Source organism: Lactuca saligna, chromosome 7 (assembly GCF_052625555.1).
Source record: "Lactuca saligna cultivar CGN05327 chromosome 7, ASM5262555v1, whole genome shotgun sequence".
NCBI lineage: Eukaryota > Viridiplantae > Streptophyta > Magnoliopsida > Asterales > Asteraceae > Lactuca > Lactuca saligna.
This window is the reverse complement of record NC_136423.1, coordinates 110,966,773-111,038,861: the sequence shown is the minus strand read 5'-3', so window position 1 is coordinate 111,038,861 and position 72,089 is coordinate 110,966,773.

Sequence of the window (72,089 nt, the reverse complement as noted above, 5' to 3'; positions counted from 1 at the left end):
GCTTCCTGTTGTTCAATATCTCATATGGGGTGAGAGCGAACCTTTTGTTGAGATATGACCTGTTCTGTGTGAAACAAGCAGCAGAAATAGCATCAGCCCAAAAATAAAGAGGTAAAGAAGCGAAACTTAGCATAGTTCGGGCAGCTTCACACAAGGATCGGTTTCGTCTTTCGACTATTCCGTTCTGTTATGGTGTGTAGGGAGCTGAGAAATTATGACTGATTCCCTTTTCTGCAAGAAACTCTTCAAACTCCCTGTTCTTGAATTCGAGACCATTGTTGCTTCTGATGTTGCGAACAACTTTCTTGAGCTGTACTTCAATTTGCTTAATAAACACTTTCAGCTTTTGAGTCGCTTCAGATTTGAGCTTTAGAAAGAACACCCATGTAAATCGTGAAAAGTCATCAATGATAACAAGAATATACTTGCTACCACCGATGCTTTCGATAGATGAAAGACCACACAAATCAATATGAATTAATTCTAGTGGTTCAACAACTTTTGTGTTGATTATAGATGGATGACTTTGACGACTATGCTTTCCCATTTCGCATGCAGCACACAGATGATCCCTGTCGAACTTGAGTAGTGGAAGGCCCCTTACATGACCTCCTGTAACAAGACGTTTGATATCCTTAAAGTTAAGATGAGATAATCTTCGGTGCCACAACCAGCTTTCATCGGATTGCGCTTTTGACAACAAGCATATAGCTGGGTTTCCTTTGATGGGTTTCATGTTTAAGGGAAACATTTCACTCTTTCGCTCTGACTTTAGAATCACTTTATTTGACTTTTTCTCTATGATTTCGGAACCTTCATCATCGAATGAGACTTTGAGACCTGTACCTCCAACAAGCTGAGATACACTAATGAGGTTGTGTTGGAGTCCTTCCACATAAGCCACCTTCCTTATAGAGAAATCCCCATTGGTTATCATCCCGTATCCCTTTATAGTGCCAAATGAATTGTTTCCAAACTTGACGTTGCCACCATTTGCAAGAGATCTGTATTCCCTAAGCTCCTCTTTCCTCCCTGTCATGTGACGCGAGCAGCCACTATCGATGTACCATTCTTCGTCGAACTTCTCGTCACTAATAACCTGCAAGAATTAGATAGATTTAGGAACCCAAACTTTCTTGGGTCCACGTGAGCTTTGCATGGGAACAGGAACAATAAGAGAGACATCAACAAGATAAGTTCTTTTTACAAGAGTTGTTTTATCTTTCCTTTTAATTGTGTAAACCTTGATTTTGTTAAGATTAGGTGAGTTAGATTTGGACTCTGGTGTGGATTTATTGACCTTCCGCTTCCACTTTTGCTCAGCAGATGAACGAGATTTTCGAGAATAAGAAGAAGCAGATTTAGAACGAGATAGAGATAAAACAGAGGATGAGGAGGAATTAGAAGAATGAGAAGAGTTAGAGGAAGAGGAAGTCTTGGAAGGAGACTCTAGGTGACCCTTTTGTTTTTGATCATTGGAGGGACTGACCTTAGAGTTTTGTTCTCTTTTGTCTTCAGAACCGAACCTTTGCGTTCGGTTGGAGCTGCCTTTGGAACCGAACCTTTGGTTCTGGTTGAAATCCTTGTCAGAACCGAGCCTCTGGTTTCGGTTAATTTCTTCTTGTGAATCGAACCTTGGCTTTTGGTTTTGGTGACTTTCACTTTTTCCTCCTGGATTGTTTTCACATTTCAGATTCTTGTTTTGATGAGTGAAATATGCATTCTGGGAATGCCAGAATTGTTTCCTTTCCGAAAGGTTCTTCCGGTATCTGTTATTTCTTTCCCTCTTCATGTTCCTCATCTGAGAAGGTTGATGATGAACATTTGCTATCGTATTCGTTGTCTCCCTGGCAAGTACCTTTTTAACTTTAGGAGTTTTACTTTGAGCTGAGGAAGCAGAGAGAACCTTTTCTTTTGCCGAATGATCCTTCTTCTGAGGAATATCTTTTGTACCACTGGTGCTTGGCTCATTGAAGTTGTTTGGCTTATTCAACGGTTCAGGTATGTATCTTCCTTTGCTCTTCCAGGAAGTTCTTTCAGATAAACCAATGGTTTCGTCTGCATTATCAATAGGAGCTTCCCAGAAGTACTCATCACAGCCATCAGCATTGTCTTCGTTTACAATGGCTGCAAGTTCAGCTGCTTGATGTTCAGTTACTCCTATTACCTTGTATACTTGATTTGGAGTAGTCCTGACCTTTTGATACACAACAGCTTTCTCAACTAATTTCAGGGACTTTTGATGGGACAACCGAGCGAACTCTACAGAATTTTCAGAAATTAGATTCTTGTGATTTTCTGGCTCGGTTTTAATAAATTCTGAGCAGTCAACCGTGTCCTCTACAGAAATTTCACTCATATTGTCGTCCTCGTTAAGCTCAGATGCATTTTCAACATCAATTTTGTTTTCTGAGCTTACGTTGGCGTTTAAAGAGTCAAATTTTTTGCATGGTTTCGGTCCTCAGTTTAAGTCTGTCATTTTCATCCAAAAGATTTTTAAGCATGAGCTTGTGGTCTTTGGATTTAATGAAGGTCTCAATTTTGTCCAGTCCATACATGTAGGTGGGATTTATGTCATCAGACGATATCACACTTTCACAATTATAGGCTTCGGCATTGATTTCATCTTCCTTAAATTCTAGGAAGGGCAAGATCATGCGGTGAATCTTTTGGCCTATTTCACAATCCAAGTGAAGCTGAGTAATATTAGAATATAGACGTTTAGCAATTAAACAAAAAACATTTCGTTGTTTTAACAATTTCAAATTGTCTCTTTGCAAATAAATGTTTTCATCTTTAACTTTGACTAATTCCGATTCCTTTAACTCTATCCACATTCTCCGCTCCTCACTCTTCGACGTTGCCCTGCTCAATTGATCAGTTAGGTTAGAATTTGTGACCCGAGTTTGAGTTAAGCTACTATCTAGATGAGATATTCTTGTATTAACATTTTTTTAATTCTTTCTCATAAGAAGATGATGGTACTTTACATGAAATAAAAACAGATTGTACCTTCTTTATCAGTTCATCAAGTTCATTGAACTGCTGGCTGAGTGGTTTGGCTGTGAAGCACATGTCCTCCTTTGCATTCTGTCCATCATTGCCTCCATCGGTGTTGTATCCCCTCAATTGAGATACGTCAGAAACCATAAGGCATTTACCACCACTGCCTTCTTCCTTAGACACGAATGCCTTTCCATGAGTAGGCTGCCTCACTTCCTCGTCTTCTGAGTCGGTAGACCAAACTTCCGTGCTACCGAACTCATCACCTGGAACAGAACCCTGCACAATAAGAGCATTACTAGGCGGGTTAGCAGCAGACTTCTTCTTTCTCAACTCATCCAATCTTTTCTGCAACACAGCTTCCTCATTGTTCCCATCATCTTTTTCAGCCACTTTCTTGAGGACACAGTCCTTAGCATAATGATTTTTCCCACCACAGTAGAAACAGATCACCCCTGAGTCTCCGTCAACCTTCGGTTCCTTCTTGTGCTCCTCAGCTTTCGGTTCATTAACCACCTTTTCAGAGCTATAACTCCCCTGCCAGTTTCGGTTTTTGTTGCTGGGAAATTTCTTCTTTATGAACCTTTTGGGATTGGATACCATCAAGGCATAATCTTCTGATGTAAGATCATATTCTTCCAGACTGAGGTCTTCATCCTCCATAACGGCTTTACTTTTTGACAAGAGAGCCAACGAACCGAGACCGGAAACGACACTCTTTTCTTGCACCACGTTTTTCTCTTGAGACTTGAGAATTCCCACCAGTTTCGCCAAAGAATATGATTTAAATTGCTCATGGGCTTTAACCGTGGAAACTACTCCTCTCCATTCAGACCTTAGACCATTCAGGAATGTAACCTTCTGTTCGATGAGCTTCCTTTCGATATCATGTTTGATCATCTTGCTCAGAAGATGATTGAACCGATCAAACGTCTGGGTCACAGATTCTTCAGCCCCTTGTCTGAATTCTCCAAACTCAGATAGAAGCAGAGTTTGAATAGAATGTTCAAGATCTTCATCAGTAGAGTACAGTTCTCGAAGTCTGTCCCAAACATCCTTCGCCGTCGTGCATGAGCTAACCAATCTGAATGTATCGGACTGAAGGGCGAACCGGATCAATCTTAGTGCTTTGATATTGCATTGGAACTTATCCTTTTCATCTTGTGCAATGTCTTTCACGTCCTTGAGCAGATCATTGTATTCTTTTTGAGTTTTAATGATTCTGGACGTTGCAGAATGAGAAAATGGTCCGTTTGTGATGGCTTCCCAAATCAAATACCCATTCTCCTCCGATCCAATAACATAGTCTTCAAAATGATGTGCCCATACTTCATAATCGTGGGTATATAAGATCGGAATCTTTGTCGTCGAACCAATGCTGTTGGAAATATTTATGACGTTTGATTGTGTTGCGTCCATTATGATCGAAAAACCTGTTCAAAGATCAGACTTGTAATAAAGCAGATTAGGGAAAAATAATAATTATCAAGATACGTCAATAAAGAGATGACGGCTCAATAAATATTAATGATTGCGGAAAAACCCTAATGAAAATCTTTTTCACAGAAAAGATGTGTATCAATTACACAGCCTCCTGCTCTGATACCAATTGATGAGATTAAAGTTTCTTTTAATCTGTGAAGATCGATTAGATCTTGAACAAGTGAGTAAATAATGACGATACAAACACAGTAAAATAACAGAACAAGATTGAATCAAACGTGTCGAATGATTAAAACAAAATCCTCAGAAGAGCTCGATTAAGAACATCAACTGTAGAGGATTGGAAGGTTACAAGAATGATCAAAGAAACCTTTAGACGTCTGGAAAAATCGTATTCTCAGATCTCTAAAACCTTAACCTAATATGCATGCAAGCATAAGCTTATATACAAAGCATAAAAGACTCACGGTTGGACAGGCCCAAACCGGAATATAAATAATAGCATAAACAGATGAGCCCAAAAGACGCAATCTTCAAAGCCCAACACTCTCAGTGTAATGTGACTTCATATCAACATCTGTGATATAAATAAAATGAGTGCGTTAGGTTGGGAAACCTAGTGAGTACATAGGGTTTTTAACCCACAATAATATAATTATTATGTTTAAACAATCAAAGAATCAACCCAATTACCCATCCCCATTATCTTCTTTACTCTTAAGGATTTATCCTAAGATTCGTCTATTCTGAAGTCGTTTATTCCGAGGTCCCTTACTTCCAGGGTTATAGGACAAACACTAAATCCATAGCTACCAATGTTCATTCATAAAGCACTAATTCCATAGCTGCTATAGTCTATTCATCGGGTACTAAATCTAACTACCAGTGTTTATCTAATAGGTACTAAGTCCATAGCTACCAATTCCTTAACAGACACTAAATCCATAGCTACCGGTGTTTGTCCAATAGGCACTAAGTCTATAGCTGCTGATGTTTATTAGTTAGGCACTAAGTCTATAGCTACCAATGTTTACTCACATCATCTTTTATCTCCCATCATTCATCTACCCGTATCATACCCAACATATTTGTGTATATAAAATACGTATACAGTTTAAATCATCTAAAGCATGTATAAAAACGTTCATCCAACATAGACCGCAAATATACATATAATATGCACACATAGCATGTAGTTATATAAAATACTTCATATCTATGTGTAAGATGAAAGTAACTATGCACTCACTTGAAAAGGTGGTGATTCCGAACTCAGACAGCGCTTCACGTCTTGAAAAAATAAATTCCTTCGACGAAACCTAGTATTATTACCACTAGAGTTTAGTCTATTATTCACCGAGACTAATTAATAGTCTAGCTATTATTACTATTATATAACCATTAAATAATACTTATATAACCCATAATAATAGCCTAATTACTTATTATATGTTCTTAATAACATTAATATAATCTAATAAATACTATATTAAAAATAGCGTAGGCGTAGCTCACTTACATCGGGTTTCATAGAAAACCAGGCTTTGCTTGGAGCAGCATTCCCATGCGGAAAAGTTCTTCTTATCGGAGCCGTCAAGCACTCAGTGGCTTCCGCCATGTGCTAGGGAGGTTCCCTAGGCTTTTCGGGGGGTTTCGGGGCTAGAGAGAGGTTCTAGAGAGAGAGTAAAGAGAAGAAAGAAAGAGAAAGGTGTGACGAAAATGAGGGTGGAAGAGGTTCTATTTATAGGGTGAAAATGGCTAAACTTGGTGCCACATGTCACCATCTAGTGGCAAGACTTTGGGAGAAAGGAATGGCCAAGATTGTGCCACATCACCCATTTTCGCACAGCACACTTCCGACTTCTAAAATTTGTAACTTTCACATACGACCTCCATTTTTGACGTTCTTTACATCCACACGTAGCTAAAAATAATATCTACAACTTTCATTTTGACTCCGTCAGCTAATTCTCTACCGATCTTAAATTTAATAGTACGAGGTGTTTAGAGTGTTAAATGACCATGAAGAATTCGTAACTCCTTCATACGGACTCTGTTTTCGTCTATCTTTTTACTGTTAAGTTCCTATTAATGAGATCTTCAACTCTCATTTAAGTCACGTAAGCCAAAAACCACTCGAACTAAAATTCGAATTTCGGGTCGTGCACTACTAAGCCGAATCATAGAAAAATCATAACTTCTTCATACAAAGTCAGATTTGGACGTTCTTTTTATAGATTTTCTCGGTTTAACATATTATACAACTTCGTTTAGATCACTAAGGCTAAAAAGTCCTCCGTCGTAAAATCACTATTTACGCTTCCCGGTGTCGTGCCGGTTCCGTCGGGAAACTTCGATGGGTCATAACTTCTTCGTTATAACTCCGATTTCGATGCTTTTTATATGTACGAAAACCTTTTGACATATTCTACAACTTGGTTAAGATTATTTATTCTAAATAATCTTTTGTCGAAAAGCCATTTGCGACCCCTATTACCTTTACATTGACTAGCCCGGATCTACGGGTGTTACAATTACTGTGACATTTCCATTTTCACGTCCAGAAAAGACCGATTTTGTTTATGCTTTATAAAAATCAGAGTTCTTCATTTAATAAAAATGTTGCGGAATTTGTTTCCAGAAAAACACGATAAATATGTTATTAAAACGTTTTCGAAGAAACGTATTTTATTCATTTTAAAACGTTTGGGATGTCATCGGCAATATAGGAACATAAGCATAAATAGAACTTACATTTATTTACACTAGTGATCTACATCTCTTTAATCTCTCAGTGTAATGTGACTTCATATCAACACCTGTGATATAAATAAACTGAGAGGGTCAGGTTGGGAAACCTGGTGAGTACATACGGTTTTCAACCCACAATAATATAATTATTATGTTTTAACAATCATACAATCAACCCAATTACTCATCCCCATTATCTTCTTTACTCTTAAGGATTTATCCTAGGAGTCATCTATTCTTCATTCGTTTATTCTGAAGTCCCTTACTTCCAGGGTTATAGGACTGGCACTAAATCCATAGCTGCCAATGTTCGTTCATAAAGCACTAATTCCATAGCTGCTATAGTCTATTCATCGGGAACTAAATCCATAGCTACCAATTCCTTTAAGGTACTAAATCCATAACTAGCGGTGTTTGTCTAATAGGCACTAAGTCCATAGCTTCCGATGTTTATTAGTTAGGCACTAAGTCTATAGCTGCCAATGTTTACTCACATCATCTTTTATCTCTCATCATTCATCTACCCGTATCATACCCAACATATTTGTGTATATCAAACACGTATATAGTTTAAATCAGCTAAAGCATGTATAAAAACGTTCATCCAACATAGACATCAAGTATATAGTTAATATGCACACATAGCACGTACTTTATATAAAATACTTCATATCTATGTGTAAGATGAAATTAACTATGCACTCACTTGATAAGGTGGTGATTCTGAACTCAGACAACGCTTCACTTCTTGAAAAAAAAAAAAAATTTCTTTCGACGAAACCTAGTATTATTACCACTAGATTTTAGTCTATTATTCACCGAGACTAATAAATAGTCTAGCTATTATTACTATTATATAAACGTTAAATAATACTTATATAACCCATAATAATATCCCAATTACTTATGATATGTTCTTAATAACGTTAATATAATTAAATAAAAACTATATTAAAAATAGCGTAGGCGTAGCTCACTTATAGCGGGTTTTATAGAAAACCAGGTTTTGCTTGGAGCAGCATTCCCATGCGGAAAAGGTCTTCTTCTCAGAGCCGTCGAGCAGTCAGGGCCTTTCGCCTTGTGCTAGGGAGGTTCCCAAGGCTTTTCGGGGGGTTTAGGGGCTAAAGACAGGTTCTAGAGAGAGAGAGAGTAAAGAGAAGAAAGAATGAGAAGGGTCTGAAGAAAATGAGGGTTTGAGAGGTTCTATTCACAGGGTGAAAATGGCTGAACTTGGTCCCACATGTCACCATCTAGTGGAAAGACTTGGGAAGAAAGCAATGACCAAGATTGTGCACATCACCCATTTTCGCACCACACACTTCCGACTTCTAAAATCCATAACTTTCACATACCACCTCTGTTTTTGATGTTATTTATATCCACACGTAGGTAAAGATAATATCTACAACTTTCATTTTTATTTCGTCGGCTAATTCTCGACCGATCTTAAATTTAACAGTACGAGGCGTTTAGACTATTAAATGACCGCGAAGAATTCGTAACACCTTCATACGGACTCTGTTTTCGTCTGTATTTTTACTGTTAAGTTCCTATTAATGAGATCTTCAACTCTCATTTAAGTCACGTAAGCCAAAAACCACTCGAACTAAAATTCGAGTTTCGGGTCGTGCACTGCTAAGCCGAATCTTAGAAAAATCATAACTTCTTCATACAAAGTCAGATTTGGGCGTTCTTTTGATGGATTTTCTCGGTTTAACATATTATTATGACTTTCGTTTAGATCACTAAGGCTAAAAAGTCCTCCATCGTAAAATCACTATTTATGCTTCCCGGTGTCGTGCCGGTTCCATCGCGAAACTTCGACGTGTCATAACTTCTTCGTTAAAACTCCGATTTCGACGCTCTTTATATGTACGGAAACCTTGTAACATATTCTACAACTTGGTTAAGATTATTTATTCTAAATAATCTTTTATTGAAAACTCATTTTTGACCCCTATTACCTCTAAATTGAGTAGCCCGAATATACAGGCGTTACACCTGGCAACATCGACAGTTACGGTGGCTGCAGTAGCAGTCGCTTCAGTAATAGTAGTATATTGCTCATCAAATGTCTTGATTAGGGTGGTCTTAATTGACCCAAACATCTCAGTAATCGCCTCTCGAATGGCTATGGCCACCTCCTCATGAATCATCCCGTGAATCTCATCATCGCTAGTCCACTACTCTCGGGATTGTGGCATGTACCTACCATGATGTCTCTGAAACACAACACAAAAATTATCAGAGACTAGGTCGAGTATACTCACACTCGATCACTCATCCCTACTTGTTCCTTAGCATCCTAAAGATTCTTACTTGGGCTACTTATAGATTCGATTCTTTCAGTAGTACGGGCCCAATACTACCTTCCACACCTGCCTGTAGTCACCCCAAGTCCTCCTCCCAGGATCCCGATTCACAAGTACTCTATTTCTCACAAATAACACACTACCTTCTCGGTAGAATCCTTATAAACTCATCTATATTTCTCTCCTAGATTACCTTTCGACTCGGAACTCTCTCTAGTTGAATCCTACTAAATACTCTTACTCAACACATACTCAAAGCACATAACATATAGCAGCAACTCCTAGGGTAAGGCATCACAAATCAGGCAACTCTAGTCTTAACATATGAAATATCTAGCCTATACTCTAGCATTCATAAATAATATCTCATAACTATCTCATAACACAAAAGTGAGGGTATTTTGGGAAATCACCGTTTGGGCTCTGACTGATTGTACACACTAATCCCATTCATTTTCTCTTAAACTCCTTCTCATTTTAGAAAAATTATTTCTTTTGAAGTTTTTTCTCAAATCCTCAGTTTAAGTCCAAACACACCTGGAGGTGCATCCGACTCCCTCAAACCAAGGCTCTGATACCAACTTGTAACACCGTAAATTTTCAAAAAAAAAAAATTATTTAAAATCACAATTATATTATTTCAAAATCACAAAAATCCCATAAATATCAAGTTATCAAACACATGTTCCAAAACTGAATATATCACCAATCCAATATCCTCTAAAAACACATCTCCAACTCGGGTGTGTGTACAATCAAGCCAATGCCTTCTTGTGATCCTAAGAGGTACCTAAAATACATAACACATAACACGGTAAGCATGAAGCTTAGTCAGTTCACCAAAATACGACACACGTGACATTATCCACTCGAGGCTAACTCAATACGACCCTCTGGTCCCATAACTCGGGTGGACCCTCTAACACTAACTCAGTAAGCTCATAATAATAATACTCAACATAAATCATAAGCACATAATGCAGAATATCACAATACATAAGAAAGAACATAAGACATATCGGTCACACAAAAATACCACTCATGGTAAGTATAGTGAGAAGACTCACCTTGTAAGAAATCGGATAACCTCAAACTTGAATCACCAGTCTAGCCTCCGCCTAACACATACAATAATTATCCCAAATTAATAACGACCCTCAAAGAAGCTAACTAACCCTTCTTCAAACTCACAAAAGGGTAAAAGACCATTTTACCCCTCCATGGCCTTAATAGTCCACAAGTTGATCGAACCCTAAAGGTCAACCACAAATCAATCGTAGCGCATACTGGGATTCTCAGCCCTAATAGTCTACAGGATCTGTACGCTGGGCGTACTCCTATACCACGCATGCATAAGGGATTCTCAACCCTACGTTGCGCGTACTGGTATTACGCTCAGTGTACGCCTCAGTTTTGCTCTTTTTACTCTTTTGTCTTAATTAGTTTAGACCTTGGCTCATATCACAAATTTGGACTCCCTAAAGGCTCTTACTGCATAAAGTTAGTGACTTTAAGCCTTTGCATGGCTGATAAAGTTACAAACACGCAAAACTCTCATTCTCTTATCTCAAAATGCTCATATCTCATGCATGGGTTGATTCAAACGTCCAAGTCTTGATTTTTATGACACTATACCACTAAAGACACTCAAAGGTGCTGGTCATAGTCTTTGGAGCTCAATTTCTCATAAAGCATCCAACTTCAGGACCAAGACCCGAAAATGGTCTAACATGACGCACTGATCAAAAGAGTCATAAAGCTTTAAACTTTATACATCCAGATGAAGCTCCCAACACAGATATGCTCAAATCTACAGCCTGGACTCCCACTCCTTCTTCAAAGCTCCTTCTTCACTCTAGGAACACACACGATCACTTAAATGCTCTCAAGTGGACACACACAAGCTTAATGAATGAGGATTAAGGTTTGAGAGGGTTGTTTGTTTGAGGATGGTAGCAAGAAATGAGGTCATCATATCCTTTATATACGGACACACCCCAAAAATAGGGTTTTCACTCTGGGCCTAGTACGCCCAACATACCCTTTGGTACACCCAACATACTAGGTGGCTTCCGCATCAATAATACGTACGTGAGTATGTTGAGCGTACACACCGGTAAACTTGACTATTTCCAAAAGAACAAGGGTTTATAAGCATACCTGGTTTTCGGATGTTACAGAAAAATTTAAACTAATGAGGGATAAAGCATGCAACTTTTAATGACATGAGGGACTGTTCAAGTTAATTTTTGAAAATAAGGACTAAACATGCTTTATGACATGTGCACGATGGACGATTGGTGTAATTTACACAAAAAAAACATTCAATTGATAACTACAATATAATAATATAAAAAATGTTTTCCTTTTAAATTTACCATATCAAAAATTATTAGGAATATAATCAAAAAGAAAACCATTTGCATTACTAATTTAACAATATCTCATTTATATTGAATATATCATTCGTATTATTTTATAGGAACCTATATGATTATTTTCAAACTTTATAGCCACGTGATCATTATAGATTAAGAAATGTAGATTAAATCATTTGCCTATATAATAGATGGTACATTAAATTAATAATTATGAAATCTTTTGAAAATATCTAAGCTTGCACATATCTTCAAGTTTACAAAAGGTTGATTGAGGTACATACTTTACCATACTTTACCATGACAACATGTATTTTTTTATTTTTTTATTGTTATCTTTGATTTTAACTCACCAATTACCTTTTTTTATTTATGTTCTTTTTATCATATATTGTGAAATTGAAAGATATTAATTTTATTTGTCAAGAGTGTCAAATTTCTTTTGTAAATAAAACTATTTTCTACATTATAATTTATATAACGTTTCACTACATATATTTGTTAAAATACAATGTTATAAAAATATAAAAGTTGAGTTTTCATTTTTTTAAAATACAAAAAAAATTATTTTATAATCTCAATCGCATAAGAAATGCACTTAATATAAATTTCACTAGACAAACATAATATTATATTTCTTATTAAATTCAGTGTTTTAAAGAACAATCTAACATTTTAATATACAGAAAGGACAATCAAATCCAAGGTTCTAAAAAACTCACCATGGCGCGTCATGGTTCCAAGGTTTGCATATGCCGTCAAACGTTACCAAAATTCCGCCTTAACTCATATATGTGTATAAAAATGAATAATAGTTGAAGATACATATAAAAATATTAATTATATAGAAAATTGCTGCCTTAAGTCGCGCCTTACAAAGTCGTGATTCGTCAAGGCTCGAAAAAGCTTGAGGCTTGGCATTGTCGCCATGCACGCCTTACGTTATTTAGAACATTGATCAAATCTCTTAAACATGCAATAAACTTTCGTTTACAAACCAATATGTGTTAAAGAATATATACCATAGCATATAACGATGTTAAGAAAATTTTATCATCTTAGGCAAAGACAATTTCATATCTACTGATAAGAACATCTTTATGTAAAACAAAGTAATATTCCTATAAAAATTTAAAAACAAATCATGATAGATATGTAGATATAAAACTATAATTACAACTACAAATAATGACATAAATAGTTAATTATTTGTCAGATTAATACACATACATACAAAGATATTGCTACGAACCACCCTAACAACAAAAATACGAAGAGGTGAATGTTACATCAAACATCTGTAACCAGTCTATATATTGTCTCTCCCACCCTCCTCTTCATGTCTCTTTTTCTCATATCAGAAAAATGTGAAGATCGACATAGCTACCAACAAAATACCACACAATCTGATGACCAAGCAAAACCTTATGTTAAAGAACGAAGCTTCACAAAAGTCACATAGCCCTGGGACCAAAGTATGCATATCAGTTTCCTTAGATAAAACAAAAAGTGGGTATAATAGTTTCACTATGTGTTGCACTACAAAAACATGAGCCCCCAACAAAAATATGTCCCTAATGGAAAGCAAAAGTGCCTGGACTGTCATATCATATCTTCAAGAGGTGGTTCTTCATCAAACATCCTATCAATATACATATCTTCAAGAGTAGGTGGTTCTTCAACCCTTGTGTCATCCACAATTTTCTTCCTTCTAGGTTTAAACTTCTTTTTGGTGTTGATATTTAAAGTGCCTAAATATGAAAAACTTGGATGAATTAATATTTTTCTATGGGATTAACAAATAGGATTGGTATTAAAAGTCCTTTTTTTTTTTTTTTTTTTTGCTTTTTTGGACATTCTGATATGTTATGACCTCTAGCTTTACAATTGCTACAACTTATAAGAACACCCTTCTTAGTAATCTTTGGCCTATGTTCCGATTCAGATGGGTGTATTTTTCTTTTAATTATCGGTTGTCCCGACATTTGTCTGCTTTTGGGAGGTAAAGGTGGAATGTAGGAAGTAGTATGTCACATTAAACTACCATTCGTTAGCTTCATTCTATACCTACAATAACTACATATAAGCTTATTAATTTCATTTAAATAACCAACATATAAGTAGAGGTCTATTAAATGCATTATGTTTATATATCTAAAAACATATTTGGTTAAAGAATTGAGCTACATACTCATTTACACCATCTTTTAACGATCAAAATTCTCTCGGTTCTTCTCTCCTTACTGATGTGAAGCGAACAACCACTGTCGATGTACCATTGAGAGTCGTACTGATCGTCACACGTTACCTACAAAATTCAAATAGATTTAGGAACCCAAACCATCTTGGGTCCTTTTAAGGCATTTTAAGAATAGGAAAAATATTATACGTCTCAACCCAAGATGATCTTTTTAGCAAAATACTATTCTCCCCTTTAAAGATTTTGAAAACCTTCATTTTATTCTCACCAAGATTAAATTCAATTGCATTTGCTTTTTGTTGAATAAATTCCTTGTGTTTCTTAGCTATCTTTTTGCAAATGCCTTTTCCAACTTTTTCAAGTTAGCTTCATATTCATCGAGAGAAATCTATGGTTCAGAAACAACTTTAATTTTTACCTTAACATCTTTTGATGTGTTGACAGTTTTGGAAAAAAAAACTTATGGAGAAAATTTGGATTTTAGCTTTTCAATAGGTTTTGAAACATGAGGTTTTTAAACCCGTGGTTTTGAAAAATATATGTTTTGGTTTCTGCATTGGAGAACTTTTCGGATTTTAATCAAAAGATCTTTCTGAATTAACAGAATTTTGATTGGAATTCTTGTTTTTCAAAAAACGGTTTCTTTCTTGTAAGTTTTTCCTATATCTAGCGTTCATCTGCTTTTTGTTAGCAACGATTTCCTCAGCAGAAGAATGAATGTTAAACCTAGGTTTCTCTTTTCGGATTGGTGTATAGGTTTGTTCAGAGGAAGTTTCAGTTGGAACATCTTTAGTGCCACTAGGACCGGCCCGATCGTAACGAAGATCAACGCGATTCAGTCATTCCGAAATGTATTTTCCTTTCGTTTTCATGAGGTCATTTCAGATATACCTCTTGTCTCATATGCGTTGTCAATGGGTCCAGACCAGAAATATTCATGACAACCATCAACATTATCATTATTAACAAGGGACGTTAGTTCTAAAGTGTCATTTTTGTCCAGTCCATTTTTCATAAAAACTTGATTTGGAACTGTTTGTACTTTCAGAAAAACTGTGGATTTTGCATGTAAAACTTTAGAAAATTTATTTTCAACAATACAAATAAATTCAATTGGGTTTTTAGAAATCAAATTTTTCTTAGGCTCTTCAGTATTTTGAACAAACGCAGAACAATCTTTTTCATCCTCCACAGAAATTTCTCTCATATCACTTTTGTCAAATTTAGAAATGTTTTCGGTATTAAATGTGTTTTCTGAATCCATTTTATTCCATAACAAGTTAAATTTTTGCAAAGTATCAGATTTGGTTTGCTCTTTATCCTTATCATTCAACATTTCTTTCACCATGTTCTTGTGTTATTTGGACTTAATGTATTCATCAATTTTCTCATGTCTAGTTTTATATGAGTTCGAAACCTCATCAAAAGAGACAATGGATTCGCACTTATAACACTCTGCGTCAATTTCATCCTCTTTCAATTTGAGAAAGGGCAAAATCATTTTGTGCAATCGCTTCCTTATTTCACAATCAAGATGTAACTGAGTAATGTTGAAATATAAATGTTTTGCAATCAAACAAAACATGTTTCTTCGTTTCAAAAAAGCACAAATATCTGTTTTTAAATAAATGATGTCATCTCTCGATCTATTGAGCACAACCTCCAACTTCTCTATGATTAACATCCTCTCTTCACATTTAAATGTTGCCCTGTTGAGTTGATCATTTCGACTAGCATTACTTAGATGTGTTCTTCTTAGACTATCAGTAAAATTCAAAATAGTATATTTTAAATCGTCTAATTCTGAATCATAGCGTATCTCAAGAATATTAAGAAATTTAAGTATAGAGTGTACCTTATCGATGACCCTCTCGCATTCTGACACCTGCTTAGAAACAACCTTCGTTATGAATAAAACGTTCGGAGTTTTGACTGCCGTTAGTTGCATAACCTCTCTGTTTGGAAACACCGCTCTGAACCATAAATCATCTACGTTCCACACTCTTCATTTCTATCCTAACCAGAAATCACCCTCCATGGGTTGGCTTTCGAAACTCATCATCTTCAGATTCAGTTGACCAAACTTTGACTCGTCCAAATTCATCACTTCCCTCCTACACAATCAATTTTGGCTTCACATTTGATATATTCCTTTTCCAAAGCTCCTTAATCTTCTGAAGATAGTAAGCTTCATCCTTCTCAGATTCCTTCTTCTCATTCATCCTCCTCATCATACATTCCTTGGAAAAGTGATTCTTGTCATGACAATAGTTACATTCATAGCCAGAATCACCTAAAATCTTTTTATTCATTTTATCTTCATCGGCTTAAGAGTTCATGAAACCTTCATCATTATCCTTGTCGAAATTGGAGTTGCCAACCCGCCTGTGCTTGTTCCAAAGACAAGAGAAAATTTTCTTGTACAATTTTTAAGGTTGGAGACTAACAGTTCCTTGTCTTCAGTGGATATCTCACTATCAGAGAGATCAGATTCTAAATCTTCATCAGCCACCTTCTTTCCCTTTGATACCAATGCCACAGAACCCGTCCCAGAGACAATATTTACCCCCTTCATAACCTCATCCTCATGGGATCTTAGAATTCCCACAAGTGTCGCCAAAGAATAACTCTTGAACTATTCATGTTCCTTCACAATGGACACAATCACTTTCCATTATGACCTACGGCCATTCATAAATGCTACTTTCTATTCAATGACCCTTCACTCAAGATTATGGGCATTCTACTGAACAAGTGATTGAAGCTATTGAACATTTGATCAAGCTTTTCATCAGATTTCTGAATGAATGAACCAAACTCAGATAGAAGTTATCTACAAAGAATCTTCTTGATCTGCATCTCCAAAATACAACTCCTTCAGTCCATCCCATATTTCTTTATCAGTTATACATGCACTTACAAGACGAAAGGTATCTGGTGGAAGAGCAAACCGTATAATTCTCATCACCTTTATGTTGCTTAACATCTTATCCTTCTCATCCTGATGACCATTAATTTGTTCAACAAGAAGTGGATTGTAGTAAGCCTGAGTCTTGATAACCTTCCTAGTTGCAGTATGTGAAAAAGTCTCCTAATTCATCGCTTTCCATATTGGTGAACCATGTTCTTCAATACCTGGAACATAGTCTTCAAAGTGCAACATCGAGACTTCATAATCCTGAGGAAAAAGAATTGCCATCCTGGTTGTGGATCCAATACTACTGGAGAGATTGAATCATAATGTATGTGGATCTTCATCCTGCATGATGTAAAAATTTCACAAAACATGGATATATAACAGATGTGTAAAATGGAGCTTCGAGTTTTAGGGTAAAAATCAAAGATCTAGATATGATGTCTACAATCCATAGAAACAATAGAGACGATAATAACAGATCCAAGAAAAACCCAAAAACCCTAATCAAACTCGATAGAAGAGTAGTGATTGAGTTACAATATCTCCTGCTATGATACGATGTGAGTAAATAATAGGAAAAATGAAGATCAAATAGTGTTGAATGCTTATATTGAATAGATTTAGAAGAGTTCAATGTGAACTTTTATGTAAAAGCTAGGAAGGGCGATCCAATTGTTATACCCTAATATTACATGCATGCAATCTTTATAGTCTAACCCTAGAAATCAATAATCACGGATAGACATGCCCAAATCGGAATAAATGAGACCACAAAAAATTTGACACAATACTTTTATAACCCAAGAGGAGCCTTTTGGTGCTCTGGTACTCGCCTCTAGCACTTTGGAAGTACTAGGGAAGGGAGGAAGATTTTGGGAGTACTAAGAGAGAAAGAAGAGTAAAGGTGTGAGGAAAATGGAGAAACCTCACATCTATTTATAGGGGCTAGATGTGAGTGTGCAGGGTGTACCATCGGTGTACGATGGGCGTACTCAGTATGCGGGGAGTTTGAAGTGCTACGCTACACATATGAGGGCCAACTGTCGCGATCCGTAGCGAAGCCGTGGTGAACAAGCGACGGTCCAGATTCAGCCACGTGTCCCTGCTTGCATCATCATATAAATAACTTCTAAATTCTGTAACTTTTGTATATGAGCTCCATTTTTGACGTTCATTATACCCATGCATAGGTATCAACACGATCTACAACTTTTGTTTAGACTCTATCGGCTAATTTTGAATTTTTTTTAAAGTTATATTTTAACAGACTTAGAAGTTCTCTGTTTAACATATACTATGACTTTCATTTAGATCACTAAGGCTAAAAAGTAATTTTATCAAAAATTCAGATTTTACGATACGCGATGTCGTGTCGGTTTAGCCGTAAAGCTTCGACGTGTCATAACTTCTTTGTTATAACTCGGATTTCAGTGTTCTTTATATCTATGAAACCCTTGTGACATATACTATAAATTTGTTAAGATTACTTATTCTAAATGATATTCCATCAAATAGTCATTTTTTTATGCTTATTCCATTTAAATTGACTAGCCTGAATCTGCGGGCCTTACAAGTGAGCTCCCACCATCGCCATTATCTAAAAACAAAAAGTGCCCAAGTGCTCATCTATAATCTCCATGATATCCTCCTTTATCATACTAAAGATCATAAGAGCTATCTCTAGAATATTATAGGTAATCTCTAATGAAATGAACTCTTGCATCTGGTCATCCATATGTCCGACCCCAGAGCCAAACTTTAACCATCACCGACACCAAAACTATCACTAACACCCATACCTCCACCAGAGCTTCTTTGAGTGACCCTCATACTGAAATTAAACCATACAAACGATATCTAGTAAAACAAAGCCTTGATCCACTGCTTCCAGTAGTATAAATCCTCTACTTCCAATAGTATAGGGACAATACGATAGTCGAACCGAATCCCCCAAGTCACTTCCCTATCAATCCAAATGATATCTATCAAAACAAAGTCACTACACCAAATCACCTCCTAGGCTATCCTATGAATACCACCATGCCAATCTCCACCATCATGTGAAGAAGGAACTCCCTGTAACACGTTCTAACTAGCTTACGAATACAATTACATATTACCGACACCGGATAATTCTTAGACTGAATTGTCTCACACTACAACGGTTGGACTCAAACAAGAGTTGTGCAATAGGGTTAAACCTAACCTTCTAAAATTATCTAATATCAGTAATATGTAACTTGATGCATTTGCTTACTAGTTACCTAATATTAATGAGAATTCCTAAAAGCACAAAGCAAGCAACATTCAAAGAATTGAGTAATCCGAATCAAAGCGTAACCTAAACACGCATCCGCTTACTAGTTAGTTGATACTTTATGTTTTATTTATTAAATGATGATTTCACCACACAAACAAAGGCTGTCGACTGTAATGTTGATCCGCCTGACAAGTAATGGCTCCTGTGTCATACTTGATGGCTTTTATAGATTACAATAACTATATGTTTGCGGAATTTCACTTAACATTTAAGGGTACATGCAACCAAAATGATCAATGTCTTTAACAATTTGAATGTAACATGCTATGAACAACAAAAATTAACTTGAACCTTAATTAATCCGTAGTATAATCAAATATAATAATTAGGGTTACATACCTTTGATTTGTTGTAGTAAACAAATCACTTTAATCTCCTTTTTGAAAAAACCTTGAAAAGCAAGCACCAAAAATCTTGTGCCTCTAATGGCTCACAAAAAAAAACCATAGGAACCATAGAATGAAGAGGATAAAGTGAAGAGACTAAGAATTTATGTTCATGTGCTTCTTAGAAGGAGTCACACAAAAATTCTAGCCCATGGGGATTTTATATAGTTGTTAAATATCGCTAAGAAACCCTAGATAATGATAATCCAGAAATAGGTAATCATCTAGTTTTCTAATTATCCATTTAGAAAATTCAAGATTACCCTAATAGGGTATCAAAACCGTCCAAGCAAGGAGGTTTCTAGAATCTCTCTCTTGCTTAAATATTGAACAATTACAAAGAAAGCCTTGAACAATTAATTAATTCCAAATTAATTCTAGTCAATTATTAATTAATTTTAATTGATTTCTTATTAATTTATTAATCATATAAATTAATAAATCAATTATATAAAAACTGACCCCTTGTTAATTTATTAATTACCTAATAAATTAACATATCAATTATTTATTTGCAATTGTTATATTAATCACATAATATATAAGCAAGTTATTTATCTCACTTTCTCCTAATATCATTTCTAGCTATTTTAGGTTTTGAGGGCAACCCAAAAGGAATTTTTATTAAAAATAAATGATGATACTAATTTAGTTATTGGATTAGACACCTAATCCAATAACCTTGAACTTGAATGGGTGTAAAACTAAATTATAGGTATTACTTCTAAATCAAACTGCAAAGTGTGCTTTCCAAAGAAACTATCGAACTCTAATCTGATCTGACATTAGTCCTAAGATAAGTGATCAAGTACTCCTCCATTTTACAAGATATCATATGGACAGGAGACGTGGATCATAATCATGCTCTTAGTCCAAGATTTTGTTTCCTAATTTCTGATTTATGAGGACTAGATTCAGACTATTAATTGAAGACATTACTTTAGTCTTGGCAAGGCCTTGCACAGGAATATCAAAATAAAATCATCCAGGGGTCCAAATTTATCTCTTTTGCCATTAAGGCAAAAGGAACGAATGAATTTCGAATCATATGCTTGTTTTCTTTACTCATGAAATCATGCATGACACATCGTTTTATAACGTAACGTTACCGATGCGTTTACGTAATACCAATGCACAACCAACTTGTAAATTAGAACTCATATATCTCCATTTCAATAGTATAAGATATTATCGTCTCATAATTAATCGTGATAAAATCACTGAAGTAATTCTCTGAGTGTGGGTTTATCCAATACTCAAAATCACTATATTTTTAAGTATTCATGAATATTGTAGCAACTATTGCAATGTCTAATGTCCATAGACAATCTACAATTCAATTCATGAAATCCTTAATTCACTACATACTTCAAATAATATGAGCGACTGTGGAATTTCAAATAATAAAATCATTCAGGTAGTAAAACCTGCAAATTGAAACACAATAATAAACTAATTAACTATGGTCTTAAACCTATTGAATATAACTAATCTCTATTAATTAATCACAATAATAATTATGAATTTATACATTATATAGTGTTTCGAGTGATCAACTAACCACATGTATTAAACATCAGGTATCCTATGTTATGAACATGCATACTATCCCTCTCTATGGTCCTTCCTTTGTGAACATATCGACTGGACACTATTCCAATGATGCTCATTTCACAATTCCAAATTCTTGACATTGTCTAAAATGTATTGGAATTACATTCATTGACCTTCTGTGATGTCAAAGCTTCAAAGTCACAAAGACTGAGCCAAGGATATTAAAGAATGTTCTATTGGAGCTTTATTACTAGAAACAATTCCATGGTAATGAAGTTTCAAATTCAAGGTACATTCCTTGAACACTTCTCTTGCATTAAAGTTTCCAGTTCACATGTAGGCTTAATAATCAACTCCTATTATGGAAACATTTCCTTACTCCCATATGACCATCAGTTTTGACCAAGAATCATCTCAATCTAAAACTTATCAGTATGTTCCTACCAAACAATACAATACTTCTAACCATCCACAAACAACCAATGTTCAGTAAACCTCAGAATGTTATTTACAATTGTTTAATAACTTTAGTAAAAAAAATTCTATCTTTTTCCTTTCAACGCTCAAGGCATTTGGAAATCAAAATAAATGAATATTACAACATATGTAATCCATACTATATCTGAAGCATACGAGACTCAACTCATTATATCTATTATATGTTCAATCTCTTGCTATAAAATTTCTTTATATGGAGTTTCCTATGTTGAACCACTTCAACATGATATTCAAACATCTTTACGACTAGGTTCTATTAAATTATGCAATATAAACCTTTAGATTATAAAAGAAGTATGAGTACCATCTCCGTTAAGTCTACTATAGCAAAAAAATTCCCAAAGCATGCAATTTGCAAATTGAAAACTTTGATACCTACAAACAACATTGTCAACATGCAATAATAGCATAACATTTATGCTCCGACTAGGTCTAACATGTACCTAGAAATCAACTGGACTGCTAGTAATCAGTACTCTTGACTTTCTTACTGAAGTATAGATTTCTGTTACGCGATGCTTCAATAAATCTCCAACTAGACTTCTTAAGCTTATACACTTTCATTGGATAGCATATGTGTGTAGGTGTGTGTATTTAAACCCTTTCATAACTTATAACTATAAGTCTTTGAAAGTTCAAAAATTCATTGTCATTTCTCACAATTTGAAAGATGAAGAGGGATGTCTTAATCATTTTGTGAATTTGAGAATACAATTAATATAAGAAATATTTATACTAATCTTTATCATAATCGTTAAAATCTAATAGCAATAGTGTTTCCTTATAATCATTCTCATGAATTAGAGGAAAAACTTTGCCACATAGATTTGAAGATGCATATGTTCCCATCCATGTGAATCTATCATTTGCAACCTACAATCATAAGATAAGGTTTAGGACCAAACCAAATTCAAATTTATCTTTCCTTCATGGGTTGAACTTTGGAACTCTAAATTTATTGCCCTCTAGTAGCATAAGAGCCTACAAGTGCTTCCATGTTGTTAAGCAGCTCACCCATATTGATCAATGTACTTTCACCAACCAATTTGCTTTGCTTTTGAACATAGACCTCATAAGCATTTCCAACTTAACTGGAAGGTGCATAGAAATAATAATGTGTCAACCAAACACGATAGGTCATCAACCTCAGGTCGTGTGTTGGTGATAACTAAAAGGTTTATTGTCGGTAGACTCTTGAAACTCTCAAGATCAATTATGACTCCTACTAAATTCTTGACATGTGAGTTTTCTCTCAAGGAACATTCCTTGATGAGATTAAAACAAATATTCAAAATATTGTGGGGATTTCCAACAAGAAACACACTTCATAGAATCGGTATCAGTTTATCTTTTTTTTTATGAAAAACATCACAACTCCAATTCTAAATGTGCTAACTTAGCAAAACATTATTACTCAACATTCTCGGTATGAAATAAGTTTCAAGACACGATGCGTAGTATGACTCATCTCTTGATTAGAAACTAAGTATGACTCATCTCCTGACTGAACCATTTCAATAATATTAGATTCCTCTTCTTAGTCATACAATTACACTATGATGTTCTTTGAGGATCAATTGTGATATAGTTCCACAATCATTAAGATGATCATAAAACATGATATTAATGTACTCTCCTTTCCTTCCATATAATGGAGAAACTTTTTACCTTTCTGCCTAACATATTCTTCTATTCTTTGAAAACTTGTTCAAAAGTAGTAGAAATCTCTTCAATCTTCTAAACAAAACTTATTTACTGAAACATCAGAAAATCATGACGAATAGAGTTATTGTCCTTTCTAGTGGATCTGAATAGTCCATATTAAATATGTACTAGATTTATTAGTCCTTCACTTGACTCACATACATATATGATAAATGAATTAGTGATAATCTTCCAATGACCAAGATTCTCATACATCACGTAATTCAAATTGCATAACTCCCAGTTTCTGTCCAATTAAAAATTGGTGATGCAAATTCTTTTCAATTGGTTAATTATGACAATAGTACAATCGATATCATGTGAATAAAATCCAAAATTAACATTGCTAGTATTAGAAACATAACCAACACTTTCATAAATTTCATTTAAAGGAAATACGAATAAAGCAACAAGATAAACAAAAATTTCACTTTTTTTTGAAAATAAACAAAAAATTGGAACTTGTCCTTACAATGCATAAAATGACAAAACGATGTTTGTAGACATCTTCTAAGAGTAATAAAAATCTATTAAATTATCGTAACTCCTAATTAGTTGCTCCAAATTCTGATCACCAAACCTATGAAGCATGGAAACTTCAATTTGGTTGCCGTTCCTGTATCCGATACGCAATGGAAACAAAAACGCTTATGTGTAGTTTCCGCCAAGTTTCCACCAAGTTTCCATTTTTTTAGGTTTTTCATGGGTTTTTCAGTCCAACAAAATCTAATGTGTTATATTAATCGACTCTTAACTTATTACGCTACAAGCCTAAGTCGATCGACTCTCTACCTCGTCGATAAAACGATCACAATGATCACTAAACAGAGAATCAACAAACCATTCACCAATTAAGAAACCAGACATTGATTTTGATGGCTTCTCAAGAATAAGAAACACAATCACAAGGATCATCAACAACAATAGACCAACCTCCATCATGGTACTATGTAAATAAACTCGAAAAACTTGTAGGAGAAGGATGATGTTGTAAATTCAAGTTTAACCTTTGCGTTTAAACCCTACAATGATCATATTATAGAGTTAGAGCACATTTGCTTGGTATAAAAGGCAATTTACTACTCAATTTAGTGTGTGTATGTGTGATTTTCAAAATAGTAATTTGAATATGTGATTTTCAAAATTGTTATGAACAATAGTAAAGAAACAGTCAAATAGAATGTTATTGAGTTAAGAATGTCAATGTTATTAATGTTATTCAAAAAAAAATGTAAGTATGAAGTATGATTTATGAACTTAACTTTTCATTACGATTGAATTGAGATTTGAGAATGTCAATGATCAATTAATTTGATTCCTATTGTTGTTTAGTGCGTGTGTGTGTTTGTCTGATTTTCAAAATTGTAATTTGAATATGTGATTTTCAAATTTGGCAATACTCCATTCTAATGAAAAATTGTAATGTAGGTATGAAGTTATGAACAATTGTAAAGAAACAGAATGTTATTGAATTGAGAATGTCAACGTTATTCATGTTATTCAAAAAGTTGTTGTAAGTATAAAGTATGATTTACAAACTTATTTTTTTATTATGATTGAATTGAGATTTGAGAATTTCATGTCAATGATCAACTAATTTGATTCATGTTGTTGTTTAGGAATAATAAATGTCACAAAAAATAGATAAAGTGCAAAATGAAAATAATGATTTTGCTAATGATTTTGGATCTTATTATGTGTCTTCTTGAAATCATGTCAATCATAGTGTTTTAATTGAATATAGTTATTGGGATTTCTATTTTCAAGAAATCAATAGCGACTGATAAAATTAACAAGAAATGATTAGAAGATGCATATGAAGAGAAGAAAGTCGAGTCACAAGCGAAAGAAGTTGAGTTACCATGTGAAGCCGGTGTTAGATTTAAGAAAAGAAAATGTATTTCAACGACTATCGAGAGATCTTTTGGTGTTGAAATAGCAAGAATATTTTATACTGTAGGTTTACATTTAATCTTGCATAAAATCCAGACTATGTTAAAGCTTTTCAGTTTGCTGCTAATAACAAAATTGATGGTTATGTACCTCCTGGTTATAATTAGATAAGAACAATATTACTACAAAAAGAAAAATATAATGTTCACATGCTATTGAATCCACTTAGGTCTACATGGAAAGAAAAATGTGTGACTATTGTGAGTGATAGTTGGAGTGATCTTACAAGAAAACCTCTAATCAATTTCATGGCTACCTGAGGTAATGGTCCTTTGTTTCTAAAAGCAGTGAATTATATTGGGGAACTAAAAGATAGATTTTATATTGCTGAATTGATGAAAGAAGGAATCAATGAAATTGGTCATCAAAATGTTGTGCAAATCATTACTAACAATGAAGCAAATTGTAAGGTGGCTGGAGAGATTATAAAGAGTCAGTTTCCTCACATCTATTGGACACCATATGTTGTTCATACACTTAATCTTGCTTTGAAGAACATTTGTTCACCAAGGAATCTGGAAATGAACTAATGTATGAACAGTGCAGTTGGTTAAAAGAAATTCACAAAGAGGCGCTTGAAATAAAAAATTTCATGAATAACCATAACTTGAGACTCTCAATTTGCACCATGTTTAATCATCTTAGGCTTCTTTCGGTTGCTGAAACTCGCTTTGCCTCCATCATTGTGATGCTTAAGAGATTGAAACTTATCAAAAGTGGTCCTCAAGATATGGTCATAAGCGAATATTGGTCTTCGTATATATTAGATCACTACAAGAAAAATACCCTTTAATGGCACGCGGACAATGACACTCGCTGATTTACAATACATATTTTTCTTTGTCCTTAAAAATAATGTCACCCTTCCAAATTTTGAGGGTAGAGGACAGGCATTTATGCGTGCCCTAAAATTATTGTCCAACAAAAAACAATTCAAACACGGAGGGCACCTAAATTAAATGGGCGTCGTCTACAAATTTCACTTTATATTTATTCATTTAAACTCGCGTTTTAAAGAGGGATCCTCTAAAATTAGAAATTTCCTAAATTTTGATGTAATCTCCCTTATCTGTCATAAAATCGCACAGAGAGCCATTCTCTCCATCCTCTTTCTCTCTAACCCTAAACACAATCACCATCCATTCGCAATGATATATTCTTACCCTTTCCTTCTTCCTTGCTCCAGATTTGTGACCTTCTTCGAATCTATCTTATCCTCCTCCACCTGGTACTACCACACTCGAAGTCGATGAAACCCTAACGGCCCTTCATCATCAACAATCAATTCCTCCATCAACCAGCTAGGGCTTTTATGGGAGACCTCCACAAAATTAATCAAGTTTCATCCTCGTAGTGTCGCCGACTCCTTATGCTCACACACTCCTATGCCAACGACTGCGAGTTCTTACACTTATGATGTTGGCGATGGGGGTTCTAAGTCCTGTATACGAGTCAACCCTACTCCATCTACTATGACTACCAGGCCCGTCCCAGGCATGGGCAGGTTGGGCAATGGCCGAGGGCATCATTCCAGAGGTGGCATAATGTAAGTTTGGTCTGGTCCAGTTGCTATATGTGATATTTTCAACTCACTGTGCTCAAAGCCCTCAATTTTGTATCTGATTGGCTTGAAGGCGGTAAACCAAAAATGAGAAAGAATAAGGCAACATTATCGAGGCCTAATAGAGAAGATGTTGAGACAAATATCTTGGGAGATTTTTTTGTGTAACATTGATTGGGTGTTTAATTACATTCTTCGTGCAAATAGCGAAGTGCATAGGCATCGATTGGCCATTTTATTGCAAAGCAATGGTAACAAAAAAGAAAAACCATTTAGTTTGTGTTTTGTTTTCTATATAAATGATAAATCAGAAATTGAATCTCCATCTCCTACCCTTATTCATCTACAATCTCTTTGCCTTTTATTATGTATTCTAAATATTTGATTCTTGGAAGACAAATTTGTTTTGTAGTCTTGAACGTGTGGTGTTTTGCTGGTGTTTTAGTTGAGGTTTAGCCTTCCGTTGCCTAGAGTTCTGACTTCTGAGAATGACATCTTCTAGTAATGAATGTCCTTTGATTCTCTAAGGATATGAATATGTTGAATGAACACATAAAGATTATCCGAACCTTTCATGAAAATCTGCAGGTTGTTTTCTTGATTACCTTGTGATCTCACTTCTCTCATATGCAAGGAATATCTTATATAGATTCGTCCTGCCTCAGATGGGAAGACACCTTATTTGGACAATATGGAACCCTCGATGAAAGATGATGCTCAGAGTCCTTCACCATACAGCAACAAAAACGAGTATTGACATAAAATAATTATATCTATTATTTTCTGCTTATTCTTTCCATGCTTGATTATCATCTTTATATCTGTGGCTCTTGTTACATGCTGATAGTTTGAATGTTGTTTGATTTCAAAAAAGATAAATGTTAATTATCTTTATTTTCTAATTTAATTTTCTTTTCTACCTCTTCAATATATTCCTTAGAGTGCACCCCGCATCTTTTGGTTTGCACCCTATTTAAGCAGCCTTATGCAGCCTCCATTCCCCCTTTATGCTCCCAAACACTTATCATAGCAAACCCTAGCCGTTCTTGAGAAAATCTAAGGCTCTTGAGTGATTCTTGTGAGTGTTGACCTCAAGGAAAAAGGAAGAGCATAGAAGGATCAAGAGGAGACTGAAGGATTCGAGTTTGGTTCATCATTTGCAGTCTACAGAAGGTATAAAGTCTGAACGTTGCTCATTCATTTGTTAGATCCCTCTTTGAGGTGATTTAGGGCTTTTATAAACCACTTTTGGTGGCCAACCATGTTTGCAAACATGGTTGGGGTTTGATCTTCTGGATCATGTAATTATTGGAGTCACAAGACAGATTTAGGTTGCTTTTGCACCCAAGGAAGGCCGCATCCAACAAAAGGACAATTTTAGAGCCTTTTAAGCTCAAAAGTCCCACGCATGCACGTAAAGTTTGTAACTTTACGTGCTAGATCGATTTTAGGGGCTTGGATCTATCTTTTGGACAAGTGTTGTACATCATAAATCGAAGTTTTCAGGAGGGGATGTGACCAACTCGATGAGTCTATTCTTGGACTCGGCGAGTCCAAAGGTTCTGTCCCATATCAGCGAGGATCAAAAGGACCATTTGAGTGTGGAAAGGTTTTAGGGAGTCCCGGGGAGTGACCCAACATTCTGAACTAAGAAAAATGTACTGGAAATTCATGGTACTCGGCGAGTGCATGAACGGTGTCACACCCCGAAAATTGAAGGCGGAAAACATTTTCGGGGTTGACTGCCACGTTGAGTATCAAATCCAATGCACATAGTAAGCAAAGTAAAGCAACCATACATTACATAATAAAGTTTTACAGTTGTTTCAAAAGTAAAGTTTGTACAGTTGTGATACAATATATATATATATATATATACATATATATATATATATATATATATATATATATATATATATATATATAAACAAAAGAAATGGATCTTCATGTACACCGTCTTCAAGCAAAAAGGATCTTTGAGTACCTGTTATAACGCTGACCTGAGAACACAAGCGGTTTGAAAATCAGCATAAAGCTGGTGAGTTCATAAGCGGTTTTTGTTTGTGAAAATGTTTCGAGTTTCCTTTCTGTTTCTGAAATGTTATATGCACCAAGAAAATCCCATATTTTCTTAATAGTTGGTTATTGTTTCACAAATGTAAAGTATAGTAAGTTTGTACACTGAAAACATGTTTATTCATGTGAAAATGTATAGTTGGTTATCTGACTTGTTAAACTGTTCTGTTTACTTATCATATGTTACCAGGAATGTCCAATACTTTCCTTATTGTATGTTACCAATTGTAAAAGATGTATTGTTATCCAATTGTTACTCTTTCTAGTTATGTAAGTGTTACCCAGGAAAGCCCCATGCTTTCCTGCATATTGGTTTCTAATGTAAACGATGTTAAAGATGTAAAAGATGTAATCATGTTTAGGTTCCATGTTTTCCCCAGGAAAGTCCCGTACTTTCCTGATTGATAGTTACTGTACGTGAAAGATGTAAAAGATGTATAAAGTAGTTCATTATTACTATAAGTAAATCTCTGTTATCCTAATTGCGAGTTCCATAACCATTCAATAGACTGAAAACCTGTGGCAATAAGTAGTCCACATGTGGCAATAAGTAGTCCACATATTTATGACTTTCGTCACCCTTCAACCATTTCGGTTCGGCTGTAGCTAGCAGCCAGGTGTGGGGTAGTCAACCCCCGTATAGATCTATACACTCAAGTCACGCTCTCTAAATACCAGAGATTCTGGTTATGGGTGTAGTCCTCCACTCGCGTATCTCGGTGGAGTGTTCTCCGAGGGCGTGTCTCCAATCATACATGATTAACAAATTTACTAGTAATAATATGATAGTCCTCCACTCGCGTATGAGTGTGCAGTGTTACCAAGGACAAAACAGTGTACAGGTATTATGTTCAAATGTTTAATGTCATGCTTTTAACTAATAAAATGTGGAAAACCATTTGTGAAATATATGTAAAACATAATAGTTTAAAGACCTATTTCACAAATATATGTTACGTGATCTGCATGTTCAAATGATTATCAGTTGTGGTAATCAGTTATAAAAGCATATGAAATATGAAACACACATTTGAAAACATGTTTTGAGTACAAGAATTCCGTTGTACTTTGCTTGTGTTCCCCCTGAAAACAGTGAAAAAGGGTAAGGGTATGAACTCACCGGACTCGGAAACGTGTCGGTTTTGAAAACTAGACGTTGGTTCAGGGTTTGATTACTCGCGATGTCCCTATGTAAAATGATATAATGTTCATATATATACAATTAGAGATACATTCACTAATCATATGGAACATAACACTCCAATGAAGTTAAACACTTCAAAACAAGTGTTCAGAGTGACCCGGGTGACATCTTTGGACGTGTAATGGCACTAGGGACTTGGGACTTGAGTTTACTCCCCAAGAGTAAACACTTTAAGGATTTTACAGCCATTGAACACACACATACATGAGTTTACGGCCGTAAACTCATGTGGGTGTGATTTTGGGTGTTTAATGGTTTAAATGGACATCGGGATTGTTGGAATGGATTTCTAAAATGCCTTGGAATGACTTAAATGTAAATATACCATAAAGAAGGGAGTTTACGGCCAACACCTTGGAGTTTACGGCCATAAACTACCCATGGTCAAAAGAAATTAGTTTTTGATGCTAAGAACAATCACATGTGATTTCTAGGAATTTATCCAAGCCTTTGGGGTGGTTTAATGCATCATTTGACAAGGTTTTATGAGTTTACGGCCAAGGGTATGCTCCTAGGCTGTAAACTCCTATAAATGATACTTTTGATATGTTTCAAACCCTTAAACTATTTTTAGAAGCATCTAGATTTTACCACAAAGCCATTGGTTGAGTTTCAAGGCATTTGGACATGTTTTAAGGCTCTAAATCCCCAATTAAGAGGAGTTTACGGCCCAAGAATATGTCTTGGCCGTAAACTCTCTTTTGTCCCTCAAAAATCATGTTTAAGGTGTTTAGATGCTAAAACCAATGTCCCACAAGTCATATCTAAGTCCTAACTATGATTTGGAAGGGTTAATTGGCTCAAAAACCCCTTGAATATAAGTTTACGGCCCAAGAATGTGTCTTGGCTATAAAATCACTTTTGTCCCTTAAAATCAATGTTTTAATTGTTGTAAGTCCCTTCCATTAAGTCATTAAGTCATTCCTAATGTCTAACATTGCTTAGGAGGGGTTTTAGGGCTTAAAAACCCTTGTTATATGAGTTTATGGCCGATGAAGGTTCCATGGCCGTAAACTCATGAATATAGTCTTAAATCATGCTTTGAACTCGAATTTGAAGGCTAAGAAGGTTACAATACAAGCTAGGGAAAGTACCTTAGAGATTTGAAGCATTAAATTTGAGTTTTGATCCCTTAAACTTGGATGAGGAGAGAGGTTGGAAGTGTTTAATGGTAGATTGACCAAAGGCTTCAAATGGAGTCTGAAACACGTTTATATAGTGTTTAAGTTTTGGACACGGAGGAATTCTACCCGATACCGGCGTTAGACGAGGCTTTTGGTCGTACCCGATTGAGTTATCGTAACCCGATACGGTAATTTCTAGAAATATTCCGATCACTAGACTTGGATGTTAGAATGATTTCTAATTGTATTAAGACACCCATTAAGTCATTTTAAATGTGTACTAATTAATGACTTAATTATACGGAAGATCGGAAATCGAATTTGGAATGACGATTGGTTGCGCGAATTGTACTACGAAAGACTTACAATAAATGATATGGAAATTTCGGGTTGTTACATTATCCCCCCGTTAAAGGGAATTTCGTCCCGAAATTCAAAGTTTAGAGCATAAGACAAGATACAAATCATGGATCAGAAAAGAGTTGTGGATACTTCTGTTTCATTGAATCTTCCCGTTCCCAAGTGAATTCCGGTCCCCGCTTGGCATTCCAGCGAACCTTCACTAACGGGATGCGACTTTGTTTTGTACGTTTGACTTCTCGATCCATGATTTCGATCGGTTCCTCCACAAAGTTGAGGTTTTCATTGATATCGATCTCGTCTAAGGGAATTGTTAGGGTTTCATCGGATAGGCACTTTTTGAGATTTGAAACATGGAAGACAGGATGAATGTTATTGAGTTCGTGAGGTAAATGAAGTTTATAGGCAACTGGACCAATCTTGGAGAGGATCTCAAAGGGTCCAATGTACCTTGGATTAAGTTTCCCACGCTTACCAAAGCGTACAATGCCTTTCCAGGGCGAGACTTTTAACAGGACACGGTCTCCAACCTGGAATTCTAGTGGTTTTCGACGATTATTAGTGTAACTCTTTTGACGATCACGTGAGGATTTCAATCAGTTACAGATTTGAATGATCTTTTCATTGGTTTCACGGATGATTTCAGGACCAGTGAGAGCACTGTCGGGGACTCGACTCCTGGCTAACTGTGTATCCCCCACCTCGGCCCAGCACAGAGGGGATTTGCACTTACGACCGTATAGGGCTTCAAACGGAGTAGCCCTAATGTTGGTGTGGTAACTGTTGTTGTATGAGAATTCGATTAAGGATAGATGTGTGTCCCACGACTTTCCAAAGTCAATGACACATGCCCTAAGCATGTCCTCCAGGGTTTGGATTGTTCTCTCATTCTATCCATCGGTCTGAGGATGATACGCCGTGCTCATATCTAGTTTGGTTCCAAGGGCTTTCTGGAGGGATTGCCAAAATCTGGAGGTAAACCTGCTATCTAGATCAGAGATAATGGATACAGGTACACCGTGTAAACGTACTACTTCCTGAATGTAGATTCGCGCGAGTCTCTCCAATTTGTACGATTCTTTGATCGGAATGAAGTGAGCGGATTTTGTCAAACGATCGACAATTACCCAAATGGTATCGTACCCACTAGAACACTTGGGTAGTTTGGTGATGAAGTCCATGGTAATCATCTCCCATTTCCACTTGGGGATCTTGGGTTGTTGGAGTAGACCTGAGGGTTTCTGATGATCGACTTTGACTTTGGCGCAAGTCAAGCACTTGCCCACGAATGTAGCTATCTCGGCTTTCATGTTTGGCCACCAGTATTGTTTCTTGAGATCCAGGTACATCTTGTCCGAACCCGGGTGAACAGAGTATTTGGTTCTGTGTACTTCCTCCATGACTATTTCCCTGAATCCACCGGATTTGGGAATCCAGATTCGATTCATGAAACAGTGAACTCCGTCACCTCTGATCTCAAGTTTCTTTTTCCATCCCTCTCAAGGTTTCATCTGACACGTTCTCGGGTTTGAGGGTTGTTAACTGGGCTTCTCGGATTTGTATGGGTAAGTTGGAATGGATGGTCATCGTCTGGTTCTTCACTTTGTGGCCTGCACTATCCTTTCGGCTAAGGGCATCTGCTACCACATTGGCCTTGCCGGGGTGGTAATGGATTTCGCACTCATAATCACTGAGTAATTCTACCCATCGCCGTTGCCTCATGTTTAAGTCTTTCTGATTAAAGATGTGCTGCATGATCTTGTGATCAGTGAAGATTGTGCACTTGGTTCCGTAGAGATAATGTCTCCAAATCTTCAATGCAAAGACTACTACTCTTAGTTCCAAGTCATGTGTAGTATAGTTAACCTCGTGTGCTTTCAGTTGTCTTGAGGCATAGGCAATCACCTTTCCTCTTTGCATAAGCACACAGCCTAAACCTTGATTAGACGCATCGCAGTAGACAACGAAGTCCTCTGTCCCTTCAGGCAGAGATAGAACAGGCGCGCCGCATAAGGCTCTCTTCAATGTTTGGAATGCAGTTTCTTGTTTATCACTCCAACAAAAGGGTACACCTTTCTGTGTTAGAGTGGTTAAAGGTTTGGCGATTTTGAAAAAATTCTGAATGAATCGTCGATAGTAGCCGGCGAGACCCAAGAATTGACAAATTTCTGTGGGTGTCTTTGGTGCTGACCAATTCTCTATCGCTTTAATCTTGGAAGGATCTACATGAATACCCTCCTCGCTTACCACATGACCGAGGAAAGTTACCTTCCGTATCCAGAATTCACATTTGGAAAATTTTGCGTATAGCTTTTCGGATCTAAGGGTCTCCAACACTAGCCTCAAGTGTTGCTTGTGGTCTTCTTCGCTTCGGGAGTAGACGAGGATGTCATCAATGAACACGATGACGAATTTGTCTAAGAAGGGACGGCACACCCGGTTCATCAGGTCCATGAACACAACCGGTGCATTGGTTAGACCGAAGGGCATCACTACGAACTCGTAGTGTCCATACCGAGTCCTAAAAGCTATCTTGGAAACATCATTCTCCTAGACTCGTAACTGATGGTACCCCGACCGAAGGTCTATCTTAGAAAAGTAGCTGGCTCCCTGGAGTTGATCGAAGAGGTCGTCTATTTTTGGAAGAGGATATCGGTTCTTAACGGTTAACTTGTTCAGTTCACGATAGTCGATACACATCCGAAAGGATCCATCTTTCTTCTTGACAAACAGAACCAGAGCTCCCCAGGGTGAGGAACTTGGTCTAATGAATCCTTTACTGAGCAACTCATTGAGTTGACTGGATAACTCTTGCATTTCTGCCGGAGCTAAGCGATACGGAGATTTTGCTACGGGAGTAGCTCCAAGAATTAGGTCAATACGGAACTCGACCTGACGTTCGGGAGGAATCCCTGGAAGTTCTTCGGGAAACACGTCTGGAAAGTTACAGACTTTGGGGATGCTCGCGAGGTCTTTAACTTCTTATTTCTCGTTGATCACATGGGCTAAGATTGCAATGCACTCCTTCTGTAGGAGCTTTCGAGCTTTGATGCAAGAAATGATATGAGGGTTGGAACTGGGTTTATCGCCATAGATTACGAGAGTTTGATCCGAAGGAAGATTGAGACGGATAGCTTTTTCGTAACAAAGAATGTCAGCATGATTGGGACTCAACCAATCCATGCCAATGATAACATCAAAGCTCTTAATGGAAACGGGCATGAGATCTATAGGAAATGAGTGATCGCTTAAGGTAAGCGTACAACCTATGAATACATCATTAGCGCTTTCTTTCTCACCGTTAGCCATCTCGACGGTAAACGTTTCGGTTAGGGATTGAGGATTAGGTTTTAGATTATGTTTGAATGCATGACTAACAAAACTCCTTTCAGCACCCGAATCGAAAAGAATACTAGCATATGAGTTGTCGAGAAGGAACGTACCCGAAACAACAGTGGGATCAGCAATTGCTTCCTCCCGTCCCATGGTTAGAACCCTTCCAGTGTTATCAGCAGTTGACTTCTTGGGACAGTTCCTTTTAAAGTGCCCAACTTCTCCACAGTTGTAGCAGGCTTGACTAACACCTACTCCCGATGATTGATTGGCTGATTGGGTAGGAGTTCTGCAGAATCGAACTGTGTGCCCTTTCTTACCATAGTTGGTGCAAGACAATTCTCGGCAGGGACCTGGATGATGATGGTATTTACACTTGTCACACAGAGGGAGGTTACCAGCATATTTACTAGTAAGAGTTGGGGCTGTGGATCCCATGACAGAAACAGCAGCAACAGGGGTAGTAGTAGCAGCATGGACTGCTACCGTCTGCTGTTTCTTGGAAGATCCTTGAGAAGATTGACCCTTCTTCTTCTTCCAGAATTTCCTCTTTTCACCACTCCTTTGAGTCGGCTCAAAAGTGGTAGTGATTTCCTTAACATCGTCACTGTGATAAATCAGAATTTGAGCTAAAGTCTTGGCACTATCATAGGTATCCGGACGAGCAGCCAAAACGTGAGTCTTTGTCAGTTGAGATAACCCCCAAACGAACCTTTTGATCTTTTTGTTTTCAGGAGTGACTAATCCCGGGCAGAGAAGTGCGAGATCATCAAATCGGGAAGTATATGCAGCAATTTCGGAACCTTTCATCTTCAGGTTCCAGAGGTCGTGCTCTAATTTCTGCATTTCACCACGGGGGCAGTACTCGGCAATGAGAAATTCTTTCATCGCCTCCCAGCCCATGGCATTGGCTACGGGTAAGGTTAGAGATTTGACTCGGCCATTCCACCAAGTCAAGGCTTTATCAACGAAGGTACAGGCTGCGAACTTGACTTTATCGGACTCCGCACAAGCACAGATTTTAAAGATGGACTCTATTTTCTCGAGCCATCGAGATAAGGAAACGACACCTCCAGCACCATTAAAGGATGTTGGTTTTGCGTTCATGAAATCCTTGTAGGAACCCCCTCTTTGGTGTCCCTGGTTAACCTCGGGGTTTTGAGATTGAGGACCACCACCTGAACTACTAGGGTTCATTTGTGACATAGCTGCTACCATTGCAGCTGTCATCATCGTCTGGAGCGATGCTAGATCGAACTGAGGAGGAGCTGGTGGCGATGAAGGATTGTTGTTGTTCTTTGAACTGGGTCTCTTTCGGGGAGGCATCTTGATCTAATAAGATCAAGAAAGAGAGGATGGTAAGTCCTCTATATTGAAATGATAGAGATGGCAGTTATATGATTCGAATAAGCGATAAAGCAGGAAAAAGTTATCAAATAGATAATTTATCGCTAAAAATAATCACAGAAAGCCACTCGAATAAGGATTACTAAAGAGGATCGGAATTGAGAAATACTCCCATAGTATTTCAAGAATTGTTTACGACCATGATTTGATGTTTGAGATATTAGGGTAAGTTTTAGGCATGTTGCATACCACAGTAACTCCCAAGCACATGTTGGCCGTGTCTCGAATGAATATAGTTGGCCAGGCTATATTGATCCTAGACACAACTACATAACTGCTCAGATTTAACCATAGTACACAACACCCAATTACTTATGTTCTGTTCTACTTGTGGTTACGGATGACGACGGTTCGATACACTTGTATACTTTTGAAAATACTTGTAGTTTGAAGATACTTTTAATTTAGAGCACTAAGACCCTTTAGTGTTTCTAGTTTTATACCATGTAAGGTTTGGTATACTTCATTCACTATAAACAAGGGCTCTGATACCAATCTGTCACACCCCGAAAACCGAAGGCGGAAAACATTTACGGGGTTGACTGCCACGTTGAGTATCAAATCCAATGCATATAGTAAGCAAAGTAAAGCAACCATACATTACATAATAATGTTTTACAGTTGTTTCAAAAGTAAAGTTTGTACAATTGTGATACAATATATATATATATATATATATATATATATATATATATATATATATATATATATATATATATATATATATAAACAAAAGAAACGGATCTTCATGTACACCGTCTTCAAGCAAAAAGGATCTTCGAGTACCTGTTCTAACGCTGACCTGAGAACACAAGCGGTTTGAAAATCAGCATAAAGCTGGTGAGTTCATAAGCGGTTTTTGTTTGTGAAAATGTTTCGAGTTTCCTTTCTGTTTCTGAAATGTTATATGCACCAAGAAAATCCCATATTTTCTTAATAGTTGGTTATTGTTTCACAAATGTAAAGTATAGTAAGTTTGTACACTGAAAACATGTTTATTCATGTGAAAATGTATAGTTGGTTATCTGACTTGTTAAACTGTTCTGTTTACTTATCATGTGTTACCAGGAATGTCCAATACTTTCCTTATTGTATGTTACCAATTGTAAAAGATGTATTGTTATCCAATTGTTACTCTTTCTAGTTATGTAAGTGTTACCCAGGAAAGCCGCATGATTTCCTGCATATTGGTTTCTAATGTAAACGATGTTAAAGATGTAAAAGATGTAATCATGTTTAGGTTCCATGTTTTCCCCAGGAAAGTCTCGTACTTTCCTGATTGATAGTTACTGTACATGAAAGATGTAAAAGATGTAAAAGATGTATAAAGTGGTTCATTATTACTGTAAGTAAATCTCTGTTATCCTAATTGCGAGTTCCATAACCATACAATAGACTGATAACCTGTGGCAATAAGTAGTCCACATATTTATGACTTTCGTCACCCTTGAACCATTTCGGTTCGGCTGTAGCTAGCAGCCAGGTGTGAGGTAGTCAGCCCCCGTATAGATCTGTACACTAAAGTCACGCTCTCTAAATACCAGAGATTCTGGTTATGGGTGTAGTCCTCCACTCGCGTATCTCGGTGGAGTGTTCTCCGAGGACGTGTCTCCAATCATACAGGATTAACAAGTTTACTAGTAATAATATGATAGTCCTCCACTCGCGTATGAGTGTGGAGTGTTACTGAGGACAAAACAGTGTACATGTATTATGTTCAAATATTTAATGTCATGCTTTTAACTGATAAAATGTGGAAAACCATTTGTGAAATATAAGTAAAACATAATAGTTTAAAGACCTATTTCACAAATATATGTTACGTGATCTGCATGTTCAAATGATTATCAGTTGTGGTAATCAGTTATAAAAGCATATGAAATATGAAATACACATTTGAAAACATGTTTTGAGTACAAGAATTCCCTTGTACTTTGCTTGTGTTCCCCCCCCCCCCTGAAAAACAGTGAAAACAGTGAAAAAGGGTAAGGGTATGAACTCACCGGACTCGGAAACGTGTCGGTTTTGAAAACTAGACGTTGGTTCAGGGTTTGATTACTCGCGATGTCCCTATGTAAAATGATATAATGTTCATATATATACAATTAGAGATACATTCACTAATCATATGGAACATAACACTCGAATGAAGTTAAACACTTCAAAACAAGTGTTCAGAGTGACCCGGGTGACATCTTTGGACGTGTAATGGCACTAGGGACTTGGGACTTGAGTTTACTCCCCAAGAGTAAACACTTTAAGGATTTTACAGCCATTGAACACACACATACATGAGTTTACGGCCGTAAACTCATGTGGGTGTGATTTTGGGTGTTTAATGTTTTAAATGGACATCGGGATTGTTGGAATGGATTTCTAAAATGCCTTGGAATGACTTAAATGTAAATATACCATAAAGAAGGGAGTTTACGGCCGTAAACTACCCATGGTCAGAAGAAATTAGTTTTTGATGCTAAGAACAATCACATGTGATTTCTAGGAATTTATCCAAGCCTTTGGGGTGGTTTAATGCATCATTTGACAAGGTTTTATGAGTTTACGGCCAAGGTTATGCTCCTATGCCGTAAACTCCTATAAATGATACTTTTGATATGTTTCAAACCCTTAAACTATTTTTAGATGCATCTAGATTTTACCAGAAAGCCATTGGTTGAGTTTCAAGGCATTTGGATATGTTTTAAGGCTCTAAATCCCCAATTAAGAGGAGTTTACGGCCCAAGAATATGTCTTGGCCGTAAACTCTCTTTTGTCCCTCAAAAATCATGTTTAAGGTGTTTAGATGCTAAAACCAATGTCCCACAAGTCATATCTAAGTCCTAACTATGATTTGGAAGGGTTAATTGGCTCAAAAACCCCTTGAATATGAGTTTACGGCCCAAGAATGTGTCTTGGCCATAAACTCACTTTTGTCCCTTAAAATCAATGTTTTAATTGTTGTAAGTCCCTTCCATTAAGTCATTAATTCATTACTAATGTCTAACATTGCTTAGGAGGGGTTTTAGGGCTTAAAAACCCTTGTTATATTAGTTTACGGCCCATGAAGGTTCCATGGCCATAAACTCATGAATATAGTCTTAAATCATGCTTTGAACTCGAATTTGAAGGCTAAGAAGGTTACAATACAAGCTAGGGAAAGTACCTTAGAGATTTGAAGCATTAAATTTGAGTTTTGATCCCTTAAACTTGGATGAGGAGAGAGGTTGGAAGTGTTTAATGGTAGATTGACCAAAGGCTTCAAATGGAGTCTTAAACACGTTTATATAGTGTTTAAGTTTTGGACACGGAGGAATTCTACCCGATACCGGCGTTAGACGAGGCTTTTGGTCGTACCCGATTGAGTTACCGTAACCCGATACGGGAATTTCTAGAAATATTCCGATCACTAGAATTGGATGTTAGAATGATTTCTAATTGTATTAAGACACCCATTAAGTCATTTTAAATGTGTACTAATTAATGACTAAATTATACGGAAGATCGGAAATCGAATTTGGAATGACGATTGGTTGCGCGAATTGTACTACGAAAGAGTTACAATAAATGATATGGAAATTTCGGGTTGTTACAAACGGACTCGGCGAGTGCAAGGCAATCTCGTTAGAACTCGGCGAGTTGTTCATCAACTCAGCAAGTTGAGGACAGATCTGGTTCATCAGATGAAGGTCAACTCGACGAGTTGTTCATCAACTCGTCGAGTCGGATGAGTTTTCATGGGGCGTTCGGATGAGAGAAGAACTCGTTGAGTTGACGACCTAACTCGACGAGTAAGGTCGCAGATGAGGACGAGTAGAGAGTAAGGGACTCGACGAGTTGTTGTCCCAACTCGGCGAGTCGGGTCAACTAGAAGTTAACCTGGACTTTGACTTTGACTTGACTTGGTTGGGGGTAAAATGGTCATTTTACCCTAAGAGTATAGAAATCAGTTTCTAACCGAGTATTTGTGGGGTTTGTAGCCGGAGGATTTCCCGAGCAGAAGCGCACGGAGGTTTCCCGCACTGATTATCAGCAACTACCTATATCAGGTAAGTTACCTTCCAGTAGGGGTGGGTCTAAGGCCACAATGCCGGCCCACCAATGAGGAGTATTTAGAAGATGATTGTCTTTGTGATAATTATCTTGGTCTGATATGTGCTTGGTTATGAGTTATATATGTATGATATGTTACGTGCATGATAGGGATAGTGGTGCTTAGGACCAAGGGGTAGATCAATACCCGGATATGCCTTACTGTATGCTTATATCTTGTTATTGTATGCTAGTGGTAAGGGGTGGAATAGTCCCCAGTTACCGGTTAAAAGATACCGATGATGATTACCAGTTGAAAGATATCGATGACGATTACCGATTGAAAGATACTGATGGTTTGTATGGTATGTGGTATGATGGGGGAACTCACTAAGCTTTGTGCTTATGGTTTCAATTTTTTGGTTTCAGGTACCTCTTCGTCTAAGGGGAAAGAGCCAGTGGCATAGTATGGGATCACACACACATCTGATTTTCCGCACGGCGTTTCCTGGGATTGTACTCTGATATGATATTTGTTTATGTTGTGGGTTTCGAACATGATGCTTAATTTTATGAGACGACGTGTTTATACAATATTTTCTAGTGAATGTTTTATGAGTTAATTAAGTAAAAATGAAATTTTTGGACTTGAATTTTGGGATATTACATGATATTGGTTTCTTTTAGGAAAGATGGATTCTTAAAGAAGCAATATTAGAGAGAAAGCTTAATCCACCTGCTCAGGAGAAAGAGGTTACAAATGATATAAGTCTAATAAAAAAGGATGCAAGTGGGATCAAAACCAGTTCCTAATACAACACAACAAAGACCCAAAGTCCGTTTAATAACAAGATCACCTTCTGTCCATCCACAACCTGAAGGGTAACTATCTTTTTTTCTTTTTTTGAAAACACTAAAATATTTTGTAATTCGATAACTATATATGCAGGGTTGCTTCACCAAGGAAGAAGATAAAGAGGCCAGGTCAGCAATTGGATGTAATAAAGGAGAAATCTAGTAAATTAACCGGTGATGAGGTGGCAGGTGGTAGTGAACAAAACTAGAGAAACTTTTTCTCCAAGGTCCACATCATAAGGAAATGTGTCTGTGACTATTGCTAATGAACCAAATTTTCACACCTCACATCGTCCAACGGGTTGCTTCAATAAAATTGCTTGAAGTTGCATCAATTCCATAGTGGTTGGTGGTTTTTATGTTGTATGTAAGATTTACTTCCTCAATCATTCATTGAATTTCTTTTTCACTTTTTACTCCATGATATTTATTCACTTATCCAAGTGATTGTTCAATTATCCAACTGTTTAATTATATATAATTTTTTTTTAAAATAAACATAAAATTTTTTATACCTTAAATTCGCCTTCCGTCCAAGCTTTATGCAGATCCCATGCTGACGTCATGGGGCAGCAACAATCATATCTTCCGTGTCAAGATATTCCACAATATAATAATAAAAAATTCTACTAATTAAATGGACAATATTTTAGACATTTGTATTTTTTGCATTGTTGAACGCTTTCAGCTTTGCTTTATGACATATGACTCAACATACGTGAAGCACATGTTTTTTCAACAACCGATGGCTATTCCTTGGATGTGTTTGTGGTTGATGCATGGCCTCTTTTGGTAATATTTGTAACAATTTGCTTTGTTATTTTCTTCATCTCTTATTTTTGGGGTCTAAAACTCTAAATGTTATTATATTCTGATCAGGAAACAAAAGCTCTACATGTAGCAATGGAGAGAGCTATTGCTAGGAGTGAGGTATTTCATATCTTTAGTATTATTTTTTATTATGTATATCTTCAATTTTATGAATTATATATTTACTTTTGTTAACGTTCTAGGGTTCATGGTCGGGTCCTAAACGTTCAAAATCAACAATAGAGAGAGCAGTAGTTGCTTAAGCTAGTTTTATAGATACATAGATGGATATAAGATTACACAAAGACAACAACATTCTTCATATTTTATTAAAAGTAAGTATACCCCCTTGTTCACTTTCACTTTCATATTTTGTATTTGTTTATTTTTTGTTTATATTAAGTTAACTGAAGCAGTATAATATAATAGAATAGAAAGTGTTTTTTTTTTTTTTTTTTTTTGGGGGGGGGGGGGTGGGGGGGAGTAACATTATTTCATATTAACTTTTATAATCTACATGTATATTAAATTTTAATATTTTATACAGGTATGGGCTTGTATTGAAGCTTAGATTCTTAGAAAAAGATATGTTACTACATGTGTATTAAATTTTAATATTTTATAACATAGATTGATGATTCTTGAAGCCTTTCTGAATACTAATGTGCTGATGATGAAAACATGTATCATGTGGAAACAGAAGCATAACAATAAGAAGTAGAAACAAGAAGATGTTCCTTAATAGCAATGTAGTATTAGGTTATATAGTTAGGGAAAACCTCTTAATAACAATGTACAATCGGATCCCCTTAATACCAATGTATTACAATTTTTTGACACGATGTTATGGATGAAATGATTGTTTTGGTATATATCTGTTTCCATATTGTTGTATTATGCATAAATGAGTATCGTAAAGACGCGTCATAAACGTATATCGTAAATCGTTGTTGAAGTTTATGACATGCAAATGCGTGTCATCTTCATTTATGCTAGGGGCTTTAATGATACGCAATGCATGTCCTAAATGTGCGTCATAAGGTTAGGACACACGAATGCGTGCCGTCTTCCTTTATGACATGGGCTTCCTTGATAAGGATTACACATCGTAAATGCATGTCATAAATGCACGTCGTAAATGCACGTCGTCTATAGACGATGCGCAAAAGCATGTCGTCTCTCTTTATGACAGGGAAAACCTCTTAATAACAATGTACAATCGGATCCCCTTAATACCAATGTATTACAATTTTTTGACACGATGTTATGGATGAAATGATTGTTTTGGTATATATCTGTTTCCATATTGTTGTATTATGCATAAATGAGTATCGTAAAGACGCGTCATAATTATTTCATATTAACTTTTATAATCTACATGTATATTAAATTTTAATATTTTATACAGGTATGGGCTTGTATTGAAGCTTAGATTCTTAGAAAAAGATATGTTACTACATGTGTATTAAATTTTAATATTTTATAACATAGATTGATGATTCTTGAAGCCTTTCTGAATACTAATGTGCTGATGATGAAAACATGTATCATGTGGAAACAGAAGCATAACAATAAGAAGTAGAAACAAGAAGATGTTCCTTAATAGCAATGTAGTATTAGGTTATATAGTTAGGGAAAACCTCTTAATAACAATGTACAATCGGATCCCCTTAATACAAATGTATTACAATTTTTTGACACGATGTTATGGATGAAATGATTGTTTTGGTATATATCTGTTTCCATATTGTTGTATTATGCATAAATGAGTATCGTAAAGACGCGTCATAAACGTATATCGTAAATCGTTGTTGAAGTTTATGACATGCAAATGCGTGTCATCTTCATTTATGCTAGGGGCTTTAATGATACGCAATGCATGTCCTAAATGTGCGTCATAAGGTTAGGACACACGAATGCGTGCCGTCTTCCTTTATGACATGGGCTTCCTTGATAAGGATTACACATCGTAAATGCATGTCATAAATGCACGTCGTAAATGCACGTCGTCTATAGACGATGCGCAAAAGCATGTCGTCTCTCTTTATGACAGGGCCTTCCTTGACACGCATTTGTGCATCGTCTGAGCATTTTATGACATGAATTGCGCGTCGTAAAAGGTTGTTTCTCTAGTAGTGGATGACACTGAGAAAGCAAACTCTATGAAAGAATATATTTTGAATGATGATTGGTGGGAAAAACTATCATCTATTCTTAGTTGCACTGGACCTATATATGAGATGATTAGAGCTTGTGACACCGACAAGGTTGATGCATGAGATGTGGGATTCTATGATTGAGTAAGTGAAGCTTGAGATCTACAAGAAAGAAAAACATCTGATATCTCATATAAGTTGCTTTTATGATGTTGTGCATCGTATTTTAGTGGCTCGATAGGCGAAGAGTAACCCTCCCTACATTGGTTAGATCACTCTTTACATCCAAGGTATAAGATTTTAAATTATACAGTTGATTTCTATTATATATTTATGCTTTAAATTTTGAATGTTGTAGATATTATTGAGATGCATGGTTACTAGAGGATGCTACAAGATGTAATCCACATAGGGATGGAGAAAATTCACAAGAAAGGATGAAATGTTTTCGAAGGTTGTTTCCTAATGATGATGAGTGTAGCAAATTTCGATGAGTATGCAATGTTCTCAATGAAGAGTAGTCCTTTTGAAGATTTAACAAGCATTTCAACGATGGCTACTATAGATGCCAATAATTAGTGGGTTACCTTTGGTGCCAAAACTCATTTTCTCCAGACATTGGCTTTTAGATTACTTTGACAACCTAGTTCTTCATGTGCTGAGTGTAATTGGAGTACTTATGTATTTATTCACTGCCTTAAGAGGAACAAGTTTCCTAGAAATCGTGCTTAAGACTTGGTTTACATCCACAATAATCTCCGACTTTTTTCAAAGACTCCGAATGATGATGTACAGATGTGGGAAGTGGCTGGAGATGCTTTTGATTCAATGGAAAATGTCGGGTTTTTGGAGGTTGCAAATCTCTCACTAGATGAACTGGATTTTGAAAATCATTTTATCATTGATAATTAATTACTTTTGAAATATTTATTATTTTTAGAGTTTAAACTTTACATATTTGGAATTTGTTTAATATATATACATATATATATATATATGTGTGTGTGTGTGTGTGTGTGTGTGTATATATATATATATATATGTTTTTTTTCATATTTTTATATTGTCGTATCTTTTCCGTATTCGTATCTTGAATTTTTGAGTATTATCGTTTCCCGTTTCGTTCCGTATCCGTTTCCCGTTTCCGTGCAACTTAGAATCAAATCTCGTGACTGAAATCCATCTATCACGATCAAATTTAGCACAGTCAGCTTAAGCTTCCTTCTTTCTCTTAGATCCTGAAATAACATCAAAATGTGATCATCACATTATGTATTAACAGTCTACGAATAGGAACTTATTAAAAAATGGAATTAATACGGCTTGAGTAGTTTCGTATCTTTCGAGTTGAGGAAAACGTGACATTTAGAGAGTAATTGGAGGAGGTGGTGGAAAAGTTGAAGAAGCAGGATGTCTAGTTCGACCATTTCTCGAAGAAGATAAAACATTTTCACCTTAATTAGAAAGTGGAGATCATCTTCAGAAGGAAGAGAAAAACCATTTCCAAAGGAATGAGGAAGACCATTATTGTCTTGACATGGTATCTATAATGGGAGAAAAGAGAATTCAAGTTAGTGGATTTTAATCCCTAACTGTTAACCCATAAATTTTAAATTAAGGCTAGGATCCATATTTTCGATTCGAACTTTGAAGAGGGATGTCGTAGTCAAATTCGAATCGATTTTAGGTGAGGCTTTTACCAATTTTAATCTTATAAAACACCTATATCTTTTGAGATTCATTGAAGCTTATCAATGGCATGTTTAATCTCAAATTATGCTCTCACTTTTGTGACTGGAATGCCAAGGATCACAAACGAGATGTGAATAACCATGAAAACCTACTTGGCAACCTTGATTCACATTGATGTGCCGGTTAACCACACATGCTCCATTAACAACGATAATTCTCGAGATGCCCATCATATCTCTTTATACTCACTATTAGTATGTCACTTAACCACACAAGCTCCACTAACGACATATAAAGCATCTAAAGCATGATGTGTATTTTTCATGGATTAACATACTTTTCACATTTTTCCTAAAGTAACTATGAGTGGGAATTTATAAAGAAATGTTTAGTTAGTTTATTTCATTATACTTATTAATGACATTGTGTCCTATTAAATCCGTTTGGCTAACGACCCTCCACCATACAAGAGAGTGGTGGTTAAGAATGGATACCCAATGGCGGACATTTTATAAGCCACTTACTTAAACTTTCATTATAGTATGGCTTTGTAAATGAGACGTACTAGCGATTTGACTTACTTGATCTTATAAATATAATATATACTAAACTTTTAATTATACATATAGTATAAGATGTATTTTAAAATATTTCAAATTACAAGGTTTCATCTTTTATAAATTAAACTTTTTAATTTAATGAACTTTAAACCAATTTATGGTTTTATTAATTATCTTTTAATTAATCATTTAATTACATTAATAATAAGATCCATAAGGAAAATATTAATTAATCATATAGTTAATCATAATCAAGTCTAAGGATATTTCAAAATATTTAGGGTTTTAATTAATTATCTAATTTAGACAAAAATCAGATTATGGAAAATATTTAAACAAATAATTTCCAATTAACAACCACATAAATCATATTAGGCATGAAAATCAGAAAAAAATTGGATATGGCATATCTCATGACGTGATAAGTAGAGGCTCATTATGTGAGATACCACTGATGAGTTTTATCACTATAATAACGATTGTGTTCAAGTACATCCTATATACAAACAATGTTTAGACACACCAAGGCTCAGATACCACTGATGAGTTTTATCACTATAATAGAAATGCGATTTTGCTAGGGAAGGGCGCTATTGGACATATTTTTGTTATTATTCTGCAATGGATCGTGTTATGGAATATCATTGTATAGCAAAATTTCTACCACCTTGTCTATGAAATTAATTTCTGGCAGCGAGCATGGTACATGCTAGGGAAAATGCTACCGACTTCAAATCCGTTGGTATTATGCAACTGATTGTAGCAATGTCCTTTTGGGTTGCCTTCAAACCTAGCAATTGAATAAAATAATTGTTGGAGAGAGAAGAATGATTTATTGATTTATTACTTGATTAATAAATTAATTTGAAATCGAGATAAATGATTTATTAATGTATTATGGATAATATATTAATTAGAAATCATATTGTTTAATTAATATTTAGTCATAAATTAATTTGGAATTAATATTGGGATGAAAGGAATTAATTGAAACTACAAGGACTAAAGGTGACAATGTTCAAAAGTTGAGCATTGAAGCATTCTAGAACTTCCCTTAGAGATAGGGAATGAAATCGAGAGTGTCCTAGGGTTTCCTTGGGCTCTAAGGGTACCTTGGAAGCCTTAGGTAGGAAGTTAAGGGATTAGGGTTATCTAAGATACACCTGCCTTATCCTAAACCTTCCTTATCACCTATATAAACCCCTATAGGGTTGGATTTCGTCCCATGCACTCCAAGAAAGGCTTAGAGCTGAATTTTCACTTCCATTCTCTCTCTCCATAGTAATCATTGGTTGCTAGGTTGGTTTGTGAGCCATTAGTTGCTACCAAAGTTCAAGTTCTTCAAGGATTTGATTGTTATCACAATATAACAATAAAGGTATGTATCCTAACCCTAATTACATGTTAATTTGAAAATTACAGGTTCCTCCTAGGGTTTTTAGTTTTTGTATTCAATGCTTGTATGTCTAATAGTGAAAACATAGATCCTAAAATTAGGGTTGCATGCACACATAGGATTTGTTTACTATGTATAAAACCCATCAGAATGCTGCATGCTTTGTGATTTTAGGAGTTCCAGTTATATTTAACTAATTAGTAAATGAATACATTATGTTACATATTCTGAGGACTAAATAATTTCAGAATGTTAGGTTTAGCCTTATTTCGCAACTCTTGTCTGAGTCCAACCGTTGTAATGTAGGACCTCTCATTCGAAGAATTGTCGGGTCTTAGTGATATCTAATGGTATTCGCAAGCTAGTTAGGTAAATGTCGTAGGGATTTCTTATGCAGCTGAAGGTGGAGAGTAGTTCAGAGAGTTACACTAGGGAAAGCCTAGGATGAGATTAGCATAGCGATCAGTAGTAGGGAAAGGGACTTGGTCAATTCAAGGCAACCCTTGAGGACAATATGGATTGAACTGAAAGCAGAAGATCCGTACTCGAGTTAAGGAGGGCTAAGATAGAACCAGTGAACTTGTAGAGTGTGTGAGTGCTCTCGAGATTATATATAACCCTGATGAATATGTGTTTTGTTTCAGAATAGTGGTGACACGACACGGAGCAGTAGCTTCAGGGTCTGGGTCAGGTTCAGGTTCGGGTGCAGGCACCGAGCCGGTTGATGATAGATTTGTTGGGTTTTGAGCATTCTAACACTCCTAAGTGTATATGCAACCCTAAATACTTTGGATCTATGTTTTCTCTATTATACATGCAAATATGATCTTTCCAAGGTATTCATCCTAACTAGCATAGTAACATTGATTCATATGAATATATCAAGTTAGAATTACATACCTCTTTGATGTAGAAAGTCTTCATGAAGATTGAGTGCCTAGTGCCTCAAGTGTGACATCTCAAATGGTTCACACAACATCAATTGCTTTTGGAATAACCTTGAGAGAAATGTAGAACACTTGAAACCGGATAGCCCTTCTCTATTATACATAGTGGCCGATTTTTCCCAACATTATGATCTTTATATAGTGTCACACTTAGGGTAAACCCTAATTGTCATGGCTTTCCATTTTCTTGTATTCATGGGTTCAAATACACCACGGAGCATCCTACGGGTTTTAGCCCAACTTCATAATCCATGGAGCATTAGCCCACTATACAAGTATGGATGATTTACACAATAAACCCATATATTTAATTAGTCTTCTTTTGATCACTTAATTAATTCTAAATTAATTCTTGATCAATACTAATTAAATAATCCTATTAATATATTAGAACTTATAATATATTAATAATGCTTAAGTGTTATTTCTCTCATTATAGTCTATCCATAAGCATGATGCCATGCAACCCAAATGGACCATGCCGGGTCGGGTCAAATATTACCAATTATAGTTATGGACTTAGACATTAATTCAATAGTCTCCCACTTGGATAAGTCTAAAACTATGATTGTGTATGACTTCAAGAACCGACTGGCAATCGTAGCTCTCAAAAGCTTCTGTCGAACTCTCACCTTGTAGATGAACTCTGACCTTGTCAATGACTTGTCCATTAGATAAGGGATCATATATTCATCCATTCTAGATATCATATGGACTGAGACATGTATTCTAATCATTCTCTCTATCCATTTGTTGTTTTCTGATTTCCGATTTATGACGACTGGCTAATTGAACTAATCAAATCAGTCCAGGCCCGGCCGAGCACTTACATTTGTCATCACCAAATCATCGAGGGGCCCACAGATATTGCTTTTATCCCAAAGGTAAAAGGAATGGATAAACTATGACTCATATGGCTTGTTCTATTACTTGTTGAATCATACACAAATACACGTTTTATAACATCGAGTTACCGAATGCGTTTTCGTGCAATCAATGTACAACCAACTCATAGTAACAACTCATATATCTAGGTTTGAAGAATATAAGATATTATCATCTCATGATCACTCGTGATAAAATCCATGAAGTGACTCCAATGAGCACGGGTTGAATCCAATACTCAGAACTTATGAGCACTCATGAGTGTTGTAGCCCTTTGTCCAACATCTTAGACCTCCACAAGCCAACCCATGATAGTCTTAATTCATATCTACTTCCAACATATGACCGACTGTGGATGGTTTGAATAACTTAGTGATCCAGAACAATGACCTAGTTATTCTGGAAGTTAAATCATTCAAAATGAAACACAATAATAATTGAATCCAATATGGTATCAAAACCTATGAACATAAATAAAACACCTTTTATTTACCACCATATGATTACACATTATTCATTGTATACTGTTTCAACTATCAACTTTATTCTTGAATTTAAAATAATAGTTGTCCCATGCTCCAAGCATGTACACTATGTTTTCAACACACTAGTCATGCCATACACCATACTATGTTTGTCTATGATCTTTACTTTGTGAATTAGATCAATTGAACATAACTCCAATGATCCTCTTTTCACAGTCCCAAATACTTACTACAAATGCAAGAAATCCAAATTCATGTCATTTACAGAAATCCGTTAGATTCTAAACTTATATGCATTGATCCTCTTGTAATGATTATGCACAAAGTCAGAAAGACTTGACAACAACCATTACAGAGCATTCCAAAGGAGATCAGCTCCTTGGAAACATCCTTCTTGCATTAAGTTTCCTAATCTTACATAGATTGTATAATTTCTAACTGTGAAACCTTTCCAGATTCCATTTTGACTATCACTTCTGAACAAGAGTTGCCTCCTTACAGATTATGTCAATATGGTCCTTCCAGAATTAACACTATACTTCCAACTATCCTTGAGCACCCAACCTTTGGTAAACCTTAGATTGTCCTCGACAAATGTTTAATCCTTTTAGTCATATCCAACTCTAGACCTTTTCCCTTCTTAATCCCCCAGAAATTTGGAAAATTTTAGAACGGATGAATATAGCACGTGTAATCGATCATATATCGGAAGCATATTGGACACGATTCGTGATGTCTCACATAAAGACTAAACCAGTATTTTGCTATAACATTTCCATTTCTATTTGTAATGTTCTCATAATTTAGATTATGAAAAGGGATGGCGTAATCATAATCGAATTTTAGAACGCAAATAATGGACCCATATACAGAATTTCTTTATGTTGATCCATTCCAACATGAAATTCATATATATATATATATATATATATATATATATATATATATATATATATATATATATATATATATATATATATATATATCCTTGACTAAATACGATTAAAACCTCAATCTAAGCTTTTAGATTTGAGATGAAGTATAATTTCCTCTCCCTTAATTATAGCAAAACAACTCTTTCCCAATTGAGAGCTTTTGTTTTCTATAATTAACATTGCTAACTTGCAATACTTATCATAATTATCATGCTGCCACTAACATGATGATTATTAGCATAACACTTATGCTCCCACTAGCTTTGATATGTACTCAAAAATTAGCTGGACTTCTAGAAATCAATACTTTATTAACTTTCTTACCAAAGTTCAAATTTCTGATACTAGATTGCTTTGATAACACTTTATCAATATCATAAACCTTATCTTAGATAGCTCACAGGTGTGTCTAAAAAATTTTAAGAACTATGAGAAGGGATGTCGTAAACATAGTCTCGATTGTTTAGACCTTTGCCACTTCTCACAAGTCCATTTTAGTGTGTCGGTTAACCACACACGCTCCACTAACGACTTTGAGAATGCAAATATCACAATTGCTATCTAGCTAAAATCTACTTAGTGAAAGTGTTTCCTCACCATCATTTTCCATGAATCGGAGAGAAACCTTATGACACTTATGGACTGAACTCAAAACCATAGTCACAAGAAAAGGTTAATGACAAATCCTAACTCATATGGACTGAAATCAATCTTAATTTCTTGCCACCTGACAGCTTAAGGGCCTGCCATTGCTTCCAAGTTGTTTGTGAAACCAATTGAGAACTCTCAGAACTCCTAAGCAAAGCCAACTTGAATAGGCACAAAAATTCCAACACGATAGGTTATAAACCTCAAGTCGTGTGCTAGTGAAGGACTTTAGACTCCCACTATCCTCTTGACATATAAGACTCTCTTGTAAAATATTCAAGAGATAGTGTGGATTCTAATCAAGACAAACAATTCGCACAATTGGCCTTATTTGGTCTTTGTTTTATCCAAAAGATCACAACTTACCAATTTCAAATGTACAAGAGTAGAAAAGTTTTACTCTTACATTTGACAAGTGTTTTAAACCTTCTTTAAGACATGTCACTCGAGTTACAATTTTAGAGTATAACTCTAAGAATTGTTTTGGAACGAAGTATGACTCTTCTTTTTTATTTAACCATTTCAACAATTCATGACTCCTCTTCTTAGTCATAAGAATTCACTAAGATGACTTTAGAGGACCAATTGTGATATGGTATCTTAATCATTAAGATGATCATAAACATGATACTAAAGTACTCTCCCATCTTTTCAGATTTGAGAAACTTTTATCCTTCTACCTAATTTGATTCTTCTTATTCGCTCTTCCATACATTGGAACCTTTTCCTATGTCTCAGAATTACACTTAAGCTTGTAAGTATAACCATATTTACTGAGCTTTAGTAAATTATGATGAATAATCTTATCGATCTTTTGTGGTGGACTTGACCAGTGCACACGAATGTGTGCTCGATCCCTTAGTCCTTCACTTGACTCACATATACATGTGAACAAGGACTAGTCATAATTTTCTAAAGTTGAAAGTTCTCATTCATCATTTTGTACAACTTGTATGATTCCAAGTTCCGGTCCACTTGAAACTTGGGTGATGAGAATCTTTCCTTATTTGGTAAATTTAGACACTACCACAAATGAAAGATTCAAATTCACTTTAGAATATTGCTATCAGTGGAATCTTATAAGCAACAACTTTTCACAAATGCCATTGTAAGGATACTTAAAATAAATAAAATCAAAACCTTTTTCTTTTATTTTAAAACTTTGCGGAAAAACTTATCCTAACAATCCATATGAAAACCTTGTTGTTATCTATTCTTAAGCAATATAAATATCATAAGTCTTAAGTAATAGCCCAAAATTATGATCACCGAACCATGTGATTGAAATCCATCTTCGCGATCAGAATCATCATGTACTTAAAAGAGTTAGACAATTGAATTTAACATCCTTAGGTAAATTTAGCAGCTTCACAACCACTGCCCCTTCCTTTGGCAATTTAACATATGGATGCTTTGGTTATGGAACATGGGACTATCAAAGACTTAGCCTTTCTCTTTACCATTTGGTCAACCGGGTTGACTCTGGTCGATCCCTTTCCATTGGGAAGAGAGAGCTTTACTTGATATCCAATGTCATTATTGTCAATGTCCACAGGTTTTAGGGAGTTGATCTTAGCAAATAGATAAGATCATTAAGGGTCTTGTCATAGTCTGTTTCATAGGAGTCCCAAAGGAACTCACTATGTGACTTAGAAAGTAGTTGAGGCACAAACATTCCCAAGACTTTGACACCCAACTCTCCCGACTTGTCAATATGTGACTACATCTCGAAGATGTGACCACACATAGACCTGTGCTTGCCAATAGGGCTTGAGTGACCTTAAACTTTTCAAGAACTTGTGGGTTAGGGAGAATAATTTGGAGGAGGTGAAAGAAGTATGATTTCCATGGGACATCGTCTTCATTTAGGAAAGCTTGTTTCAAGAGATTTGGGAAGATCATAAATGTCTAGACTAGCCATCCTTTTTAGGAGATATTCAAGATAGTTGATTTAAAGTCCTTAATATGACACCCAATATGAAATATTAAGGCTAGGACCCAACAAACTATTTTATAACTTAGAAGACGAAAGTCGTAATCTAAGCTATAAAATATTTGAAGGTAGGTGAATGACGATTCACTAGTTTCCACCATGAAAAATTATTAGGTTTTAATTGGATTTGAAACTCCTAGATCTTTGAGATTCATTAAACTTTTCAATGGCATGTTTTAATCTTGAGTGTGCCATTTAGGTTTTGTGACTGGGATGCCGAGAATCACAAAACAAGGTGTAAAGTAACCATGCAAATATATTGGGTACCCTTAATATTTACCCCTTAATCGATGTGCTGGTTAACCACACACGCTCCACCGATACTATGATAAATATTAAGTTACCCTTTGAGTACCTTGTTATGTCCAAGTTAGTGTGTCGGTTAACCACACACGCTCCACTAACGACTTAAGCAAAGTGAAAAGTGTAATTTCATGGGTTAGCACCTTATTCACTTTTCCTAAGTAACTAAGATTTGGTATTTATAAAAGGTTTAGTTACTTAGTATTTATCATTAACACTTTTAATGAAGGGAGAATTATAGTCCTTGTACTACCCATTCGGCTAACGACCCTCCACCAGTCAAGGAAGCGGTGGGTGAGAGTGGACACCCATTAAACAGCCATTTTATAGGCAGTAACCTTATACCCCCTTATAGATCGGCTTCGTGAATGAGGTCTACTAACGTTAAGACTGACTTTACTCTTATAAATATATATAAATATTATTAACTTATAATATTATAAAGTATACGGGTTGAATTTTAACTTTTAAAATTCTAAGGGCTAACTTGGAATTAAAGTATTCATAAGTGAATACTTTTCAAATTCCAAAACTTGAGGGCAAGTTTTAAAACTATTCAAAACTAATTAATTCCATAACTTATGAGTTTAAAGTAGTTTTAATGCAAAAACTCTTTAAGTTCCATAACTTGAGGACAAGTTATGGAAGACTTTAAACTAATAAATGAATATAACTTTTCTTTATTTGTAACTTATGGAACTAATTAAGGTTACACATTTTAATGATTTAATGAAGTGACTGTTGAACCTCCATAAATTGAGGACAAGTTATGGAGTCATAAAAACATTCAATGAAAAACAAGACTCTTCATTTTGTAACCTTTGCCCATATTTATGAGTTTTAAGAGACTTTAATGTGACTCTTCATGTAACTTGAGAACAAGTTACACAAACACATTTTAAACTCAATTCTTAGATTAAAATGGATCAAAGACACCTAATCAATCAACCTTTCTATTAATTTAAGAAACTCATAAGAACAAGATAATTCAAATCAAACTTTTTCATGTAATTAGTCTAAACCTTAAACTAATACAAAACATGATTCTATTGACAATTATCTTTGAAATTGGATTAGCATGAACATTACCACATCAAAAACAAGTTTATAAGTCCAAAAACATCTTCGGGTAATGTACCTAGTCCAATTCCAGCCAAAAAAGTCGAATTTATGCTATCTGGGGGTCCAACTCGTCAAGTGCATGAACCAACTCGGCGAGTTGGATTGATTTGATCACTTTTTATGCATGGACTTGTCGAGTCTGATGATCAGACAGCAAACAACTTCGATTTTTTAAGCAGTTTTGCAAGTATAACAAGAAAACAATCCTAGGATCTAATACCACTATTGGGTTTTGAGCATTCTAACACTCCTAAGTGTACATGCAACCCTAAATACCTTGGATCTATGTATTCTCTATGATACATGCAAATAAGATCCTTCCAAGGCTTTAATCCTAACTAGCATATTAAGAAGTTCTTATACTACAAAGTACTAGTTAGATAACATACCTTTTGATGTAGCTTGATGTCTTCAAGCTTTAAGAGCTTAGCCCTAATAGTGTGGAAGCCTCAAGTGGAATCACAAATCACCAAAACACCTTCGAAGACTTTAGAGAATATGAATACTTGGTTCTCTTTAGTGAAATCGGCTAGCCCTTCTTAGTGTACCCACACTAGTGCCAATTTCACCAACCAAGGACATATTTATATAGTATGGAGACTAGGGTTAAACCCATGACCTTCCATTTCATATGATCCATGGGTTAAAGACTCCATGGACTATCCATGAAAGCTTAGCACAACCTAAATGAACTTGACCCATTCCATATATATAAGAGTCCATATTTAATTAGTTAATTTTGATCACTTAATTAATTCTAAATTAAGTCTTGATCAATACTAATTAAATAATATGATTCCTTATTAATATATTAGAACTTATAATATATTAATATAAATCATAAATATACTATTCTCAAAAGACTATCCATATCGATTGTGTCGGTGAAGTGCAACCCAAATGGACCATGCTAAGTCGGGTCAAGTACATACCAAATATAGTTATGGACTTAGACATTAATCCAACATGCTATGCATGCTAGACTAGGCTAGGTATTCATATTAGGACTAGAGTGGCTTGATTTGTGATGCCTTAGCCTAGGAAGATTTCTACTGCCATGAGATGCTTTAGAGTAAGTAGGTAGTAGTGAGGTGCTATGAGAGTCTACCGAAGGGTAGTTTATGTGTGAAAAGAGATAGAGTAATTATGATTTGGGATCCTCGGAGGAGGACTTGGGGTGGATGCTGATGCGGTGTGCACGGTAGTATTGGGCCCGTATTACTGAAGATACCGGGTCAGTGCACAGTCAAAGTAAGAATCCTTAGGGTACCAAGTAACAAGCAAGGTGGGTTTATCGAGTGTATGTATACTCAAGCAAGTCCCTGATATTTATTTATGTTGTATTTCAGAGGTAGATCATGGTTGGGACACGCCACACACCAGCGATCAGCGGGACGAGTGATGAGGAGATCCGTAGGATCATCCACGAGGAGGTGGTTGCGGCCATCAGGGCTAAGATTTCAGAGATGTTCGGGTCTATTAAGACCACATTGATTGAGACTTTTGATGAGCGGTATGCTGCTCTTTTTGATGCTGCTGTTGCAGCAGCCACTGCGACTGTTGCTACTGCCAACCCGCAGGGGGGTGACTCGTTGTTGTACCGGGAGTTCAGCAACACGAAGCCATCCAAGTTTGACGGGACTCAGGATCCGATAGCCATGATTAAGTGGATCTCTGACATAGAGGGGTTCTTCTACACATGCTCATGTCCGGAGCATCTAAGAGTTTGGTTCGCGCTGAACCAGCTTCGCTTGGGGGCGAAGGACTGGTGGAAGTTCGTAACAACGCACTATTCTTCAGCAGAGCTTGCTGTGGAGACCTGGGAGAGGTTCACTGCTATGTTTCAGGACAAGTACGTTCCCCCGGTGGAACGGGAGCATTTGACTCAGGAGTTCTTGACCCTAAAGCAGGATACTGAGTCAGTTACTGTGATTACCCGGATGTTTCACGCGAGGGCGATGTTCTGCCCTGAGCACGTGTCGACTGAGCAGGCACGTATGAGCCTATATCTGAGCATTCTGAAGAGATACATTCTTCAGTTTGCGGAAAACTCATCATACCAGACATTTGCTGAGCTTCAAGAAAATGCCCGGAAGTGGGGGATTGAGTTGGAAACGCAAGACAGGGAGGAGGTTGAGTCTCAGAGGATGGATCGGCGGTTGGCATAGTCGCAGCCGGCAGCCAAGTGGGCCAAACCCGCCAATTCAAGGTTTGGGGGTCATAAGGGTCGCACTTGCGGAAAGTGCAGCAAAGGTCCTGATGGAGTTTGTAGGGATGGTGCTTGCTACAAGTATGGCAAGGAGGGGCATAGCCAAGGATTGCCCCAAGGGATTCATGGTCTACTTTCATTGCAACCAGACCGGGCACTGGAAGGCGGAATGTCCACAGTTGTGATGGACGACACAGGGACCATCTAAGGGATCTGCCCTTGCTACTGCGAGAGCTAGTGAGGGTCGTTCGGTGAAGGCCGAGGCGCCGAAGGCACGAGGGAGGGCGTTCCAGCTGACAGCGGTGGAGGTCCGTGCAGCACCTGACGTCGTGACTGGTATGTATTCTTTCACGTATTTATTTTTATGTTGAGATATTGTGCTTATATAATGATATGCATAGGTACTTTCTTTGTGAATTATAGTGTTGTTTGACTCGGGTGCGAGTCGGTCCTTTGTATCATTAGCTTTCAGTAGGCACATCGGTATTCACCGAGAGGTGATGGATCGACCTTTGTGTGTTTCCATAGCTGACGAGCGGGAAGTGAATGCCATAGAGGTGATTCGGGGATGTGTACTTGAGATCTTCGGCGTTGGGTTTCTGATAGATCTGGTCCCGATTGCGATGGGGGACGTACGTGTTATCGTGGGCATGGATTGGTTGAGCCGTGTTGGGGCGGTGATACACTGCGAGCAGCAGCTGGTGAAAATCCGAGATCCTAGTGGGGGAGTGATGATAGTTTATGGTGAGGGGACTCGTAGTGATTCAGCATTTTGTTCGGCTGCCAGAGCAAGGCAGAGTTTGCAGCAGGGCTACAAGGGGTTCATAGCCTATGTGATGGATACACGTGAGGCCGCTGGGAGGTCGAGTTCAGTTGGTGATGTTTTGATAGTGCTTGAGTTCTCGAATGTATTTCCCAAGGAGTTGTTGGGTGTGCCTCCCGAGAGGCAGGTGGAGTTTTGCATCAATTTGATTCCCGGGGCTGCGCCTATCGCTAAGGCGCCATATCGCCTAGCACCGCCAGAGATGCAGGAGTTATCCTCTCAGTTGCAGGAACTGTTAGGGAAGGGGTTCATTCGTCCAAGCAGCTCACCTTGGGGAGCACCGATTCTCTTCGTTAAGAAGAAGGATGGTTCACACCGGATCTGTATAGATTACCGGGAGTTGAACAAGTTAACGGTTAAGAACCGTTATCCGTTGCCGAGGATTGATAACTTATTTGATTAGCTTCAGGGGCATCTTGGTACTCTGATATTGATTTGAGGTCTGGATATCACCAGATAAAGGTGCGTGATGAGGATATTCAGAAGACAGCGTTCCAGACGCGATACGTGAACTATGAGTTCGAGGTGATGCCTTTCAGGCTCACCAATGCACTAGCAGCATTCATGGATATCATGAATAGTGTATGCAGGCTAATGTTAGATCGCTCAGTGATCGTGTTCATCGATGATATATTGGTGTATTCGAGGTCTAGAGATCAGCATGAGGAGCATTTGAGGGAGATCCTCGGGGTTTTGAGATCAGAGAGGCTCTATGCCAAATTCTCAAAGTGTGATTTCTAGTTACGGGAGGTCCAATTCCTGGGACATCTCGTTAACTAGAATAGGATTTCGGTCGATCTGACCAAGATTTAGGTGGTGATGAGCTAGGAGGTACCGAAGTCTGCCTCCGAGATCATGAGTTTTCTGGGATTGGTCGGTTATTATTGGAGATTCATTCAGGATTTCTCCAAGATTGCAGTGCCACTCACTAGTTTGACCTGGAAGGATGTTGCTTTCTCATGGGGTCCAGAGCAGCAGACCTCGTTTAAGACTCTTCGCCAGAAGTTGTGTGAAGCCCCGGTGCTATCCCTCCCAGAGGGAGTTGATGATTTCGTAGTTTACTGTGATGCATCTATATCCGGGCTAGGTGCAGTGCTCATGCAAAGGGGGCATGTAATAGCATATGCATCAAGGCAGCTGAAGCCTCATGAGGTGAGGTATCCCACTGACAATCTGGAGTTGGGGGCAGTAGTGTTCGCCCTTAATATTTGGCGTCACTATCTGTATGGGGTTCGGTGTACCATATACACGAACCACAAGAGTTTGAAGTACTTGATGGATCAGCCCAACTTGAACATGCGGCAGAGGAGGTGGTTGGATGTGGTAAAGGATTATGATTATGAGATCTTGTACCACCTGGGCAAGGCTAATGTGGTAGCCGACACCCTGAGTCGTAGGGCAGAGAGTGCCCTAGTACGAGACATTTGTATGAGATTGATTGTGATGACTCCGGTGTTGGATACCATTCAGAGGGCTCAGGCTGAGGCAGTGAGACCGGAGAATTGTCAGAGACAGAAGGTTTTCGGGTAGGTGTCGGCGTTCGTTACTGATAGCCGAGGGCTTATGACTTTTTTGGGTATCGTTTTTGGGGGTACGCGTACCATTTTGATGGAGGAGGCGCATAGATTGAGGTTCTCGATCCATCCCGGGGCCACTAAAATGTATTTGGACCTGAAGAGGGAGTATTGGTGGCCCTGCATGAAGAGGGACGTTGCGTGGATCATTGAGAGATGCCTAACCTGTCGTAGGGTTCAGGCCGAGCACTAGAGACCGCATGGTAAGTTGCAGCTATTGGAGGTGTTGGATAAGGTGTCTAAGTCCATAACTTATTTGGTATATACTTGACCCGACCCGGCATGGTTCATTTGGGTTGCATTTCATCCAAACTATTTATGGATAATTTTATGAGAGTTATACACATATGTCTATTAATATATTGTAAGTTATAATATATTAATATGAAGTTATTTAATTAGTGTTAGTCTTAAATTAATTATGAATTAATTTAGACATTAAAAGGAAGACTAGTTAAATTGTGGGCTATTATATTTTATATAGTGTGGGCTAATACTCATTTGTTAATGGGCTAAGCTAATATGGAAGTCCATGTATGATCCATGGAGCTTTTATCCCATGGATCCTTGGAAAGGAAAAGACATGGGTTATTAGGGTTTCACCCTAACCATGCACACTATATAAACATGCTTATGTTGCATGAAATGGCTAGCTAGCTTATGTGTGTTTGTGTGTGGCAGATTTTATAAGTGTGTATACACTCTATCAAAGTTTTCCAAGAGTTTGTGGTGATTTGTGATTCCATTTGAGGCATTCACGCTATTGGTGCTTGGCCCTCAAACTCCTTAGGAATCAAACTCATCATCAAAAGGTATGTAATCTCATCTAATTCTTTTATGTTTAAAAGTACCCCATGCCATGTTAGATATGTTATGAACCTTGGAAAAATTATTATTTTGCATCTATTTAGACAAACATAGATCCAAGGTTTATTAGGGTTGCATGCACACTTAGGAAGTGTTAGATTGCTCAAAACCCAACATTGGTATCAGAGCCTAGGCTTGCTTGTTTAATACTTGATGCAAAATAGTGAAAAAAGTCGAAATTTTCGTTGTCTGCATGATGGACTCGCCGAGTCCATGGGGAGACTCGCCGATTCCAAGGAAAAATTCATCATACTCGCCGAGTAGGTTCGTGCACTCGGCGAGTAGAAGGTTGAGAATGCAGATTTTCGACTTTTTCTACTGAAAATGGACTAGAAACTTACCCTAAACTGTTTTGATGTTTTAAAACTTATTTTAGTTGGTGTAATGGTTGTTCTAATCCATTTACAATAGCATATATCAAAATTTCATGCTTTGTATGTGTTCATATAATTCTTGAAACTTTGATAATCATGTTCATGTTCTTATGAATTTAGAAGATGATAGGAATTATTTGCTAAATTGTTTAGGATTAATTGTTGATCATTTATGTGTTTTAATGGAGTCCATAATTTGTCCTCAAGTTATGGATATCCAAAGGTCACTTTTCTTTAACACACATTAAAAACACATAAGTTACATAAAATGAAGAGTCTTCATTTTATGAACCATTAATTCATAAGTTATGAAATGAAAAGTTTTGAAGGGTTACAAAACTTGCCCTCAAGTTTTGAAATTTGGAAAAGTTTCACACACTTTAATAAACTTTAATTCCAACACTTAGAGTTTTAAAAGTTAAAATTCAACACTTATACTATTTATAACTTTAATGGTTAATTATTATATATATGTATAAGAACAAGTCGTTTTATCGTTAGTAGGCCTCATTCACAAAGCCGGTCTATAAGGTGGGTATAAGGTTGTTGCCTATAGAATGGCGAATTAATGGGTGTCCACTCTCACCCATCGCTTGCTTGATCGGTGTAGGGTCGTTAGCCGAACGGGTAGGACAATGATTTTAAATTCTCATTAAAAGTATAATGATTATTATAAAGTAACTAAATATTTTTTTTTATTTAATTATTTCCCAATCTTAGTTACTTTAGGAAAAAATGTGAATTTGGTGCTAGCCCATGGAATTCACACTTTGTACCTTACCAAGTCGTTGGTGGAGCGTGTGTGGTTAACCGGCACACTAAGTTGGACTAGTAAGGATCACGAAGGGTGACTTAATGTTTTTCATAGATCAATGGAGCGTGTATGGTTAACCGACACATTGATTAGGTGATAATATTAAGGGTACCAAGTGAATTGGTATGCTTATTCACACCTTCTTTTGTGATCCTCGGCATCCTAGTCACAAAATTTGAGAGAGCACACTCGAGATTGAAACATGCCATTGAAAAGTTCAATGAATCTCAAAACATCTAGGAATTTCAAATCCAATTAAAACCTAATAAATTATTTCGTTTTTCATGGTGGAAATTGGTGAATCGTCATTCGCTAACCTTCAAATATTTTATAGCTTGGATTACGGCATCCCTCTTCCAAATTATAAAATATTGTGTTGGGTCCTAGCCTTAATATTTCATATTGGGTGTTATACTAAGGACTTTGAATCAACTAAATTGATTTTCTCCCATTATATATGTCTGGTTCAGACAACTATGATCTTCCCAAATCTCTTGAAGATGGTGTCCCTCAACATCATGCTTCACTTCCTCCACCTCGTCCATTTATTCTCCCAAACCCACAAGTTTAAGGTCATTCAAGCCCTGTTGGCAAGCAAGATCTATATGTGATCACATCTTGGTGATAAGGTCAAATATTGACAAGCCGGGAGAGTTGGGTGTCAATGTCTCGTGAAAGTTGGATGTTCCATCACTTTCTTAGTAACATAGTGAGTCTCTTTGGGACTACTATGAGACAGACTATGACACGAGCCTTAATGATCTTATCGATTTGGTCAGTGCTGCAGATTCAGCAATGATTCAGAACACTAGTAAAGCAAATTTTATTAGAAGATCAACTTCCCAAACCTTCAATGGACATTGGCAATGGTAGCATTGGATATCTAGAAAAGCATTTGTCTTCCCAATGGAAAGGGATCGACCATAGTCAACTCGGTTGACCAAATGGTAAAGAGAAAGGCTAAGTCTGAGATAGTCTCATGTGTCATTACCAAAGGGTCTATATGTTGTATTGCCAAAGGGAGGGACACTGATTGCGAAGCTGCCATATTTACCTGAAAGATCATAAGATTGATCAAGTCAAAAAGTTTGACTCTAATTTAGTTTTAAGAATCAAAGAAAGGAAGCTTATTACATAATGTAAATGGGTCACATGTTGATGTTTTAAGAATCAAAGAAAAGATAGGAAGCTTAAAGTAAGTATATGTTGATTCTGATTGCGAAGGTGGGTTTCGATCGCATGGTTCGGTAATCAGAATTTTGAGCTGTTGCTTAAGAGTTATAATATATTGCTTATGAATAGATAACAACAAGGTTTTCATGTGGATTGTAAGGATAAGTTTTTCTGCAAAGTTTAAAAAAAAAAAAAAGGGTTTTAATTTTATTTATTTTAAAAAATCCTTACAATGACATCTGTGGAAAATTGTTTCTTATATGTTTCCAGTAATAGCAATATTGGAAAGTGGATTTGATTCTTTCATTTGTGGTAGTGTCTGAATTTACCAAATTAAGAAAGTTTTTCATCACCCAAGTTTCAATTGGACAGAAACTTGGAATCATACAATTTGTATTGTATGATGAATGAGAATTTTCATCTTTGAAAATTAAGACTAATTCTTTGATCACATGTATATGTGAGTCAATTGAAGGACTAAGGAATTAGGTACACTGGGTGTGCGCTAGTGAAGGTCCACCACAAAGATTGATTTGTCATGATTTACTAAAGATTAGTAAATATGATTATACTTATAAGGTTAAGTATAATTTTGTAACATTGGAAAGGTTACAATGTATGACAAAACAAATGAGAAGAATCAAATTAGGAAGAAAGATAAAAGTTTCTCAAATCTGAAAGGATAGGAGAGTACTTTAGTATCATATTTCATGATCATCTTAATGATTATGAAACCATATCACAAATTCATACTCTAAGGATGTCTTAGTGCATTGTTATGGCTAAGAAGAGAGGTCATGAATTGTTGGATTGGTTAAAATCAAGAAGATGAGTCATACTTCGTTCCAAAACAATTCTTAAAATCATACTCCAAGATTGTAACCTTGAGTGAAATAAAGGAAGATTTATTAACACTAGTCAAATGTAAGAGTAAAATGTTTTCTACTCTTGAACATTTGAGATTGGTAAGTTGTGATGTCTTGGATGAGACAAAGACCAACTAAGACCTATTGTGTGAAGTGTTAGTCTTGATAAGAATCTGCACTATCCCTTGAATATTTGTTTTGTCAAGGAATGGTTCTTGACTGGGGAAACTTATATGTCAAGGGGACAGTGGGAGCCTTAAAGATCCTGAAAGAGTTTCAAGATTTAATCAAGAGTGAAACATGTAATTTATCACTAGCACACGACTTAAGGTTTTCAACCTATCGTGTTGACATAATTCTTATTTCTGTACCTACTTCAAATAATTTGAATTTACATGTGAGTTATCAGAGTTCAACTTGGAAGCATTGGTGGGCCTTGTGCTACCAAGGTGACAAGAAACTAAGATTGAACAAGTTTAATCCATGTAAGGCTGAATTTGTGACTAACCTTATCTTATGATTATGGTTTTGGAAAATTCACATGGATAGGAACTCATACACTATAAAATCTAAGTATCATAAGGTTTCTCTCCGATTCATGAAAATGATGGTGAGGAAACACTTTCACTAACTAGATTTTAAGTAGATAGCAATTGTGTTATTTGCATTTTCAAAAGTTCTTAGTGGAGCGTGTGTGGTTAACCGGCACACTAACATGGACTTGTGAGAAATGGCAAAGGTCTAAGAAATTGAGACTATGATCACGGTATCGCTTTTCATAGCTCTTGAAATTGCTTAGACACACAGGTGAGCTATCTACGGAAAGGTGTATGAATCTAAATTGTAGAAGTCCAACCGATTTCTGAATACATGTCAAAGCTAGTGGGAGCATAAGTGTTATGATAATAATCATCATGTTAGTGGGAGCATGATAATTATGATTAGTATTGCAAGCTAGCAATGTTAATTATAGAAAAACAAAAGTTTCAATTCGTGAAGTTGCAGGGGTTGAAAAAGTCGTTTTCCTATAATAAAGGGAGAGAAAATTATACTACATTTCAATTCTAGAAGCTTGGATTGAGATTTTAATCATCTTTAGTCAAGAATACATATATATATATATATACATATATATATATATACATATATATATATATATGTATATATATATACACATATGAATTTTGTGTTGGAATGGTTCAACTTGAAGAAATTCTATATATATATATATATATATATATATATATATATATATATATATATTGCGTTTTCAAAATCCGATTATGATTACAACATCCCTCTTCATAGTTAAATTTTGAAAACATGGCAAATAAAAAATATTGTAGCAAAAGACTGGTCTAGTATCATGTCTTTATGTCAAACATCATGAATCGTCTCCCATATGCTTCGGATATAGGATCGATTGCATGTGCTATAATATTCATCTTTTCTAAATTTTCCAAATGCTTAAGGCATTGAGAAGGGAAAAGTCTAGAACTGGATATGACTAAAGTGATTAAGCAATTGTCGAGGACAATCTGAGGTTCACCAAAGATTGGTTACTCAGGGAAAGTTAGAAGTATGATGTAAGTTGTCGGAAAGGACTGTATTGACATGTTCTGAAAAGAAGTAACTCTTGTTCGGAAGTGATAGTCAAAATGGGACTATGGAAATGTCTCCATAGGTGGAAGTTATTCAATCGATGTAAGATTAGAAAACCTTAATGCAAGAAGGATGTTCAAAGCAATGTACTTTGAATATGAGACTTCCGTTCTATAGAAGTTGACCTTCTTTGGAATACTTTTTAATGACTGGTGATAAGGTTTTGGTGACTTTGTGAATAATCATTACAAGAGGAACATTGCATAAAACTTTAAAATCTAACAGATTTTTTTGGTAAATGATAGGAATCGGGGATTCTCACATTTACAATAAGGATTTGGGATTGTGAAATGATCATTGGAATCATGTTCAGTTGATCTACATCACAATGTAAGGATCATAGACAAACATAGTGTGCATACTTGGAGTATGGCATAACTATTGTTTAGAAAAACAAAGTGTACATGTTAGGAGCATGGGACGACTGTTGTTTTTATTCAAGTCTTAAGTTGATTGTTTGAAACATTATACAATGAATAATGTGTAATCAATATAGTGATAAATAAAAGGTGGTTCTATTTATATTCAAAAGGGTTCTGAGACCATATTCGATTTGATTATTATTGTGTTTCACTTTGCATGTTTTGACTTCCAATATAGCTAGGTTATTCTTTCCGAATGACTAAGTTATTTAAACACTCCATAGTCGTTCATATGTTGGAAGTAGGTATGAATCAAGACTATCATGAATCGAGTTTGTAGATGGCTAAATGGGTTTAGTCATAGCAATGGTTGCTACAACATTCATGAGTGCTCATAAGTTATGAGTATTGCAATAAACCCACACTCACTTGTATCACTTCATGGAATTTATCTCGAGTGATCGTGAGACGGTAATATCATATAAATCTTCAAACCTAGAGATATGAGTTGTTACCTATGAGTTGGTTGTGCATTGATTGCACGTAAACGCATCAGTAACTTAAGGTTATAAAACGTGCCTTTGTGTACAATTCAACAAGTAGTAGAACAAGCATATGAGTCGAAGTTTATCTGTTTCTTCTAGAAATAGAAGCTATATCTGGGCCCTCGATGATTTTGTTGTGAACTATGTACCGGCCGGTCAAAACTAAATTGATGTGTTCGATTAAGTTCTTTGTCAAACAAATCGAAAATCAGGAAACAAACTTGTGACAACTGTCAATTCAGGTCATTCTTGGACTCATGCATCTTTATAAAAACCATTCATGCACAACATGCCATGGCCTAGTAGTATAAATTAGGTCAAAATCTTGCATAAACTAGGATCCAACTAAGGTCTAGGACTAATATACTTGATACTTAAAATTCTAGTAAGTGCTTACCTACAATAGGAAATGTCAATACTATAATTAAAATAAAGCTCAAGCTTTGTTATAATTGAAATAGGGTATAAAACTCTAAAAATAAATTAAAACATTATAATTATACTTCAACATGTTGTTGAATATCAAACAATATTCCAAAAACCCTAAAGAGCCAAAAATCCAAACATATAAATTATAAAGCTTAAAAACTTTATAAAATTTGGCTGTAAACTTCCTAATATATAATTTTTATTAATCAAATTATGAATTATAATCAATGAAATAGAAATTAAATTATCAAGTGTTAATCATAAACTATTGGTTAAATACAAAGATTTTTAAATAAATCAAGAACTATATAAAGAAGAAATTTTATAAAAATTCTTGGGTTTTATAAAAATGAAGGAGGGATTTTTATAAAATTTGAATTGAGGAGAAAGAAGGCCCTAATCCACTAAAAAATCTGGCTATTCTCCCCTCTCCCCATGGACTCTCTTCCCAAAACTCATGATTAAACTCAAACCCACACTCCACCTCTTCTCTCTTCACCCTTCTCACTTCACTCTCTTCACACACTTCACTCTCTTCCTCTCTCTCTCTCTCTCTCTCTCTCTCTTTCTCTCTCTCTCTCTCTCTAAACTCACGAAATTTCTCTCATTTCTCTGCCAAATTTCAAGACTTTGAAGACCTTTATGTGTTGTTACTTCTCTCAAGATCATAACCAAGGTAAACAACAACATCTTCTTCCATAGTTTCATGGTTAAACTTCTTTTCTTCTTAATCTTCTCTACTTTTCGGATTCTATGCCTTTCCATGGCTAGAAATCTTTATTCTTTCCTTGTGGTTTGTAGATTCTCACCATAACACAATGCATGTGTTTGAAATGGTGAAAATCCGGGATCAAACCCATGCAAGGAGTGAAAAAGATGCACATATGATCATGTGACATCAAAATCTAATATTTCATGTTCTTCTCCATTTCTTTTGTGTTCATGCATGACCAAAAGCATTTAAACCATTTCTAGTACATCTTGGATGCTTATTCATTCCATGCATGTGTTAGAAATCGGATCTTACCAAAGGCATGCATGATGTTTTTGTTGAAATACCCTAATAATGCACACAAACAAACATGCAATCTGCCAGATAACTTTGTTCGACTTTGAACGGCCATAACTCAGTCATTTCTTAACCAAATCATGATATTCGTTTTGTATTAGTTGGTTCCACGAGTTAACTTTCAAACCCAACTGGTCTCACTGTAAAATATTAAATATCCGATTTTTGGCAGATTTTACAAAAAGGTTGCGCATACAGCTCTTTTTCTGTGATCACTATTTTTATCTTGCTTCAACAATGGCTTTAAACCCAACCATAAATCTGAGGAAAAATACTTTAGAAACTTAACATATCTAGTGAATGATGGTTGAAATTTCATGGCTTAAAACCTCACTGAATGGGCTACACAAATTCATGAACTTCAGCCACATCTACACTTCATGCATTATTGCATGCAACATTTCTTAAATTGTTTGGGATCATTACCCTCATTTCTCTTCTGAATACATTCTTAACATTTTTCCTTTTGAAAGCCCTTGCATGCATGAGATAATCTGGAAATTTTCAAGAGCTTTTGTTATTTCTTTGATTTATTAGAACTATTGCAAAAACGAAGGGCATAAATCATATAAAATACTTCCAGAGGTCAATAAATCCTAAATAAATTCATGCATGATCCTTATGGGGAATAATGACCCCTCACCAAATTTAAGCAATTTTTGTTACAATTTCATATGATTTCTAATTTTATTTTGTTTAGGGCATGATAAATTACAAAACCAATTTATAGGATGTGAAAATTGTATCTAACAATTTTCACATACCTTACCTATGATGGGTGACTTCAGAAACTAATTTCAAGATTTTTCATCATGCCTAGCTATTTTTCCCAATTTATGGTAATTATAATGGTCTAAAAATGGGAAAAATAGTTCTTATTATCCAAAATTCATGAAAATTTACCAGGATATCATATTATACAGTAGGAGGTTACGTAAAGAGTTTGAGGATTTTTCTCTACTGTAAACTATTTTTCTCTTATTTTCTAATGTTTATTGCACTAAAATACACTTAAATACACATAAATACCCAAAACCAGTTTATACATTATGAAAACAACTTTTGATATTTTTCCCAGGTTATATATACTGTAAATGATGTTACAAAAATTTATGGTGATTGATTTTAACTGTTTAATATTATTTCTTTAATTAATGACTATTTAAAGGAATAAAATAAGGAAAAATAGAAATACCCACTGCAAAATATCTTTTATACTTTTCCCAGCCTAGTTATGTATAATAACAATTAAATAAAAAGTTTGGGTAATTTTGGAAACTGTTTTCTATTTATTTCAATTTTTATTGGAATAAATGCCCATAAATCATAAAATATAATTAAACAGCTTGAAAATCCATTTTTATATTTTTCCCAGCTTAGTATTGTGTAATAACAGCTAAATAAAAAGTTTGAGAATTTTTATCCCTCGAATGCTATTTTTCGTGAATTTATGTTGTTATAGAGACTTAAAATTTGGAATATTAACCTTCCAAAGTTGTAATTAATCGCACGACTTGTAAAATTCCAATATTTCAGAAAAAGTGTAATCAATTGATATAAAATCCAATACAAAAACATAAATTGGCATTTCCCTATATGTAGAGTTTAGTATATTAGCATTAGATATTGACATGGAAACTCACTAGTGTGTGTGTTTGATGTTGTAGGATCCCGGTAGTAAGACGTTGGTGCATCCCGAAGTACCGCTTGTGCCTACATGAAATACCGTGAGTATTCACGCAATCCCCTATTTTCAGTTTTTATGTTTTGGGGTGGAAAAGCATGTCCAGAAAACTATTGTTTGCATGATGTATTTAAGTTGTTTATTATCAAACTTGATTGCTATTGTATTGCTATGTATCTTTATGTATGTTTATGCAACACGGAACATGAGAACTTATCGTACTAAGGCCCCTCCCCTATCTCTAACCATTAACTCTTTGAGCCAATGGTCATTATGGATAGTGCTATTAGGAATTGACAACTCCTCACTCGCCCGAATCGCTGGAGTGCATGATACCATATTCATCTATGGAACGATAAGCATAGATCTCGATAGGGCTTCAGTCATAGGTTTGGTTGAGACTCATTGTTTGCTCATACACATACAAACTCGTTTCTCGTTTTAACAATAAACTTGTATTCATTAATAGCAATCAACTTGTTTATCATTAAAGCAATGTACTTGTAATTACGAAAAGCCTTGTTGTACACTCGATTTTATAAACTTGTGAACTCACCAACTATTTTCATAGTTGACACTCGTTTTACATGCTTTTTCAGGAAATAATTAGTAAGTGGATGTAAAGATTCATCATCATAGAGCATGCTGCATCGTGTTGAAGCTATTTTGAAGTTATATTTTGAACAATGTTATTTTTAAAAACTTGTATTTTGTTTCTTTTGAAGCTATGGGTTGTAAAATTTAAATACTGCTATGGTGATGTATCTTTATCTTTTGCAATGAAACCGTTATCGCTGTCATACCTTGCATTTCCGCTTTAGCGAGGTGTGACAGAAGTGGTATTAGAGCCAGGGCATGGGTCGATGTGTTCGACGGGGACGTCGAACCCTATAATGGGGGTGAAAGTGGGTTAGATCTGATCCCACATCTGCTGGGAAGGAGAACTAAGCATTCCTTATAAGGGGTGTGGATACCTTCCCTAACACAACGCGTTTTAAAGCCATGAGGGCAGCAGATCCCATAAGAACTCTGCAGTTAAGCGTGCTCGGGTGGGAGTAGTACCAGGATGGGTGACCCCCTGGGAAGTCCTCGTGCCGAGTGGCCCAAAGAGGACAATATTGTGCTACGTGCTAGAGGGGGATGTTAGTGGGTTAGATCTGATCCACATCGGCTGGGAAGGAGAACTAAGCATTCCTTATAAGGGGTGTGGATACTTTCCCTAACACAATGCGTTTTAAAGCTGTGAGGGCAGCAGATCCCATAAGAACTCTGCAGTTAAGCATGCTCGGGCGGGAGTAGTACCAGGATGGGTGACCCCCTGGGAAGTCCTCGTGCCGAGTGGCCCAAAGCGGACAATATTGTGATACGTGCTAGAGGGGGATGTTACAAATGGTATCAGAGCTAAAGTTATAGAGAACATCGGTTTTTCTTTAAGAAAACACAACCTATAACTAAAACTTCCACCTCCACTTGTGTCTGGCTCAGGAGTGGTAGCTTCCTCATCAGAGTTGTCTTCGTGATCGATCAAGATTTTCGCAAGACATTTAACACTGTCATAGGTGTCTGGCTTCGCAGCCAAGACATTCCCTTTAGATGGCTGGGTCAATCCCCAGATGAATCTCTCGATCTTTTTACTCTCCGGGGTAACCATTCCCGGACAGAGTAATGCTACGTCATCGAACCTTGAGGTATAAGCAGCTATGTTGGAACCCTTCATCTTAAGGTTGGAGTTCGTGTTCTAGCTTCTGAATTTCGCCCCGAGGGCAATACTCTGCAAGCAGAAGCTCCTTCATAGCTTCCCAACCCATGGAATTTGCTACAGGTAAAGTTAAGGATTTGACTCAACCGTTCCACCAAGTCAGGGCTTTATCAAGGAAGGTGCAGGCGCCGAACTTTACTATGTCAGACTCCGAACAGGCACATATTTCAAAGATTGATTCGATTTTCTCGAACCATCGAGTTAGGGAAATGACACCTCCAGTGCCATCAAAGGTTGTGGGCTTCGCGTTCATGAAGTCTTTATAGGAACCCCCTCTTCGGTGTTCCTGACTGTCTTCTGGATTTTGAGGCTGGGGACCACCTCCGGAGCCACCGGGATTCATTTGTGACATGGCTGCCACCATTGCAGCAGTCAGAATTGTTTGAAGTGATGCAAGATCAAATTGCGGAGGAGGTGGTGGCGGAGGAGGATTGTCGTTGTTCTTCGAGTTGGGTCTCTTTCTCGGAGGCATCTTGATCTAAAAAGATCAGGAAGGAGAGGATCATAAGTCCTATGAATTGAATCAAGAGATATGGAACAGGGGATATCTCATCAAGACAGATATAGCATCATACTAAGCGA